Source organism: Castanea sativa, chromosome 4, assembly GCF_040712315.1.
Source record: "Castanea sativa cultivar Marrone di Chiusa Pesio chromosome 4, ASM4071231v1".
Lineage (NCBI taxonomy): Eukaryota > Viridiplantae > Streptophyta > Magnoliopsida > Fagales > Fagaceae > Castanea > Castanea sativa.
The window spans coordinates 32,805,777-32,877,865 of record NC_134016.1 but is presented as its reverse complement, the minus strand read 5'-3'; the positions used below and the strand labels follow the sequence as shown (position 1 = coordinate 32,877,865).

The 72,089-nt window shown below is 36.2% G+C and overlaps 4 protein-coding genes across 4 annotated transcripts; all 4 read right to left on the bottom strand.

The window, feature by feature from the left end:
* Nucleotides 1–33,390: 33,390 nt before the first annotated feature.
* LOC142632741 (serine/threonine-protein phosphatase 7 long form homolog) lies at nt 33,391–34,654 on the bottom strand. Its single transcript, XM_075807090.1, has 4 exons — nt 34,523–34,654; nt 34,110–34,342; nt 33,712–33,802; nt 33,391–33,591 (listed from the first exon to the last, which is right to left on the bottom strand). Exons 1-4 carry the CDS (start codon nt 34,652–34,654, stop codon nt 33,391–33,393), a joined length of 657 nt encoding a protein of 218 aa, XP_075663205.1.
* Nucleotides 34,655–49,249: 14,595 nt separating this feature from the next.
* LOC142632740 (uncharacterized) lies at nt 49,250–49,591 on the bottom strand. Its single transcript, XM_075807089.1, has one exon. The coding sequence runs from the start codon at nt 49,589–49,591 to the stop codon at nt 49,250–49,252; it is 342 nt and encodes a 113-aa protein (XP_075663204.1).
* Nucleotides 49,592–49,819: 228 nt separating this feature from the next.
* On the bottom strand, nt 49,820–51,067 carry LOC142632739 (uncharacterized). Its single transcript, XM_075807088.1, has 2 exons — nt 50,168–51,067; nt 49,820–50,122 (listed from the first exon to the last, which is right to left on the bottom strand). The coding sequence occupies exons 1-2, from the start codon at nt 51,065–51,067 to the stop codon at nt 49,820–49,822; spliced, it is 1,203 nt and encodes a 400-aa protein (XP_075663203.1).
* Nucleotides 51,068–51,848: 781 nt separating this feature from the next.
* LOC142632738 (uncharacterized) lies at nt 51,849–52,927 on the bottom strand. The gene is made up of 2 exons (XM_075807087.1): nt 51,999–52,927; nt 51,849–51,873 (listed from the first exon to the last, which is right to left on the bottom strand). Exons 1-2 carry the CDS (start codon nt 52,925–52,927, stop codon nt 51,849–51,851), a joined length of 954 nt encoding a protein of 317 aa, XP_075663202.1.
* Between the last annotated feature and the right edge of the window lie 19,162 nt (nt 52,928–72,089).

Here is a 72,089-nt window from a genome sequence, read left to right as displayed (position 1 = left end):
CAACAAAGACAACAAAATATTGAGATCCACTAATACTAGAGACAGAGGAAGGCCTCCGGACATCAGAATGAATTAGGTCAAAGATATTAGTGGACATTGATTCACTAGTATTGAAAGGTAAAGTTGGTTGTTTTCGTAATTGACATGAAGCACAATCAAAATTTTCTATGGACATTGAACCTAACAAACCTCTAGAAGCCAAGTGTTGTATCTGAGAGGAAGATGCATGACCAAGTCGGGCATGCCAAAGTGCAAGGGAAGGAATAGAAGAAACTGCAGCAACTGCAACAGCGACAGAAACGGAAGCAACAAGTGGAAGACAAAGGTTGTCCATGAGAAACATATGCCTAACTCTAGGACCAGTCCCAAGCTCTAGTCTCGTCCTTGGATCCTGCACAATACACCTAGAATAATCAAAAGTAATGCAAAATCTAACTTAGCTAATTGGCCCACAGAAAATAAATTGTAAGAAAGGTTAGGAACATTAAAGACCCTAGGAACTGAGAGGTTGGAGATTGAGATAGAACCTATATTATGACCGAACATTGTGGAACCATTAGCTATGCGAATATTAAGAGGGTGTGGTGTGGGACTAAGTTAAGAAAATAAGGATGAGTGAGGTGTCATGTGGTTGCAACAAGCAGAATCCATAAGCCAAGAGGAAGGAGACATACCAGATAAAGCTGAGAGAGAAGAGGAATAAGATGTATTACCAACTATACGAATGGTATTAGTGATGATGTTTTTAAGGTCATTTGTGGAAATGGTGAAAGTGGATCCAGAAGACTTAGACTGTGTAGAGACGGGAGCCATTGGTTGGATACTCTAAGTGTTAGCAATAGTAGAAGCAAAAATGGAAATAGCTAATTTGTTTCATTGATAGCAAGTCTCAATATTATGGCCAAGACGTTTGCAAAAATTGCAAAAACGTTTATTGGATTGTTGGCAATGATTGTTGCAATAAGAAGAAGACCTGTCTTTATTCTTCATTTAGAAGCAAAATATGCAAAAATGGACTTCAAAAATGAAATCTACGCGAAAAACTGGGTAAGGAGCACCTGGACTGCAAAAAGTCAACTCCGGCAAAAAAGACAACGGCTAACCATCGGTCCAAGTCAACTGAAGATGACGTTAGCAGAATCAGTAGATGACAATTGTAGGGGAAGGCTGATGTGGCAAATGATGTCAGTAGATGATGTCAGCAGGGCTAGGACTGACGTGGCAGATGACAATAGCAAGTGACATTAGCAAGCAATGCAAAAAGTCCAGGTGCAAGGAGCACCTGGACTGCAAAAAGTCAACTCTGGCAAAAAAGACAACGGCTAACCATCAGTCCAAGTCAACTGAAGATGACGTCAGCAGAATTAGTATATGACAATAGTAGGGGAAGGCTGATGTGGCAAATGATGTCAGTAGATGATGTCAGCAGGGCTAGGGCTGATGTGGCAGATGACAATAGCAAGTGATGTTAGCAAGCAATGCAACTAGGGCTGACGTGGCAGATGACGTCAGCAAGTGACGTCAGCAGATAACCAAATGACGTCAGCCAAGTTTCCAGTGGCGCGTGAAGCGCGTGGAGGAACTCACCGAAACTTTGGGCGGCGTGTGGAGGCGCGTGCAATGTCCGATGAAGATGATTTTTCTGGCATTGATGAGATCGTTTGATGATCTATTCGAGGATATATTATATGTCTTAAACGGAGGTCTAGAGGGATAGATCCGATGAAGTCAGTGGTCTTGTTGGTGGAGAGCGAGCTTCTAGCGGTGGAGATTCAACCTGATTACCTCTCACAGCAATGAAGTAGTCAGGGGAAGGCACCAAAAAGGTTTACTAATTGGAGAAGACGAGGCAGTGGAAAATACCAACAAAAAACAAAATTGCAAGACACAAGAAAGTTAAAACAGTAGCTCTGATACCATGTTAGAAATACTGAATGAATGTATTGTATTTCTCAGAATAATAAAATATACATGAGTGCCTTTATATAGGAAGTAGATGTGTGTAGTGCAAGTAAGAGTGTCATATAAGTAAACAAGGTGAGCCTAAAGCCCACAACCCAATATAAGTTAACACAAGCTACACCTACTGAGCAAGATGCATGTTTGCTGATTCAATTTGAAAGAGTTGATACAAAATAGTTTATCTGCCTCTCTTTTGGACTTTCATTCAAAGAACCAAATTCTAATAGAATTGTTGCCAGAATGACAGTACAGTTATAGTTTGGAAGCGAAAGCTTTGGGGTCGTACTAAACTCCTTGTTCTCTTTCTAAGTGATTTGTGTTTATGGATAATGGATTGGATTGATCCTATTCATTTCTTTAGCATTGTAATGCTTGGTACCCAAATATTGGGTCGGACGCATTTTCGCTCTCTAATTTCTAAAAATATTAATGTCACTCTATTCTCAAATTCTATATATATATATATATGAAGAAAAAAAAAAAATCTTCATTTACTTAACTATTTTTAAGAGCATATATCTTGAATGTTGAATATAAATTACATATGATGTAAGAGTAATGAGATTGGGTTTGGAATCTGCTTTGGAGTCCACCGCCTTTGTGTAGCCATAATCAGCATGCATAATTTTTTTTTTTAAGTTATAACTTTTGAAAGGCCCAATCAGGCACAAATACATCACGTACGGTCACATAGTTTCTCTCAACTTACCACAATCCCATAGATGAAAGCTTAATTTACAGAAGTAAATTCCAAACACATCCCAAAACTCCTAAGGTAGCTTAAGCATTTACAAAGCCAATATCCAACACCCTGGCTCCTTAGTAATGTGGGATAGAGCCTAATGGACACTTTAAAATTATTTATTTTTTTGGCAAAGTAATTACAAAAAATGAGACGAATTGATGAAGGCCTTTCAGGTATAATTCCCAAACATTACACGTACTTGTGACACCATCTCCTTTCTCTCTAACATATCCTGTTCAGTTGTCTGATCTATGTCTCTCATTAACTTTATGAGATCTTGATTGATGTAGGCCAAAATATATTGTTGGTCCTTAAAGTTTATAAGTTGAGTGCTTATACCTTTTAATCTCTAATATTTCAAATGATTTTAATCTCTAAATTTAAAAATGAGTGTTAATGGCATCTTGATTTGTCTAATTTTGATAATTTTCTTGTGCATGTGACTAACACAGTAAGTGCCATTTTTTAATGACATGCATGTTAGCTGAATTTTTATTAGGAAAAAATTGCACATTGCCAAATCACTCACCCATTCCGGTGTTTGGTACTTTCCCATTTCAAACCCAATCCTATCTCAAACTACTTTTCTGCTCCTTCAATGGTAGGCATAGGAAGAAATCTCTCTCTTTGATTCCTTGAGCTTTTATGATTCTTTTGAATTTTTGTTCGGACTTGAAAATTTTTTGATGGGTTTTGCTTTAAGCCTGCATTTCTCTCCACCATTATATTGAATGAGACTTTTCAAGTGAGGAATGAGAGGAAAATCAAATTAAGAAAATTTTCAATGTTTAATTTATCAACTCCTTGCGATTTTCAAAAAGCAAATACGAATTCATTTAGAATTTTTGAATTATCACTAACTTTTGAGCAAGTGGATTGAGTTCAGTAAGTAAGGATTAATTAGTTCATTCTTTTAATCACTTTTGTTTTTCTTAAGGACAAAATTTAGCTATAAAATTGGTTGTAATCTTAATCAACAACTTTAATAAAATAAACATTACTTCATATTTTGAAAATTTAACAATTGAATTGCATGTTTTTTACGCTCTTAATACACATGCCAAATTTTGTGTCAATTGAATATTATTTACTATATGATCTATAAGCTTATATTTTATGTATAATTTTAAACTACAAAAACTTGCAATTTAAATAATTTATTGATGACATAACTATTGATCTTTAATTTTCTAGAAATTTTGCAAGCATAGAGGATATAAGAAGAAGATGTAATCCAATGGTGGATTTGTCAAAATTTACTATCAATAAAAAAATATTGAGTATTACAACCAATTTTGTAACTAAATTTTATCATTTTCTAAACTCTCCATTTTGATTAAAAAGTTCAAATTGATATTGGATTACTTGACTTTTTACGAGTTAAATTATATTTATATTTTGAAAAAGTGAAAAAATAAATGGGGTTAAAAAAACTGGACATAAATAAAATAATTTAAAAAGTTAAATGAAAAAGTTGATGGTAAAAAATTTAGATGAAAAATTTTGTAGTAAAAAGTTAAAAATGCAACCTCATTTTTCTATTAGTTACATACACGAAACAATTAAGGGAACAAAACAAAAGGATTATTATAAATTTTTTAAAACTTTTGAGACTAAAATCACTCATTTGAAACATTAGGAATACAAAACGATCAACATATAAACTTAGAGACAATCAAAGTATCCCAGTCATTAATTTAAACATGAGTCACCACTTCTATGTTCATTTTCTTTTAATATGCAAGGATAAGGTCAATGAATGAGTATTTGGTGCATCCCAACATGGGCATTTTCGGTAGCCTTACTATGGTACTTTTATTAAGAATGACACTTTAATGATAGAGGTTGAACTTTTTTTTTTAACTTCAAAAGCCGAAAGAGAGAGACAGAGAGAAGATAAAAAAAAACCAAGGATAGAAATAAGTAATGGGGTAAAGATACATAGCTAATTTGGCTTTCCCTAGAGTGTACCATGCAATTAATACATGAAAAATGACTTCAGAGTAAAAGCCCCACTCAAAATTTTAGGTCACATAAATGCCTTTCATTTTTTAGCTTTTGTTTTTTATACAAAAAATTATTAAATGAGTATTGAATTTTTTATGTAATTGGTGACATGTCAAAACATAACTCTAATATTTTAGGCATTGGCAAAAAAAGTGCACTTAACTCACATTTTTCTATAATTAAAAAAAAGGAAATGCTAATGAATGCCCTTAGAGTATTGGTTAATAATCTATTTAAAGAAAAATTTTATGAGAAAAAATAATAATAATGTTTTGACAGTTTTTTCATTTTCCATAAAAGTGGAGTCAAAACTTTCCTAAAATAGATTGTTAACCAATGCTCTAAGGGCACTCGTTAGTATGACCCTTTAAAAAAAAAACCTTACTGCCTCATATTGGGGGCCTTCCCACGTTAGGGGGCCTTAGGCCATGGCCTAGGCCTAGGGCCGGCCCTAATTAAGACTAGGCAAAATGATTACATTGGGGTGGTTTGAAATTTGCAGTACGTAGCATTTCCTTCGCCCACAACCTTCAACAAAGATATCAAAAAGAACATGGTAAAAAAAAGTCGTAATAGTTACCCACTGTGTATACGACACACTTTAGTTGAAATCATGCTTGCTAGTTACTATTGTCGTCTCACAATAATTATCTCCTGTGTCTATAGTTTCCCAAATATGGATATGTGCTTTTGCGGACATAACTTCTTCTTCTTCTTTTTATTTTTTTTCTTTTTTTATTTTTACAAGATAAAATTTCAACTATAACTTAATCTAAGTGTATATGTGTGTGAAACTCCCTATTAGAGACTTGAACTTCAGCCTTTGCCATCCACACCTCACAAACATTTATACTTGTGGAAAGATCACCATTCTAAGGGTCCGCAATTATAGCCATTGTGCACATTCTTTGTATTCTACACGTGCAATGCATGCATGTTTTAAATTATTATCATGTGAAAAGACTAAATCCACGGCATGACATTGACTCTACTTTTTTTGTTGTATTATTTTCATATTGTTACCAATGTAGTGATTGCTTCGTAAACTAAAGTTTTTCATCATGACTATTCTATTCTTAATTCATTAACTTGTTTGAAAATAGACAGCGACTGTACATTTTGTTGCATACTTTGATATGGTAATAAAGAGAGTACTTTATTTGTAAATTGAAAATTTGACTCAATTTATTTTTTATTATAAGTCTCTTTGACGAATCTTGTCGTAAGAAAAATAGTTCTCTAGTACATATTGCATGCTCTCCTTTCATTCTAGAAGGCATATGTCAAAGAAGAATGATTTCATATTACCAACCAATTCTATGTGAGTGTCTTTACATAGTAACAATAATATCAAATCGTATAACAGTACCACCTACGAGTATAAACTATATAAAATATCCCTCGATTAAGAGTCTGTTTGACAAATCTGGTAAAAAAAAAAATACAATTCTCTCGTACATGTCACATGATGTACTTTCATTTTAGAAGTTGTATGCCAAGAACGAAGGATATATTTTATATTATTGGCCTTCCTTCGTGTGAGTGTTGTTATTACATGTGTAACAATACTAGCACCAAATCTTATGATAAGTGCCAGTCATGAGTAAAAACAATAAAGTATTGTTGCAATTGGAATATTTTCCTTTTAAAAGAAAATAATAATACTTTTTTTACCAAAAAGAATGATTTTATATCACTTGACCAATTCCATCATTCCATGTGAGTGTCGTAACATACGTAACAATAACATCAAATCGTATGACAAGTGCCAACCACGAGCATATATAAATTGTAAAATATTCCTCAATTATGAGTATGTTTAACAAATCTTGTCACAAGAAAAACAGTTCTCCCATACATATCACGTGTTTTACTTTTGCTTTAAAAGTTGTATGTCGAGAAAGAAGGGTTTTAAATCACTTGTCACTTTTCATGTGAGTTTTGTTACATATGTAACAATAACACTGTAGAGAGGGAAAATTCTCGAGCTATCACAAGCTGACACATCATACTACCAAGTTCATAAAGTACGGCCAATTACATAGCGTCACGTGCAGCTATTAGGTTTTGCCATCACTATTCAGAAACCAATAGAAATTTACCAAGTGTCGTTGAAATAAGGGCATAAAATCCATGCAAAAACCAATCACACATTGGCGCATGTAAGCGATGACATAAGCAGCCCAGCGCGTGTAAGTGATGACACAAGCAATCCAATCTGGTGCTAACATGTGTCACCTTGAAAATCAAAACATTTAAACCAATCAAAAGATGCCACGTATCTTGGAGAAAAAGTCTTAAAGCTCCTTCAATCAGATTGTGACACATGTCACCATTCAAATTTCGCCATGTGTTGCTCACCCACCCCCAATAATCAGACTTCGTCACGTGTTGCTCACCAATAATATATTTTATATTATTGGCCTTTCTTCATGTGAGTGTTGTTATTACATGTGTAACAATACTAACACCAAATCTTATGATAAGTGCCAGTCATGAGTAAAAACAATAAAGTATTGTTGCAATTGGAATATTTTCCTTTTTAAAAGAAAATAATAATACTTTTCTTACCAAAAAGAATGATTTTATATCACTTGACCAATTCCATCATTCCATGTGAGTGTCGTAACATACGTAACAATAACATCAAATCGTATGACAAGTGCCAACCACGAGCATATATAAATTGTAAAATATTCCTCAATTATGAGTATGTTTAACAAATCTTGTCACAAGAAAAACAGTTCTCCCATACATATCACGTGTTTTAATTTTGCTTTAAAAGTTGTATGTCGAGAAAGAAGGGTTTTAAATCACTTGTCACTTTTCATGTGAGTTTTGTTACATATGTAACAATAACACTGTAGAGAGGGAAAATTCTAGAGCTATCACAAGCTGACACATCATACTACCAAGTTCATAAAGTACGGCCAATTACATAGCGTCACGTGCAGCTACTAGGTTTTGCTATCACTATTTAGAAACCAATAGAAATTTGCCAAGTGTCGTTGAAATAATGGCATAAAATCCATGCAAAAACCAATCACACATTGGCGTATGTAAGCGATGACATAAGCAGCCCAACGTGTGTAAGCGATGACACAGGCAGTCCAATCTGGTGCTGACATGTGTCACCTTGAAAATCAAAGCATTTCAACCAATCAAAAGATGCCACTTGTCTTGGAGAAAAAGTCTTAAAGCTCCTTCAATCAGATTGTGACACATGTCACCAATTAGATTTCGTCACGTGTTGCTCAAAAGCCTCTGAAAACTTCATGAAATCACAAATCAGCGAAGCTCTATGGATTCAAGCCTCCAAAGCATCGAAGAACTTCCACCACAAATCTTCGAAGACGAAGAATGCATGAAGAACACGAAGAACAAAGAATTTCTAACAAACTTATAGCTTGAGATTCATTGTAATTCTGTTTCAAGGGTCTTCGATCCATACTCTAGCCAAATCGAAGGATATTTGGTGTTCAAGTCAAAATCACATTATTAAAATTCCAATCAACAAATCTTTCAAGGAGATCGAATTAGAAGTCCATTTTCTCTAATTATTCAATGAAGACATTTTCAAGTGTTTGGTGTGACCTAAACACTTGAAAATGCAAACACAAACTAGCAACCATCAAATGCAACACAAATGGATGGAGGAAACTCCTTGTATTATTGAGTGTGTTGTAGCATGATGTACTGTTTGTATCCTCTCTAAATGAAATTCACAGTTTTCCATAAATAAATAAAAAAAATGTAAGCACAAATCACCACTAACCACCCAAATATTAGATCAAGAAGAAGAAAAGAAAAAGGCACCATAATGGCCCATATCAGACAAAACCTACTAGCCACCACTCACAAATTTTTATTTTCCAAATAACCTTAAATATCAAACTATTTTGTTAGTTGTCACGTTTCAAAACAATGTGGGAAACTAGCATCTCGAGTGTCTAAAACTCGAGTCCAAGATAAAACTTGAGTTTTTAAATCTCAATTTGTTAGTAATGGCATCTGATGTGGAAAAATATCCACGTGGAACTCGAGTTTTTAAGACTCGAGTTTCACCTTTTTTATTTTTTCCTTCTTCTTCCTTGCGTGCGTTTCTTTTTCTTCTTCATTCTTCGACGCTGCAGATCTGTTTAAGCACCCACCCAGTGTTCAATCGTCCAATCAAACAAATCGGCTCACCCAGCTTTCAATCGACCAGATCGTCTCTTTGTTCTTCTTCGGAGCTCTAGACGCCTTTTCAGATCTGTTCTTCCTCTGTTCTTCCGCTGTTCTTCTTGCTCTATTCTTCTCCAAAATCGAGTCTTAGAGACTCAGTTTTTCTTTTTAGAATTCTAGTCTATAAGACTCGAGTATGTGGCATTAAACTGCCAATTCACCAAGTGGGAATTGAGTCTTTAACCCTCGAGTTTTAAATTGAAATCAAGTCTATAAAACTCGAGATGCTAGTTTACATAATTCTTTCTAATGTTTGTTAACTTATGATATTGTTTCCCATCACTAAGCTAGGCTGCAAATATAGCCCACCACCTACAAATCTGAGCATTAAATCACAAATCTGAGTGATAACCATAAACAACCCACTAATTTGAGCATTAAACCACCAAATCAACATAGCCCCGACCAAATCCACTCCAACATCCACCCAAAAATCCATATCATGAAGCCAAAAAACAACTGGTGAACCCATATTGAAAACCTAAACAACCACAAACCCAAAAACTTAGATCGGAATTTGAGAGTACCTTATCAAATTGAGTCCCCATGAGTCTCTAGTTTCCCCTTAGGCTCTAATTTGAAGAGAGAAGGTGTGGGTAGGGTGAGAAATATGAGAGTAAGAATCAGGATTTGGTTTGGTGAGAGAAAATGAGAAAGTGAGATTGAAAAAGGGTAAAATGAAAAGACCTCACCACCTTTAGTGGTAGTGGCAGGTGGCGCCATTTAGGGTTTAGAAGAGCTCGGCCAAGGAAGCTTTATTGAGAGAGAGAGAGAGAGAGGTTGTATAGGTGAAGGCAGCCGCCACCGTTATGGTGGTGATGAGAGGCCGTAAGAGACAGTGCAAGAGTTTTGGCCATGGTGGTTATGGCTGATGAGAAGGTGAGGTGGAGAGTGATTTGTGCGTGAGAGAGATGTAAAATGTTTTATACTTATTTTAAGCATAAAACATTTTACATGATCTTTCCTTAATTTTACAGTTGACCATTTTTATACAACCAAAAAAGCATTGTAAGTTTGATGGATGATTCAATGAAATGGGGAGCCTTTACATATAAAATAAGAATTCATCACAATGTCGTTCTAAAAAATTGGACTGCATTTTGATATTATATGAAACATGATTCCAATGTGAATAGGACAAACAAAATTTAACCTTGAAATCAATCTCACACCCATGACCCATGTCCAACTCTAACATGCTTTGGTTGCTCTCTTCTGCTAAACATGGCCCAAATTGCTGTTGCAGAGAGTGTTGCCGAATTGTCTTCATGTTTGTGCACCGGACTAATAAATTCCCTATATATGTCCCTCACACACCAGAGCCGAGTTCACTTGTGCCTACAGTGGTACCATGATAATTGAGAAATAACAAAATCCCAGCAAGGCTGAAAAAGAAAGTGCTTGATTTATGCCTAGTTTTTTTTTTGCACTGGATGCAACAGACATGTGACATGTAATTAATAAGTAACTTCACTGGAAGCAAGCTTTAACTCCAAACAAAAAAAAAAGAGATAGCATGCATCCAAAGGAAACAAAAAGAAAAGAGTATTTATCATTTTATGCATCCAAAGATTCCTCTTATATGGAAGTGAGTCCCGCGATTGTTCTACATTCTAAAATAACAAAGGTTGCCAAACGAACAATCAGAGCTACAGAAGATGAGGTTGGCACCCAAAAAAAAAATCACTTGAATATTGGCCTATGAAGAAATAGTTTTGGTACTTTCAAATGTTGACAAATACAACAAAACCATACCCATGATTTGACAAGTTTTGTTCCAGTTTATTTGCTAATGGTTTTCTTTTGCTTAAAATTAGTTAAAATATGAATATCACTTATAAGAAAATTTTGAAGTTTAAAATAATTATACATAAATAAATTAATTAAAATATCTAAAACCACGGATTTGGCTGTGATGTAATGATTATTGTAGTGTGTAAGTATTATTTGATGTGAAAGGGAAAAGTTAATGAGGAAAAAAAATAAAAAGGTTAAAAACTTTTTGATGAAGAATATAAGATTGAATTTGAGAGTAAAATTTTAATTTTCCATCTCTCAATCAATGAAAGTAATATTTTATATTGAAAAAAACCTACCCAGCTAATGCGTTTTCACCCCATCCCACACACACACGCGCGCGCGCGCACACACACACATACACAAAAAAAAAAAAAAAAGAAAGAAGAAGAAGAAGAAGAAGAAGAAAAAGAAAAAGAGCAGAACCCAGCAAATGTACCGATCTTGCACATAATTAATGTTGGCTGTTGCCAATTGGCACAAAAGAAGCAACAAGGTGAAAGCCCATAATTGTTCCCACAGTGACAGTGTCACAGAGTATTTGATCGTATATATATCAATTAATGTTGCATTAGAATTGGGCCCAAATCAAATTCTATGTTATTTAAATGTGGTGCTTAACAACAATTTTATATTTTTTATTTTTAAAATGTGGTTAGCTGAATCCTGTATAGGAATGATAGTGCCATAGTGGGCAGTTATGGGACAGGTTTTTTATTCCTTGCCCCCACCCCTGTCGTAGAGGCCACCTACTGGAGAAATTATTAGCACCTCCGGGACTCCCAAGTAGTTCCAACCATTAATAAAAGGCCATCTGTTAAAACAATGCTAACTCAGCTTCCTAACTGGCAAAGCAAAAAAACCAAACTATTTTTAAACCCAAACTATACAGCTTGAAGTTTGAACACCCAAATTCATTTTATTTTTACTACTCCATCCTTCTTCCCTCTTCTAAACCCATTTTTTTTTCAGAAACCCAATAACTCCTCTCTAGCTTCTTGTTAGTACGGAGTGAATAAGAAATTGAGTCCTAATGTGACCACTTAAATATGATATTAAAATGGTAAAAATCCGTGAGTTTCACATTGGAAATGATAGAGAATATGAGTTTTGGGTTGCATAATGGGTTGGGCTTTAGGCATGTGTGGACTATGCACACTTATCCAATTAATGATATTTTTATTTTTATTTTTGAGTCAGTGAGTCTGTATAGAACAGTTATCTCTAAAACAGTGTTTCAATTTTAAGTTACGTATAATTTTTCAGTCCCTCATTCATAAAAATTACTTTTTAGAAAACTCTCCCAGTGAGAATATTTTTGTGCATTTTATTTTTTGTCAAAAAGAGAGAAAGAAACATTGAGTAGTTCACAGAGCATGACCTTGTGTACTTTGTTTTTGTGTCGTAGATCATTTTATCTTGGAAGGCAGACGTCCGTAAGTCTTAAAGCACCACAGTGATTGTGTGAGGGGCGAAATATGTTTTAAGGAGATTGTGTCAAACACAAGACTTGATCTCAATCATCTATCCTTCACGCATTTGGTCTGTGAGTTTTTAATTATTTGCAGATTTCTTTTTAAATATATTTAGTATTTGCTTATTACTTTTGTCTATTACAGCTATTTGTGTTATTGCTTTTTTCTTAAATCTGTGTATTATTCTTTTTGTTTTATTACAAAAGTAAATTGATGAAATATATCCAACACTTCTCACAATACAAATTCTTCTCAGCGGCATCTTCTAATTTTGATCGTTTTGAACTAAAGTTTCACAAATACAAAACATTCTCATCACAGATCATCTCATTACTTGATTTGTCGGACTAGTTGAGGTGGTTATCCAAACACTACCATTGCAACTAAGCATGACTCATCAAGGTATGCTACAAAGGCTCTAAAATCTTTTTCTTCTTGTATTTTCTCTCTATCTAATAATACGTGTTATGTCTTTTCTCTACCTAGTTTATATGTTAGTGCCCTCTAGCTATTTGATAAAAGTCCATGAAAAATTAGTACAAGAAACTCTTAGATATGTGTTTTTTTTTTCTCTTTATCTAATTTATATTTATGGTGCCCTCTAGCTATTTGTTAAAAACCCAAAATGTGAAAACAAAAGTAGAAAATGAAATTAACTCTTAGATAGTTAGATACGGTGTTTTTGCCTTACTCCAATTGTTAGCTTAGTGTTCTATGACTTCTGTCTAATGCATAGACTGAACCAACAAGAAATCCACCATAAATAAGTGATCAATTTAATAAATAAATAAAGAGATGATAACCACGTTGCATTGACTGATCAAATTTACTCATAACTTGTTATGTAATTAAGCACCCAGCCAAAACAAAGTTAGAAGGGATGATGGCCATTAAAATCTATACAGCAAGAGCATTGAACTTGTGCACCATCTGTCATGGGTATGAGGTCTTTGACATGATAACTTCCAAGAGTAATATGCCATAAATGTTGAGATGGGAGTTGATATTTGAAATTGTAAAAACTAGTTACGTTGTGATTGCGACTGTTGAATTATAGGCCATCTAGTAGGTCATAAGTTCTAGCATGTCATTTATCTTTTTAGTTCATTAGAATGACTACAAATGTTGATTTCTTGGACATGCAATTATATAATGGAATTCTGAGTAAAGCACTAGCGTGGTATTTGTGGTTAGTTATTGTAACAAAATCCCATAGCATTATAATATAAGAGTAAATATATGAATGTTTAACCTTGGGTGTCGTTATGACCATGTTTGTAATGTGCTGTCCTTAGTTAAATTTGATCTTATCAATCTGTGTTTAATCTCCCTCAAGGACTCGTCATTCTATATTCAATGGTGTATAGATAAGTGGATTGTTGAATTAGTCCTGTATATGTAATGCTAGACTTTGGTATATATTTACCCCTTATGTTTTATTGTGTATCTCAAATCCCAAATTGTTATTTACTCTCAATTATTATGTTTTGTATGCCTTTATTCTTTTTTTTTTTTTTGTTTTTTTGTACCAATGGTTATTAATTTGTCAATAATAATTGAGAATGTCTTTCTAATTGTGCAGGATTCTAACTCAAATGGTTTTGGATAATTAAATCTTAAGCATAAGTGATTCGATAACTGAAGATTTTTGAAAAGTATTCAAGTTAGAAGATTACTCAAGCATGGATTGATGACTGCCTTGAAAGTTACAAGGAATATTATTGTATTTGAAGACAATGAAATGGAAGATTAATCAAGTTTGGATTGATGATTGGAGGAGTGAAAGTCTTTTTGTATTTTGAAGGGAATGAAAATAGGACTATTTAGAATTTTGTGAAAGGAAATGTTTAAATACATACATTTTACCACCTTTTATTTTGTTATGTTCTCTCATACACTAATAAGATACTGTATTCTTCGACATTTTTACTCATTCAATTGTATAAAACCAATACTAATGAAAAGTATTTTCTCTTCAAATAATGCTTGTAAACAATTTTTTTGTGAACTTGTATTGTGGTGGTTAATTGGGTAGGGTAAATTAATTTCTTTCAAGAGTATTTTGTCTTGAATCATGCCCATTGAGTGAAGTGAGTGTAATATTTGCAATGTCAAATCAATTCACTAGCCTTATTCTTTATGTATGACTTTAATGCTATGGTGTTTTCATTGTTATAATAGTGTTTTTATTATAGTTTTTTTTTAATTTTTAAAATGAACGAGCACCTTATTCCATTGAATCCATCACCATAGGATAATTTGCAGCATATTCATTTACAACACAAACTAGCTTTAATCCCTAGAACCCCTATTCAATACAATCCATTTTGAATATAACTAAGCATATAACCAGGCATAACAAACAACCCTGTTAAAAGCATTTTACAGGCAACACATACCATTGAAAAACTTTTTCCTATTTATTTGGATAAAGGAGAAATTTTATTTTAAAAAAAAAAAATTACAATGACATCCAAATTCCTAACACCAAAACAAAATCAACCCTTGAAACACAAACCAACCTACTAAGTACTAACTTCCACAAATACCACCAACCTTCTAATAAACCAAAAACATTACAATTCCAAATTAAGAAAAATATTCCAAACCACAAAAATACATCACAATATCACATTAGAACCAATGTTCAAAGCTCACAGCAAACCCACAACTGAATATAACAATTACAATATTCGATTCAAAACTTTGACATAAATCTTTGCTATTAGATGATAGTTGATTCTACACGCACATTAGTTAGTAGCCATTTCTTCAAACACTGTTAATGTAAATAAATTCAAAAGAAAGTCAACGGATAAATAATTATTTGAAAAAAAAAAAAACTAAGGAATCAAATCTTGAAGGAGAGAGTACCCCACCCAGCTATTTCACTCTCAAAGAGCCGTCATCGTATGCGATTCGTCAAAGGGTTTTGAAATGCAGCCTTGGAGCTTGCGGTGTTTCTCTTCAAAGAGCCTTTGACTCACAGTGTTGCTTCTTTCACATCATCTCGTAGAAAAATCCGAGATTGAGAAAACTAATCTAGAGTTTTGAGAGAAAACCTCTCTCTATAGAGACAAATTTGGTCACTAATTAGTGTGAGCTTTTGGATTTCAAATTTATTTGTGTTGGCTGTTTAAAGTTTAAGCCTTAAATTTATTTCAAGTTTTGAATCTTGCTGTTTTAAATTTATTTATGTTTTTCCACTTAATTCTTTTTAACTAGAGTTAAATTTAGGTGGTTAAATCTAACATGAGTTTGGTTTTTACTTTGCCATTTAGGAAGCTGAGTCAGCATTATTTTAAACAGTTTTCCTTTTATTATTGGTTGGGACTACATGGGAGGACCAACTCAACTGTCCTCCCGAAGGTGCTAATAATTTCTCCACCTACAGGTGCCAAGTACTCATTTTGTCTCGTCCTACTCAATTTTTTGTTTTATAACTTATAAAATTTATCATTTTTTTTTATAATTTATAAAAATTTGATTTATAAAATATGTCATACCTTAAATGTTGGGCAAGTTTTAACATCAATTATTGTGATTTAGGACTAGTGGAAGTGTACTCACATTAACAAGAAAATAAAACATCCACATTAGAACAATATTTAATGTGGTTCGGCTAACTCCATGCCGACATCCATAGGCAACACCAATCAAAATATCTATTATCACTGATATGGATTACAACAACATTAGTCAATACTCACAAATCACACAAACAACACTCACAAACCTCACCAACATAAACTTACAAACCCAAAGTTTCAACAGACCCAATACCCCATACTCACAAAACAAATAGCTTTCAACACATAACTATGGGTAATTTTTCAATCCCAAAAATCTACCAAACTACTCTTCAAAGAAATCCACCATGTTCTTGTAAGAGTTTTTACCTCCTCCCACGTGGGGGGAATCTTGGGCAAAAGCTATATGAAAAAACCCACTCATGTCCTTCTAAGAGCCTTTTACCTTTCCCTACTAGGGAGGAACTTTGGGTAAAAGCCACCAAGCCCTTTGCAACAATACCTATTTATAAGGTTTCAATTCTATTACTTGTAGGACAAGAAATGCCATTACTTCTTAAATAAAAAATATTTTTTCTTCTATGACAAGGAGAATCCTTGTCTTTCACACCAAGTAAATTCTTTGTCTTTTTCACAAAAACTTTTCCTTCTACATCAAAGAAACCCAAACCAAAATTAATTAGAAATTTGAGGCAATATTCAACATTAAAGATAAGCCTTAAACTAAAACTCAAAAGAAAAAAATCAAAAATCAAGTTCTAATATTTTAAAACCTTATAAAAGCATAACAATACAACAATTCAAGTATTAAAAAATATAAAACCAATTCAAACATAACAATGTAATAATTTAAAATAATAAATAATTTAAATCTGAAATATAAAATCAATAATACACCACCAAAAGATAACCTATAAAAAATATTATAAAATTTAATTTTCTTGAATTATAAATATAAACGGGATGTAGTTCCTAAACCTGCACTTTCCCTAAAGCTGCTTCTGGTTTGGGAAAGGAGTTAACCCCTCTCCCCATCTCATTTGCTATGTGGGATGGGTAAAATCCGCCTCATTATGGACAGAGTGTGGTAGTTACGTGTGGGATAAGTTTAAATTGCCATCCCGAAATTCTTGATTGACTATACCATCTTCATTTGGCTTCTTTTTTACATGGTGGGGAGGGCAAAAAGAAATAGGAAAAATTCACTTCACTCCTCCTCCAACCCCCCTCCCAAAAAAAATGAACAATTAATTGGATTTTCACTTATGTATAGATTTGATGAGTCCTGGAATTTCATGCATATCAAAATGTCACAAGCTTAGGATTAGCTAGGACACACAGCAAGGGGTACCCCTTCTTTCGTGGTTGCCTAAATTGTTCTCTTTTTGATTTCTCTCCCTTATTAGGTAGGCAAATTAATTTTTGTTTACGCGAAAGCTGCTTTGTCTATTGAGCATATGCTCATTCATTGTCCTTTCACAATCTCCATCTAGTACCTCTCAGTTTTGCCCATAAATCTCTCAAAATTTGAATTTCTTAATCCAAGTGATATTGTGAAATATATCATTTCCACTCTTAAGTTTCTGAATGTACTTGAAGATGATGAAAACAAATTTATTTTGTTTTTCTCCATTCCATTAGATAATATTTGGAGGATTCAATATCAAAATTCTCTTGCATGCCTTATCCCTATATATAGTAAAAAAGCTACTGATGATACCAGAATTGTTTTCAAGAGCATCTTGCTGCTTGGTCAACCTTAAAATCCCCATTGGCTACTATATGGTCTACTCCTCCTCCTGATTGAGTTAAAATAAATTTAATGTGGCTATTAAAGCCCCACTCGATATGTAGAAATGATATTAGGGGAGAGAATTTTTTACCATTCCTCCTTGATGCCACCCTTTGACCTACTTGATGTTGATGTTCTTGTTGCTATTCAAACTTTGACCCACTATAACCTTACCAATGTCCAATTTGAAGGAGATAATAAAATTAATGATTGAGGCTCTTCAACACTCTCCCCTCTTACCCAATGGAATTCCCCAACCTCTTCTTCTTGCCTTCTATTTCTTTGAATTTAAGATCTTTGTCTTGTGGGCAGATCTTGTAAATTTTTTGCTCATAACTTGGCCCGCTGGGCTTCTCGTTATAATTGAAATGGGCCAGAGATGGGTCTAGGCCCTCTATCTACTCTTTTGTCTAATATATAATCTTTTAATTTTAAAAAATAAATTCTAAAGCTTCTTTATGTTCTATATAAATGATAATGCACGTGTAATTTTCAATTTGTTGTTTATTTATGAGTGAGGACTGTTACTAGCAGTCTAGCTCTCATAGAGATTTGTTCATAATAATAATAATAATAATAATAATAATAGGTGAAATAGAGAGAAATTCAAAATAGAATTTCAAATTAGAATTCCAATTTTGCGCCACGTGTCTTAAATTATTTATTCTTAAAAAGTTTTATTTCTTAATTTTAGAATCAAATGTGGGACCACATTTATAAATATTTATCTAAGTGAGTTATTATGTACAAAAACCAAAAAGTTTAGAATAAATGAATCGTAAAAAAAAAAAAGTGTTTTGCACTTTATACCTAATAATGGACAATTTACATTTTATACCTAATACTATCTTTACAAATTTTTTTAAAGTGTTAACAAAATATAAAAATGACTATTAATAGTATTTGAATTATATATATATATATATAAGAATTACATTATGCATCTTATTGTATATCTTTAAGTGTATCCATGCATATGCATAGGATTACAAGCTAGTTTAAGACTAAAGACAAAAGAAAGGAATAATGGGGTCAGGTTGGAAAACACAAATCTACAAAACTATAATGCATGAAATGGCTTCACTTTCTAAAAAATTTATCTACTTTACCTCCTCAACTAATCTAATCACGATTCTTCTTAAAAATTAAAAAAATTAAAAAAAAAAATCTAATCGTGATATTTTCTTGAGTTTCTTTTCAAACTTTAAAAAATTGGTAACAGGCTTGAATTCGACTACCCTTCCCTATGATATATATAAATTATGATATCCAGTTTTTTTTTCAAAAGCCCTTCCTTAACCTTATAGTTTTAGAAAACACTTAACTAAAGAACCAGACCTGGATCAGTTCACCAAACCCAACGGCCTTGTCCCTTAACTAAACCTTGCACTATTCATATTATTTGACTAAATATTTCATAACTATTAAGTTGGCGAGTTGTGAATAATAGATGATAAAGTGATACTAACAGTGGACCCAACTCATCTTTTTTTTTTTTGGGAAAAAAATATTATATTTATAGCATTACTTATTAAAATGAAATGCCTTCACTTTCAAGAACTGTTCTTTGTATTTACTTTACCTCCTTCAATAATCAAGACATTTTCTTGGGTTTTTTTTTTTCAAACTCTGAAAAACTGGTGTCAAGCTTGAATTTGACTACCCTTTCCTATGATTTTTTTTTTTTAAAAAAAAAAAAGATTTCAAAAGCCCTTCCTTAACTAGACCTTGCACTTTTTATTTTATTTCACTAAAGTTTTTTTTTTTATAAAATATTTTACAACTATCAAGTTAGTGAGTTATAAAAAATAGATAATAAAGTGATGTTAGCAATGAATCCAACTCAACTATTATAAAAAAAATATAAATATTATGTTTGTAGCACCACTTATTATAAAGTTTCATTTTTATTAATTTGAAAAGACATTCCAAAATGCTCACAAAAGTTTACAAGATTTTTTATATTTTATTTTTAAAACTCACCTTGTGTGTTTGGAGGCGTTTTTTCAGAAATAGCAAAAAAATTCAAACTATATCATTAGTAAGCAAAGGTTTGAAACAAATTTGGTTTCTAACAAATCGAGTCCAATAGACTCGATTTTGGGCTTATAAATCAAGTACATTGTCTCGATTTCTCCATCGCGGCACTGGCTGCGCTGGACAAGGAGTCCACGTAGGCACAAAAATCGAGTTTAATGAACTCGATTTTTGGTCAAACAAATCGAGTTCAATGAACTCGATTTCCAATTTCCACATATGGTCACGGGCGCGCACGTGAGCACTTTAAAGTAAATCGAGTCTACTGGACTCGATTTTTGGTCCCCATAGTTTTTCGGGCACGTGGACGTAACTCGAGTAAAGGAGACTCGATTTATTTGCTTCTAAAAATCGAGTCTCTTGAACTCGATTTCTGGGAATGGTCCCCAACCCATCCACGTGTCATGTGGGTCCCAACTGAGACCTTTTTTCCCCCCTTACCAGCTCACACCCTCTCTTATGCTCTCATTTCTCTTCTGCTCTCACAGCAGCACCACTCACACAACCCTCATCACTCACACAACTTACTTCATCACTCACACAACAATCACACTCAACTTTCATCAACTCTCAGGTAATGTTTTTTACAATATTGATAATATTTTTTGTTAGTTAAATATAGTGGTTATTTGCTAGGTTATTTTTTTAAGAAACAATTAGAACATATTAGGAAAATTTTTGTTTTTTTGTTTGTTAGTGTAAATATTGTGATTAATTTATTTGTTAGTATATTGTGGGTAGTTTGTTAGTATATTGTGATTATTTGTTAGTTTTTTTTAATTATTATTATGATTAATTATTGGAAATACTTAGTACTAAATATTGTGATTAATGTTATTACAACATATTTGGAATTTTTTTTTTGTTAGTGTAAATATTGTGATTAAATTATTTGCTAAGTTTTTTTTAGGAAATTAATATTGGGAATTTTTAGTACCAAATATTGTGATTAATTATGTTATTACAACATATTGGGAATATTTGCTTATTTTTTGTTAGTGTAAATATTGTGATTAAATTATTTTCTAGGTTTTTTAAAAAAATTAATATTGTGATTAATTATTGTGATTATTTAGTATTGGGGAAATATTTAGTACCAAATATTGTGATTATGCTAGGTTTTTTTAAAAAATTAATATTGGGAATATTTAGTACTAAATATTGTGATCAATTGTTAGGAATATTTAGTACTTTTAGGTTTTTGTCATTGGTATGAAATGGATTATGAGTTTGATACCTAAGACACCCATTACAGTCTTTTTAGTATAAATTATTTCAAGATATAGTTGTTTCAGATTTGTAACAAAGATTTCAATGGGTAACTAGTTGTTATAATATTTTTGTTCATCATATCTTATTTGAATGGGTTTTGAAAGTCATGCCTCTAGAATGATTTGGATGTGAGTATATGCAAATTTGGTTGAGGTTAGTATTGTTGGCATGTCATACCCAAAGTTTTGTGATTGATGTTGATTGAGAGTTATAAATTTGTCACTAACACAATTGCACTTGATGATCTATAGGTTGATAATGATCTATATAAATATATACTACGGTGGATCCCTTAGCAATGGCAACCCTTATGACGGATTTCCATTTCAAGGTCCGGGTATCCAGTGCTGTTATATGATGATACGCCATAAGTTAAAGACCTTGAGTGATTTGAAGATAAAAATTATGGAAGAGCTGCAACTGAACCCTGCTTTGCATGACATACATATTACTTTCCGTTCTCCACATGAAGTCCTCAATCAATGCATTAATTACAGAAATATGGCGATTACAGAAGACAAACATGTGAAGTTCATGTTTCACAAGATGCGTCAATGGGAACAAGTAGCAAATTTTGAGTTGTACGTCAGTTTGGAGCCGCGTGCAGAAGTCGGCGCAGAGGATATTGTATAAACAACTACATCTTTACAGTTTGCAGTCCTAGATGATTAATGCACCACGTTGGGAGGCTATACACCCCCTTTTCAAGAGACACCAAGAACAGTTGAGAGCGAACCTGACAATAGATATGAAGATCCATTTTGCACACATCGAGGTGAATCTTCTACACTTCCAGTAGTTGAAGATGAAGACGAACACTGTGTTGGGGAAGATCTTGACGATAGAGATGAGTACGAAGAGAGGATTGAGCGAGGTGACTTTAATAGGGGTGTTGATGACCATGAAATTACTCTCAATCCTAATGTTGATGATATGGATAAATGTGATGAAGATGATGCAAACCCTACTGTTAGAGTTCAGCATGTTACAAATGCAACCCCCGTTTATGAACCTCCCGCCTTATCATTTTATGAAAATACTTGGGAAAATATGGTTGATCCTGAAGTTGGTGAGCAAGCATTTGCTTCTTCTTGGAATGCGGACATGAATTTTTGTACGGGGTTGATTTTTGCGAATAAAGAAGCGGTGAAACGTGCATTAACAATTTATGCCGCAAAGCATAACAAAAACTTTCTGACTAGCAGGTCGACCAAAAGTAGACTGTATGTGAAATGCATGGATGGGTCATGCAAGTGGTACGTTGGAGCAGTCATGAAGCCTAAACAGGAAACATGGATGGTCACATCTTATGGGGGTCCTCACAGTTGTATGACTCTTGGCATGGTTCTTAATGGTAGAATGATGGATTGTAATTTTCTTGCAGTAGAATTTGTTCCAACGTTGCGAGAAAATCACACGGCAACAATTCAACACCTTAGAGATTACATCAAAGGGAAGTATTATGAACATAAGCTTTCTTACTATAAGATATGGGATGCGAAACAAAGGGCTATTGCAAAGATATTCGGCGATTGGGAAGAGTCTTACGAAAGGCTGAAAAAGTTGTTGTTGGCATACTTGGATCAAGAAGCTGGCACCCGGTACTGGTATCTCACTGAACCGAGGGAGGAAGGTGTTACAATATTACGATATGTATTTTGGACTTTCGCTCCTTGCATTGAAGGATTCAGACATTGTAAGCCAGTAATCAGTATTGATGGGACCCATTTGTATGGTAAATATCGAGGGGTGTTGATGATTGCAATGGCCACCGATGCCAATAACAAGGTTTTGCCTCTCGCCTTTGCTGTTGTGGACAAAGAGTCAGGGCCTAGTTGGAGGTGGTTTTTAGATTGCGTCAGGTTTGCACTGGGGGATGTGATAGCAAATAAGGACATATGCATAATTTCTGATCGACATAAGGGTATTCGAAACGCAATTGCAAACTGGCCTAAAGATGATCATGGACGAGTACAAGTATACCACAGATATTGCCTTCGACATGTTGCTAGCAACTTCAACACGCATTTTCAGGACGCCACTTTAAAGTCATTGGCCTTGAAAGCGGGGTATGCTACTCAGGAAGCTAAATTTGAGTTGTACATGCAACCTATCAAGGAAGCCGAGATCGAGGCCCTTAGGAAGAAATCAGCCACTGAACAACAGGTAAGTGAACCTGACCCATCCATCATGCCATACACATATCTAATGAAAGAGGATATAGAGAAGTGGACCCAGCTACGTGATGGTGGATACCGTTATGGGGCTATGACAACCAATGTCTCGGAGTGCTTCAATGGAGTACTTAAAGGTGCTCGTGGCCTGCCCATTGCTGCACTGGTTGAATTCACTTGTCGCAAACTTGTCGCGTATTTCCATGATTGACACAAAAAAATTACTCATGATCTCTTGGAGGGCAAGGTGTGGAGTAAATGTGCCTTACAAATCTTTGATGCAAATCTGAAAAAATCTAAAACACACCAAGTAAGGCCGTTTAATAATGTCCATGGTATATATCAAGCAACGACTGCGTACAACATCCATAGCTTTGGAGGGGGACAACATAGTCATGAAATAAACATATTGGCCAGAACATGTGGTTGTGGAAAGTGGCAAAATCGAAAGATCCCTTGTTCACATGCGATTACAGTTCTTCAGTACTTGGGGCAGGATGCAAGTGCATATATTGACCCATGCTATAGTTTGGAGAACGCCATTCGCACCTACTCACACCAATTTGTGGTGCCAAAGTCAGAGTCATTGTGGAGGGATGTGGAAGGTCCAAAGTGGGTGCCTGACCCAGACCTGTTGCGGGCCAAAGGTCGACCTGTGAAGTCTAGGATACGGAATGAGATGGATGGGGTCCAGCGAAAACCGGGAAGCCGAAGGCCAAATTCTGACTTGAGGGAGATTCAACAAAAGCAGAGCTGTGGACTGTGTCATCAACATGGGCATAACCGTAGAAGATGTCCGCTTTCCCGTGGGGCTTCGACAAGCAATACTGACCCAACCTAGGTAAGTGATGCTTTTATATAAAATTTCATGTGTGTATCAATTATCCAAGTTACGTAGATTAGTACCGTTGTTTTGGCTGTTGGTATCTAACGACAATATTTCAATTTTTCTCAGGTATGCAGATACTCAATTTTGGAATGCCATTGTAGATGTAAATTGTGGTTCTCTTTATTGTGTATTTGAACTTATTACTGGGTTGTATCGGCACAATTATTATTTTTTTTTATCACTGAATGCACTTGTAATCGAAGTATTCTGCATCCGATGTACTTGTTTCTATATTGTGATATTATGAATGGTTAATTTTATCTTTCAATTAGTTGTTAATTATTTCTATTAGCTGTTATACTCATCTGTGTTGGTGCTTCTTGTTGAGACTATAAGAAAAAAAAGGAAAAAAAATAAGAAAAAAAACCGGAAAAAAAAAGTAAGCAAAAAAACGGAACAAAAAGTAAGAAAAAAAAAGGAAAAAAAAAAGGTAAGAAAAAAAAAAGGAAAAAAAAAAGGTAAGAAAAAAAATGGGAAAAAAAAAGGTAAGAAAAAAAAGTAAGCAAAAGTAATACTGAAAAAAAAAAAAAATTTGTGTGACCTCTCTGCCTGACCTCTCTGCTTGGAAACTCGAATTTGGGGAAGTCGAGTACTCACTGTAGAACTCGAGTCCATAGGACTCGATTTGTAGGGTTTTTTTTTTTTTTTGGGTGATTTCCTGTGCCCTAACTGAATCCACGTGTCAACCTCACAAAAAATAATTGCCCCATTCAGTCCTCACTATTACCCTCATGATTTTATTAAAGAATAACTTGTCCAAAAGGCCGTGTTAAAAAGTGAGTTTTTGATGTGCCAAATGCTAATTTTTTTTTAAAGTGCTGATGCTAGTGCTTTACTGCCTTTAGCATGAACCATGACACCTTTTGTTTTGCACTTAAATGAATATACCGTTTAACCTTCAACTATAACTTCTAGTTGAGTCTTCTTTCCTAATCAAAATCAAGAGATCATAGATGACGAAGGGTAGTGCTGAAAAGCCACTAGCTCAAGGCTCACGTTTTTACCTAAGATCGTGCCCTCTACATCCAGCTACTCACCCCAGCTATACCACCAGCTATGCCATGGTATTAAAGACTGGAATATAAAGAAGCAAAACTTCATAAAATGAGTGTAGCAAAAAACAAGAACTCAGATGAGTGGAAACTATAGATACTTTTTTTTTTTAGTGGAAACTAGAGATACTTAAAAACATAAGTTGATGCTGGAAAGTATGTCACTTAACAAAAACTTAAGACAAAATCACAGAATTAATTTCTTGGAGTAAATCAAGGGATTGAAAGAATCAATTATGTTGATATGAAATTCAAATTCAAAATACATGTAATAACTTGATAATTGACCTAATTTCAAATAATATGGAAGATTTACAAAGTGACAGATTACATATCAAAAGCAATCAAATTATATAGCCAAAATGGATAGATGATACATAGCTACACTATTGTTGCTTATAGTAGCCACTTTGGTGAGGAGGAGGGTATGGAGCTGGGATGGTGTAAGGAGGCCGAGGATGAGATCCAGATTGTTGTGCATGGGCATTGTAGTATGGATCTTGCCACCCTGGATAAGCAGGTTGGCCATACTCATGGCTTGCATGTGACTGGTGCTGTTGGGCCTGAGGATGTGGATATGGAACAGAAGTAGGTGGAACATGGTAAGGAGAAGGCACCTGTGGCGAGCTATAAGTGGGAGGTGGGGGACCATACCCAGGCATTGTAGGCTGCTCTGGTGGCTGATAGTAAGGTGCTTGTGGCCAAGGATCTGCTTGCCAGAAACATTGGATCTTTGATTCTGATGTCCTACTGAAGGGTGTTGTAAGCACTTGCGTTTTTATTATCCTGGAAATTGAGCCCTGCCATTTGTCTTTGCGCATCTTCAGTCATTTCCCGGCACTGGATGTTTCTGGTCATGACAAAATCGCTGCATTGCTGCTTTACATTTGTGATTGCATCCTGTTGAAAAAAGACAGCTCATATATCCACTCTTTTTTATGTCAATTCTATTGAAAAAAGAAAATCTTGCAAACACATGATGTGTATACAAGTTACAAACATTCCTAAAGAATTAGGAAGAGAGTCCAACAAAAAATAATGCTCTAAAAGAAATAGTCTATATAATCTATAATGGAATGCTCATCCCTAGTTCCAAGACTAAAGAACTACTCATACAACACTCTGACTCTCAAAAAAGAACATTTCAACTCCATAACTGGAATCTCCACACCAATTTAAAAGTGGAAGGAATTCCTCCCTCTCACTCCACACCAAATGCATTACCATGATTACCAATACAAATATGCCACCCAGGAAGTACATACACATCTCCCTAAAAAAAAAAACTAAAAAACTTAAATTTATGGTGCAAACAAAATAACCAGTCGCTTCTACCAAAGTTCACAAATTCAATAATGAAAAAATCACGTACACATGCTCACAAGGAGAGATCTATGCACATCAATAATATTAAATCTCACCCACAGCTACAAAGAGGAGCAAGCGTATAGTTGAACAATAACTTTATTAAATAAATACTTGCACCACACAGTCTAACCAAACAATTCTAACCTGTAGAGTAACATAAAATTTCAGTCCCTCATTGATGTTCTCCTTAATCTCTCGGAACTTTGCTATGGCAGCGGGAGGTGCTTGTAACATTTCTCACGAGATGCTGGAACAAATAGAAGGCAAAAGATCAACACATAACCTTTTTTTTATATAAATAAAAAAAAAACTATTTTTGAGTTGTAAAATGCAGCCTGTAAGCATCGCTGAAATAATATTAGCATTTGAAAAAAGCAGGACCATTAGAGGGAATGTATGATAATAGAATCTGATTATGTGATGTCCTTTGACCAGTAGAATCTGAACTTCAAAGAAACATGAATATGATAGATTATTACATAATGGACAAGCACAAACACAGACCCACCAAAACAAGAAAGCCCAGGTTCAGGTATATTGATAGAGATGGGTACAGAAAGAACAAGGTCAGAATCCTAGTGGCATATTACAAGTTCATCTAAAATAGTTGAGAGATAGGTGGACCTAAACTATTTCATAAAGATGGTACATGTCACAGTTTTCAGGTGATCTGAACTACTAAGTTATGTTCAAGTCAACTGGGATTCCATGTTCTGATGAGGTTATCACTTTGAATCCAACATCACCGATTAAATTTTCAAAACTCATCTCTCAAATGTAGGCCTCAATATGGCATCTCAGTAAATTTTTCGATAAGTGACATCCTCAATAAACTGCAGAAGCCAACAAAAGCTGACATGCCAGAGCAACATGGTGTAAATGAAAAAATTTGAGCCATTCATTAGACTCTAAAAAGTACAGCAAGAATGTAGATTTGTTACACATTAATGATACATCAATGCCAGAAAATTGAATGAATGCTCAAAAAATCTATATGACAAACAGATAATTGGCATATAAATATTATAATCCAAAAACCACTTCAACCAACCTTTATAATCTTCAAGATTAAAGATGGTTGAAAAATCATCATTCTGAGCCTGAAAGAAATGTCAAACAATAATTTGAGGATCATGAAATGCCTCTTAAAATCTCTCCTTTTTTTAACTGAGAAGATATTAGAGACTAACAATTATATGAATAAAGATATCAAATTTGGTTCATTACATATTCTCCAGTCAAAACCAATTTCATTTGGCAAAACATCACATTCAGTAAAAGAAAAAACAAAGCTGATATTCAAAGAAAAAAAAATGCAATAAAACAAAGAATTAAACCTGGATTTGCAGCAACAGTTGTTCTTGTGCCTCAATATTGTGGGCAATATCTTCACTAATTGCGACAATATTTTGATATCTCCTTCCTGAAAAGATCCTCATAGGACCCAGTGGATGTCATCAACTTTGGTAGTATATCATCCTGAAGCCATATATAGAGCACAAAAACAACCAATTATATCATAATGTATCACAGCAATACTTTTGATTACTAGAAGCATAAAAAATTAAAAAAAAAGTACGAATGAACACATACTGATCATGATACAATTTTATAGCCAGCCTGATATGTAGAAACCAAAAAACCAACCAATTGATTACTTGCTTGCACAGAAATTGCCCAAAGGAAAATAAGTGCAAAACGAGGATAATATAGAAAAGAAAGCTCTGCAATACAACAAATGTGCCTATCACAAATGGTCAGCAGTTTGTACTTAGTGAATTCTTATTAGCAATAATAAAAAGGGCATCCCTAAAAATGATGAGAAGTAAGCTCTACAAAATTTATTAGTGTGAGAAAGGAGAAAGAAATTCCAGTAAATCTATTTGCGTCCCATTTCTTAGATACCAACTTCTCAGAAACTTAGAACATAAAGTGTAGTACTTGTACAGTAGGAAAATGGATACTTTTTATTTTTGGTTGGGGGGGGGGGGTGGATTGCTAGGTGAAGGTTCAAATGGATGACACCCCCAACATTTGAACTGAGGCATTCCCCATAGTGGAAAGCCAAACATGCCTTGCACTGGTGTCAATTATGGTTGCTGATAATTTGAAACTATCCTTGCAGCACTGCTCTAAAAGGGCAGTAAGCTAAAATCACAGTACTATCATTCCAAAATCACTTGAAGAACTATATGCAGAGGTTAAAAATGATGATAAAAATGGCCAATTCCAATACAACCAGGATCCTTTATTGCATACTGAACAATTTAAACTTTAACAATGCATGGGTTTTTTAGAACCAGAAAAAAAAAAATCGATTTGCTCAATTTAAGAGATTAGTACTGACCGTGTAACTGTTATAAGTGTTCCACCCTTGTGCAGATACGATGCCTTGAGAAGGGGAAAAAGGAACAGATGGGTAACACTGCAGATCCTGCCAATGTGGGCCAGATACATATGGCATTCTTGGTAATGACCATGCAGGAAATCCACCTACATAAGGTAGACCTGATGAAGGTACAACTGTTGGGGCCATAGATCCAAAAGCAACATGTCCAGGTACTGGTAGAACAGGGCCAAGCGATGCAGGTTGTGGATGATGAAACTTGCATGCAACTCCAAACTTACATGATCCAGTTCGCATGTAATAAGGACATGATTTTTCTTCCTGGAAATAAATAAAAATAAAATAAGAATGAAACATAAAGCTTGTAGGCTTGTAGCCTATTCTTTACAGTTATCACCAAAAAAAATGACAGAAAATTTCAGTAAAATCACAGGGTTAAGTAAGGACCTGACGCATTGGGAGACCTAAAATGTTGAATGAGACTGGTCCAGCAAACTATCCACATCCTATAATCTTTGCCACTTTCATAAACAAAATAATCTTCTTCCCAACATCTAAATCTAGGTATTCTGGACATCACTCTTCTCATTTAGGAGGCCAGAATTAGCATATTCTGGAGCAACATAACTGACACACAATCAAAGCAGGGGAAGAAAAAGGATAGTTAAATACCAATCGGTTAAAGTAATATTTTCTTGTACATATCCTAAATCTAGGAAACTAAAACAATGAAAAAGAAGAGCAAATAAATCAAAGTTTTATCTGCATTGAAATGTAGGCATCTAAAGCGACAATCACAACTAACAAGGCAGATATATACAAACAAAAAACAGAATATTATTGCTTCTCCAAAAGCAGTCCAAGATAAACATGGGAGAATTAAGCAAACTAATAATGCAACAATTGAAACATAAAAATCATATCAACTTCAAGACCTTCAAAAGATTAAGTGACTATAAAATAATCAAAAGGGTTTATAACAATATCACACAAGTTCAATGGAAAAAGAAGAAGAAAAAAACAAGAACAGCATCAAATTTATTAAAAGTAAATTCACCATTAGTTCCCCTCGAACTCCAGCCTCTTCAATAGCTTCCCTTACTGCTGCCTCCTCAACAATTTCATCATTCTCCCAACCACCCTATAGAAGGAAAAGAACAATTCATGAAAACAATTGTATAATTATCACCTCCCACTATCTAAATGATGGTAGGGAAAGAAAATAACAGAAATTTATAAAAACCACACCAAATAGAATTTCCCAAGTAAATCATAAACTAGCTAATTTGCACTACATTCAAAAAAGACTTACCAATAAAAACTGCAAATAAATATCTCATGTTGCTTCCCAAAAAAGAATTCAAACTTTTGAATTCAATGAAGGAATTCCGAAATTCTTATTACTTGTCAAAAACACACATGTCATCAGTTAGGGATCATCAATGATCAATCAGATATGCACCAGTATAAATCTTGATATTGGTTTAATTTAAATTGCATTGCTACATATTGAGATTTGGTTCAAGATCAGTTAGTTCACTTAGAATAAAAGCTTCCTGCCCAATACCTTCCAAAATATAGTTCTACAGCACAATATGACAGAAGCTAGAGTATTGACATATGTTGACATATCAACTGCCACAGGCCTCCATGCATTAGGCCAATAGTTAAGTTGGCCTGGCAACTGTGAACCATCTACAAAACTACCACAATTTCCATTCCTCTACTCATGTACTTGGGTGTCTTCGCCTGAATGCCTTCTAATATGGTTTATTTATTATTAAATAGAACTTGCATATTTGCCAAGCATAATAGAATCCATGCATGGCTGATCATAAATCTCCACATCCTTCTCCTGTTTAACTGACATTGCTCACTTCCAGTATACCATCTTCATGAAGGCAATGGACCATGACCTAATCCTGGTAAGGTCCTTTGCCTCCTACAAAACTGACTGGAAAATTCCTTGAAATTTTTCATAGGCAATTCACCCAGTCAGAACAAACCAGAATATTTGCTAAACTGAAATTTACAAGTACTGAATAGGATATACCTTTTTCAGTTCTAGTCCACCTTTATACCCTAAAATTCTAAGGTCATAAGATTGCTCCCAAGAGGTTAGTGATAATTATGGGGTAATTGTACTCTTAAAAATTGATATAGTGCCAAACAAACAATCTTATCAACCTCCAAGTAAATATTGCACTATCAACCATCCCTATTAACTTTTGGTCCTAAAATAAGTTCAAAGCATTACAAAATTCAACTTGACACATGATTTTGGGAGTGAATAGTAAAATTTAGGTGTCACCAATAAGCTATGGAGGGAACAAATGAAATTGATGTCTTCCTGCAAATGGAACAACCTTCTATAATATTAAAGCTTCAGCTTATTATGGGGACTGCAAGTGTAATCTAATAATGCATAAAACCTAAATATGCAGGGACTCCACTCACACTTCCCAAGAAACACATAATATTATCCATGTAATTTAACCAGCAAATAGAACTGCCATAATCCATACAGAATAAAGTTTTGACAGGGGACATATAATCAAGAACTGGACTAACCAAGCAGCTAAAAAAAAACATAAGGAAAATGGAATACACCTGTAATAAACGTGGGCTCAGTTAGCTTCAGTGCACCAAACATAATAGGAATCTTTTGCCGATACCCCTAATGTTACAACCAATAATATAAGTCCCAACTGAAAAAATATATATATTATGATAAAACTTTCTTCTTCTTTTTTAGTCAGAGTTACAAATTTTATTTTTTAAGAAGAAGATAACTATTTTATTAGAAAGAGGAAATCAATACTTACAACCAGTCTGCATTGAATTCCTAAAATAAGTTACACTTTAAAGTTTAAATACACAACAAAATCTACAAAAGGAAGTGAAATAAACACTGCCAAAACCTGCAGCCCACTGACACAATGATTGCCAAAAACAAAAATCTCACAAAGTAGATGACTCCACATCAATGAATATGTGATTGAACCTGTTTCCATATGGTCCACGTGCAATATACCAAGCAAGATTTTCAAAAGGCACACAAAAGGAACTGTATGAAGGTCAAGTACATTTACATGAATCTGAAAATACTAAATTCATGGACAAAGTTGGCTCAAAATTAAAAAATAACCTTGTAGGACCCAACATATCCCGCTTTCACCAAAATCTCTGATAGATCATAATACTTGTCCACTTCCTGACACAATAACACCAGACACCATAAGTCCATAAGTTTACTATAAACTCCAATTTTAATGAATCACATTACTAACACACACACAAATAATAATTAAGAACTAAGCCTTACTTGCAAACAGATTATATACATGCTGAATTGAACACCATTTGTAGGCAAATGGGGTGCTGACCCTATGGCACTTGACGCTTACGCTGTCTTGTATAATGTCTGGTATGTAGGGGAAGGGGTACTGCATCTCCTTCGTCAAGCTCCTTGCATTGCTGCAAAGACGAAGTTACAAAGAAACAAAGGATGAAATCAATTTTAATACCAACCATAACAGCAGTCACGAACGTATTCAAAGCTAGTAAATGACCAATCATACCATGGGGCCAGCCTTGTGTCCTGCTTTGTGACCACTTGTCCCACAAGGAGGTGCTTTTCTTGTGCGTTTAGGCCGACCTTGTGGGGGTGAGTGTAACCCAACTACTTGCTCATTCTCGACATGCATAGCTGGCTGATTTGCTTGACTCCCAACAACTGAAGATACTACAACGGCGGGGGAGGATGGTGTAGCGGACGAAATGTGAGTGAGGCTCATAGTCGTAGGAGCTGTATGTAGTCTAGGAGTGGGCATGAATGACATGGAGTCATTATGGGGTGATACATGATGTATATGACCAATGCTGTATGAGGGAGATTGAGTGTGCATGACAGGAGGGGCGTCATTGAAATCAATGCCGAGATCAAACGATGGTGGAGTAAGGGATAGATGAGCGGGGTCAGAAAATGTACATAGCGTGGGTGAAGGGATCTCGGGGTGAAATGATGCACGTGCAGTGGGTACAGGGATCTGTAGGTCAGGAAATGCAGGAGTAGTACGAGGAGGGATCTCTGGGGAAGGAGATGCATGTGGGGGTGGAGGGAACTCTATGGCAGGTGATGCATGTAGGGGTGGAGGGAACTCTGGGGCAGGAGAAGCATGTGGGGGTGGAGGGGGTTGATTTTGCCGTTTATGGGGTGCAGCACACTGGCCATGGCTATGGCTGGTAGGAGTTGAGCTCGTGCTTGGTTGTCCATTATGTTCTGGCAGTTCTGGATTTGCTGTATCGGCATCTTCCAAGGGAAGATAGGCAGCTAGACGGTGAAGGCGATCCATTTCCTTCAGCATAGCTGTAATCAGCTTATGCTCAGGACTATCTACTACATAACGCATCAACATCTGCTTGTGCATGGCGACCTGCAATTTGTGTAATACAATTAGTACACCTAACGCAAAAATGGTAATATGCAACAAAATTTGGAAAGAAAGGTCAAAGTGATTACCGTAATAAGAAGTGAGGCGCTAGTGTGGTCGACAAACCTCCATGTGACTTTACCATACCAGTCAAAGTACGGATGAACACTCGACATAGCACCCTCTAGTCGTGCTCCATGACATAGTTTTTGTGCTCTCGTATTCCATACTTGGATGTGGCTAAAATGTCTGACCCTCCAATCCACTTCAATCTTCCCCCTCAGGTCTATCTTATGAAGGCATCGTCAGTATCAACATCTTCAGGAATTTCTTGCACCATCCCAAACTGACGAAGAACACGATCCGGTGTATGTTTCTCTACTAGCCAGAAACATACAAGCGGCACCCTCGCCGTCCACATGTCCCGTCTTGCTACACAGAACGTAGGCAGGTGGCCTAATTCGGCTTCATATGGTTGCCACACCACCTGTTGTAGTAAAAAAAAAGTGCAACACATTATGCAATGTTCCATTATTTTGAATTGACATAGTTTACAGTTATAACAGTATACACTAAGATAACATTACAAGAAACACAATTTGGATACCTGGTTGGGATACATAGAATCTAGAAGCTGACGGTACCGAACCAAACAGATTTCGGCGGGGCTATTCTTCGTGCTCACGACCCAAACCAACCTACAATGAAGAAAGAGGAAATCAATATCTACCAATTATGCAATGTAATAAAAAAGAAAAAGGATATTTATGCTGATGGAAGCTTAAAAAATCCACATTTTATCGAGTTTTTCCTTGAAATACTACTACTACACTACATATGCATCTGTAGTTGCAGAATAATACTTGAATAATGCTAAGTTCAATTATTTTGTAATTCTAAGTTCAAAAACTTAAGTAGTTGAATAATGCTAAATTCAATGTGTCATATCGTTTAAAATTATGGATCCAAAAAAAATAGAGAGAATCGGCCAAGGAAGAGACTTACTTAATAGACAATGGCGAAGATGGCAATGGTAGGCCATATGCACCATCTGGTGGGAGGTCCATCCTTGGGCACAAAAAAGGGAATCTGGACCATGCCCAATATTGAACGAGTATTAAGGCCCCACCAATTTGACTAGCGTTTTTGTCAGTTGCCCTGCATAACTCTCTGTACAACCATGCAAGGCAAGCGCTCCCCCAACTGTACCGAGGTGGATTGTGAAGGTCCCTTAACATCTGCAACCACATCGTATGCACCCTATCGCCAGACTTGTCAGTGAAAATTGTGTCCCCTAGGAGTGCTAGAATATAACACCGTGCATACTGATGCACAACAACCTCTTCTGCACCATCGGGCAACCCTTGGTCAATTTTTTCAAGTAGCTTCTTGATTTGGATCCTCTATCCTTTAAGCACCACTGAATTAGTAACAATTCCAAGCATTTGCTGACATTCAACAGCCCACCTCAAGGCACAAGTTCCAACAATTGCCTCACCATCGATTGGAATCCCCAACAGAACCTCCACGTCTTGTAATGTGATCGTCATCTCACCATGTGGAAGGTGGAAGGTGTGGGTTTCAGGCCGCCATCACTCAACAAAGGCCGTTATCAAATTATGATCAAGCTCTCTAAATGGGGTCCTATACAGCCCCTCTAATCCAATTCTCTTGACAATGTCGAGGACGCGATCATCCACCATCGGGCTTCGTTTTCGAAACTCCTCATTACGACCACGACATTTCAATACCCCCGGATCCTGCACATGATAAAGCCATGGTGATGAGATGTAATATGTCATTACCTATGTATAAATGATTGTAGCTATTGTTGGGAAAATAGACTATAAGTTCTTCAATTAGAATTTCCATGAGTTTATGACAACTTATTTAACGAAGCGTTTGTAGTCTCCTTATTTTTTTTATACAAAAACTAAAAATACAAAAGCTATATATCAAGATTAAGGTTATGCTCAAGAAGAATTACATCAACAAAATGAGGAGTATAGCCTAAAACGAAAATGATAAAAGGTAGATAATTATTTAGAGACCATTTTGGAAGAACATTACTATTCATTCAAAGCTAGTGATACCATTGACAAACTTAGGATTTTAGAAATGAAAAAAAAAAATCAACATAATGTAAAAGGATAAGAAAAGAATATAGAAATTCAGCAGGTCATTGATTTTAATTTTACCTGGCCTTCCCAAACAGTGGATGATCGATGTTCTGTTAGAAACCTTAACACCGAAGGAACCTTGGGACCAGGACCGAACTCATCATCCACCTCAGCAACAGCAGCCATACTACACAAATTTTAGGGAGGCAAGAGTAATATAAGCCCATGTTCAAGATAAATTGGCAAGGATCTCAATGTATAGCCTAATTTATTGCACAATTCTCCAAATACCACTATGCACACAAGCTCCATAAGAGATAATATTTATGTCAATAAGATAGAATCAAGTGAATAGAAAAACTAGCTAAATAAAACACATCAACTTAAAACTACTAGGTAAGTTCGGGTGACATTGCAAGGAGAAAATTGGCATATAAAGATAATTTTCAAACATATATGTTAGTTAACATTGTTTTCAAACTAATTAGCAAACTAACATCTCAAGGTTTTTAAACTCGATTTCACTGTAGCAACTCGAAACTCAGAAAATTGAGTTCCACGTGAACTCAACTCTTTAACACTCGATTTCCCTAAAACAAAAACAGAACCAAAAGGAGAAAATTGGCATAAGACACCCATTTTCAAACATATACGTTAGTTAACATCGTTTTCAAACTAATTAGCAAACTAACATTTCGAGTTTCTTAGACTCGATTTCACTGTAGCAACTACCAAAACGGTAACACGAAGCATGGGACTTCATCTAAGTTTTTTTCATCGCTCCTTGAAATTTAATTAACAATTGGAGTCTAAAGCTAATTTTGCCACTCTACTTCAAACATCAAAAATCTAAAACATAAACTCATACTTTCGGGTATTTGTTTCGTTTACAATAATGATGCACTAGAGTTCAAAATTGTTGTGTAGTTTAATGATTTAACCATTGGATTCTTATAGACCTTCAAATCTCTATTTTAAATGATCTAATATTAAAACCAAACGAAGAAGGGAGGAAGAAAATTAAAATAAAAAGGTTGCTACCATGTTCAGTAGAAGGTAACCCATGCCTCAAAATGGACTTAATGATTCATATAAGTTAACCATAACTAGATTTGTCATGTGACTTCCATTATGCAATATAATTCATTCACCTAGGTAAAGGGGAAGGCATATATATATGTGGACTCAATGAGAACAAAAAACAAAACTCAGGAAAATCATGTACCCATAAACAAGCCATCAGGGACCCATAAACTTTAGGACATGAACATAAGATTGAGATCATAAGGAATGAAACCAAACAGCAGTAGGCAAAAAACTGTCACTCACTGGATCATGGACTTAATGATCAATGTTTCTATTCTGCCCACAGAAAGGGACCCATCAGAACAAAATTGTCTTGATATCTCTTTGATGCAATTGGTTTTGGGAGCTTTGCATGAATGAAACTTGGTCATGGACATTATTTGCATTCTCAACATCCCACACCTGGAATCTCCCTCACCCTCTAACTTGTCAAGCCTAGCCCAACCCATGTAGCTCTCACTTAGAAACAACAAATCTATATACATATTGTCTACTCAATGTGAAATTATGAAAGACGAAGTAAAATATTGAGTTAACAATTTCCAACCAAATGGCTATATTGTAATTAATTTTGAAATTAAAAAAGAAAAAGAAAAATTAATTAATCTTTCACTAGAGCATAAAAGAACGACCTCACTCACACACTCTACATGTCCAAATTCAAGTACATCTGGTTTCACATAATTATGAATTTAATTTATGTGCAAATTCCTTGCAAATATGGAACTATTTTCATGAACATTTGAAATTCTTATGCAGGAACAAGCTATCAAGAACTAAATCCATTCACTTCTTTGTAACTAACCATACAATAACTAAATTGCCGTTTGGGCAGAGGCTTGCCGCGAAGTTGTTTGCAAAACTTCGCCAGACTGCTGTCTCTCCCGTGCATTTGCAATTCTGACGGGTTGACTCCCACTACCTAAGACTAAGATTTTGCCGGTTAAGTCATACGGGTCCAAAGAGACTCATTAAGGCCAAGGCCCGACCCAATTTAATAATTTTTTTTAAAAAAAAAGTAAGAAGAGGAACGAGAAGAAGAAAGGAGCAGTTAAGTCCAATTTGTTGGCCTAATTTCAGATCCATGCTCAGTTAACAAGCCCAGCCCATAATTCAGGTTCTTGTTACAATTTTCTATTGAGAGTCTTGAGAAGCAAATTTGAAAGGCAACTTAACAATTCACCAAAAAAGAAAAGATGACTTTAACAAAATAGCATTGCCAGAACATCAAGGATGGTCCACGCACTATTGCACCAAGTATTGGCTATAATTGAAAACCAGATTAAATAAAGAACATCCCAAATAAAAGGTACCGAATCAAAAGTGCCACACACCTTGCAACTACAGCTGGGCTGGTGCAGAAAAAGAAAAAAATTCATATAGTTCAGAAGGGTCAATGTAGTAACAAACATTACCCAATATACTTTGCTCAAAGCAAACGCAAGAAATAGAAAAAGACACAAATAGCAAGTTTTGCACATGGAATAAAACATAACTATAATATATATACCAAAAACGCTACATAGACTTAAATTTTCTAGGGTGACCATGCACATGCACAAGATAATTCATAGTCATCCAGCTAAAAGTGGATGTCTCAGCCCTTCTGTCTGTTGTAGAATGAGTGTTCACTTTTGTAAAGCCAATATACTATATTTTTCATTTTACAATATAGCTCTAATAAAGGCAAGCAATGCTCCTACCCTCAGTTTGGGATAGATGGGGGGCATCTGAAGCTTCAATCCTAGTTAAACCCAGTACATATAATAAAGTGCAATAATACTGGGACTCAATAAAGTGAAATATGCACCATAAAGAGAATGGGAAATGGTGCTTTTTGCTTTGGTTTTGTGCCAAACTTTCAATTTAGGAATTTACAGTTTATGTGTGCAGTCCATAGGTGACATTAGATGTAGACAAGTTTTAAAGTTTTGAAGATCATGACACTATGAGGTTATAGTCAAAGCAGTTTTTTATTTGAGAAAAAATAAAAATTGAGAGTTATAAGTCAGTTTTGGTGTGCAGAGGCAGAATTGCAATTTCCAGGAATTCGCGCACAGTGTCCTACTTGTAATTTATTTATAGGTATCTTCATAACCGAGTATCTAAGAGTCAATAAAAAGTATTTAAGTTTTTTTTTTCTTTAGTAATAAGCAACTGTGTATGTGGTGATTAAGTAGTCTATAAATTGAACCTTCTAATTCTATTAAGATAAGGAAGAATTTAAGAGTTGAAATCCATAAAATTCTGTATATTTTTCAACAATTATCCACCTTTTATTGACAGAGTTTTAAGTGTTTGGATTTGTTAGGCAGGTTATCTTCCTTCCCTTTTGCATCTTCTGTTATTCTAATTTTCTGCTTCTCAAAAAGTGCTCTGCTTCACCACTGATTTCTCAACTCAAACAACAACCGTTCCATATTTCTCTATTTGTTATTGGAAAATTGCACGTACATGGTCATGAAATCACAACTTCACTATCCACCCCATTCTCATGGGGTGTGCAAGTGCCATTTGAGCTAGAGATTTCTCTGCTTTCTAAGTTGTAAAGACCCACACCCCCACCCCCCCCCCCCCAAAAACACAAAAAGAACACATACATAAATATATATAAATAAAATAAAATAAAAAATGGAGCTCTAAAGCCACTCTTTCAACCCTAGCAATCTTCCACCCTTTTTTTTGGCTGTATGTTCTTACTATTTTTTTCTTGCAAGAAAGCCCTAAGGTTTGATGTCTTTTTTCACTCGCCCATTTCTTATCATGCTAGTGAGCCTTCCAGCATGTATGATCCTGTCAAACTCAAATGTTATGTCTGCAATACTAAAAGTAAAACACTAAGGTTTGATGCAGGACAGCTCCTTAATGTAAGTTCAAGGCTGCCATTAATGTATGTATATTTGTGTCCATTTCCGTAAAAAGATGTAACATATTCAGCTCATATCTACTTTAATATTACAAAATCTTTTAGAAAGATGTGTAAGCCAGTACTTCTAAGAATCTTTCTACTAGAAGACATCACAATGCTTTCTAATTCAATTCCAATTACACTAAGTTAACTAAGGTACTATGTGTTAGAAACATCTCAATCATATAAATATGGCACCAGACCAGGATACCATGCCATTCATGTTGAATACCCTGAACCATTTGATAAAAATTTGTTACTATATCAACAAGCTATATAGCAAGAAACAAGATGATCAGACTCATTTTCTTATATCAAGCCATTTATCATCATATGATTCTAAATTTCAATTCCAGGTATATTCAGTTGCATGCTGTTGTCTACAACAAAGAAACAACTGAATCCATATAAAGATGGCACCACTGACCACGGTACAGCTGTACCTCATCATCATGACCAATAAGTTAATAACTTTTTGTATTGACTAACATTCACATTAAGGAAGCCCTTAAAGACTGTAGAATACTAAGCAAACCGTGTAGTTGGAATGAGTATAATCAAATACACAATAATAACAAAATTGCTACAACATACCTGCTCTATCTCTCTGCAATTGTATGGTCTAGAATCACACTGAGGCAGGTCAGTTGTTGCAGGATTTGCCAGATAGTCCTGCCATTGATAAATTCAACATTGAATTCTCAATCAAATGGGTTTTAGGTCAATGAGCTACACCCATAGTTCTCAGCTTATCAATCCTGCTTCAGACCAAGACAAATGATATAATTTTATTCTGCGAAAAGTGTATTAAGTTCAGTTTAACCCCCCAAACCATATTAAGAATATATCTGTGTTTTATAATCATTCCGGGCTAAATTAATAACATGTACAAAAGACTTCTGTGCAGACAAAACTAAGCATTAAATTCAACTCTTCACAGTACTCAAGACCCACATTTGGCAACATTTTCAGGCCAATACAAATTATATAAATTTATGCTATGAAAAATTTACTGAAATCAGTTTAATCCCAAAGTCCCAACCATATAACCAATGCTTTCAATCAGTGAACATTACTTTGTTATACTTATTGAATTATGGAAAAACAATTACAATCCCTTGGCAATTTGTTACTCTCTTTTCTTTTCTTTTTCTTGAATAGACAGTTTGTTACTCTCTTTTTTTTCCTGGCCTATTATAAAGAGGGGGAAGAGTGGCACTGGGCTGTAAGCCCCATTGACTAGACAGTTTGGTACTTGATCAACTAACAAGCCAATATCTTGTAGAAGGTAATTTTGGGTTGTCATGGTTTTTCAGTTGTATTAAACTGGATGTGCTTGTAAATAAACGAATGAAATTGATCCGGTTAGTTTCTGGATTGCATTAACTAATGATACAAGCTATCTATCAGCTATTGCCATGGGTTTGAAATGTTAACTTTTCTTTTGAACTGAAGTGTCTTTTATGTTTTTGTGCAGGAGGAGTATGTTGTTGGAGATGAACTGGGTAGATTGCAGTGTGAGCACAAGTTTCATGTGGACTGCATAGAACAGTGGCTGGGGTTGAAGAATTGGTGCCCCATTTGCAAAGCATCGGTGGCGCCCTCACCCTCGCCATCACCTTTGTCGCCCTTTTAGTTCGATTAATTAAATCAGTTGCAGTCTTTAGTTCAATTGATTAGTAGTCATGAATTAAACCTCTTATGTACTTCAAACTAAATCCCTCAAAAGTTTGATGAACGAGTCCAAGGGAAACACAGATTATTCGTACATTCCCATAAATACTTAACCGGAACTGTTCCCTCTAGGATTAGAGACCTGTCCCTCCTAATTTATGTTAACCTCAACTAACTACAATAACCTTTGGGCAACATTCCCCTTTTTCTCATTAACATAGCTCAGTTGAACTTGTCATAAAATTCTTTGAACTTGTCATACAATAACATTGCTCATTAAAATAAACAAATAAAGCAAGGAATTTAAGAATCAATTACCTGAGAGTGAGAGAGAGACGGTGGGTCAGAGAGATGGTCACAGTCCGACGAGGAGAGGAGCCACCGACGACAGAACGAGCCATCGATGAGCCTCGAGCCGCTGATGAGTTGAGAGGAGCCACCGACGACAGAACGAGCCACCGACGAGCCCGAGCCGCCGATGAGTTGAGAGGAGAATGACAGAGAGAGGGAGAGTCTCGTGTTTGAGTGGGTTTGAGCGTTTGGGTGTTTAAGAGTGAGGGACTATGAAAGAGAGAGTGAGTGTTTGAATTTTTGTGATTTTGAGAGTGAGAGATGAGTGTGATCTGTGGCTTTGAGAGTGAGAGCGAGAGACTAAGTGTGTGATGTGTTTGAGAGTGTTTTGGTGAGAGTGAGAGCGAGACTGAGTGTTGGAGAGAGTTTTGGGACACTGAACACAAATCGAGTCTATTAGACTCGAGTTCTTAAAACGAGTCTAATAGACTCGATTTTTAAATCTACGTGGACATTTTGTCCAGCTCAACCGGTGCCGCAACGGAGAAATCGAGTACATTGTACTCGATTTATAAGCCCAAAATCGAGTTCAGTAAACTCGATTTGTTAGAAATCAAATTAGTTTGAAACGTTGCCTAACTAATAATATTGTTTAGATTTTATAGTTATTTAAAAATTTTGTTCGTGTTTGGACCTTTGTAGCAGTATAATTCATTAAAAAAAGTAAGAGAAACTTTCTACCAAATAATAATAATAATAATAAGAGAAACCCAGATATTGATTTTTTCCATCTCTCTCTCTCTCTCTCTCTCGCTCTCTTAGCTCTTAACCTTTCATATTTATCTCATTTGAACAACTGGGTTAGCAAAAATCAAGCAAAGTCGCTACTTCTTCATAATTATTGAATCAGCTCAGCATTCAATGTAGAAGCTGATAATCATGTTTAAATATCCCAAAAAAATAAATAAGAAACCATTTCAGGACTGCAATGTCGATCCCAATTATTGGCTAAAATTAGACTATATTAATCCCATTAAATAGTAGGATAACTGATATAGATTCGTAACTTTATGCCAACTGATCATCGCTATTTGCATGCTTCACACAGTCAGACTTCAAGCTACACCTACTGAGCAAGATGCATGTTTGCTGATTTGATTTGAAAGAGTTGATACAAAATCAGTTTATCTGCCTCTCTTTTGGACTTTCATTCAAAGAACCACATTCTAATAGAATTGTTGCCAGAATGACAGTGCAGTTACATTCAAACTCTAATTTCTAAAAATATTAATGCCTCTCTATTCTCAAAATTCTATATATCTATATATATGTATCTTGAATGTTGAATATGAACCATGTATGATGTAATAGTAATGAGATTGGGTTTGGAATCCCCTTCAGTAGTCCACAGCCTTTGTGTAGCCATAATCAACATGCATTAAAATTTTTTAAAAAGTTACAACTTTTGAAGGGCCCAATCAGGCACAAACACACCACGGTCACATAGTTTCTCTCAATGCACCACAATCCCATAGTCTCTCTCACTCTCTCTCTCTCTCTCTCTCATATTATGGAGCATGAGAGGAGCAGATGTAAGCTTTCCAGGAGTAAGCTCCAAACAAATCCCAAAACTCCTAAGGTAGCTTAAGTAGTTACAATACAAAGCCAATATCCAACACCCTAGCTCCTTAGTAACGTAGGATAGAGCCTAATGGACCCTTTAAAATTATTTATTTTTTGGCAAAGTAATTACAAAAAATGAGATGAATAGATGAATAGATGAAGGCCTTCCTGGTAGATATAGTTCCCAAACATTACACGTACTTGTGACGCTATCTCCTTCCTCTCTAACATATCTTGTTTAGTTGTCCGATCTATGTCTCTCATTAACTTTATGAGAGTTTGATTGATATAAGGCCAAAATATATTGTTGGTCCTTAAAGTTTATAAGTTGAATGCTTTTAGTCCCTAATAAAGTTTAAAAATGAGTGTTAATGGTACCTTGATCTCTAATTCGATAATTTTCTTGTGCATGTGACTAACATAGTAAGTGCCATTTTTTAATGACATGCCTGTTAGCTAAATTTTTATTAGAAAAAATTTGCACATTGCCAAATCACTCCCATTCCGGTGTTTCGTACTTTCCCAATTCAAACCCAATCCTAACTCAATCTACTTTTCTGCTCCTTCAATGGTAAGCATAGGAAGAAATCATTCTCTTTGATTCCTTGAGCTTTTATGATTCTATTGAATTTTCGCTCGGGCTTGAAAAAACTATGATGGCCTGCATTTCTCTCCACCATTATATTGAATGAGACTTTTCAAGTGAGGAATGAGAGGAAAATCAAACTAAGAAAATTTTCAAAGTTCAATTTATCAATTTCTTGCGTTTGTCAAAAAGCAAACACGAATTCATTTAGAAATTTTGAATTATCCCTAACTTTTGAGCAAGTGGTCTGAGTTAAGTAAATATGTACAGAATAGTTAGTTCATTCTCTGAATTGCTTTTGTTTTTCTTAAGGATAGAATTTAGCGATAAAATTGGTTGTAGCCTTAAGCTACCACCTTACTTAATAAAATAAATATTACTTCATATTTTGAAAATCTAACTGTTGAATTGCATACTCTTTACATTCTTAATACACATACCAAATTCTGTGTCAATTGGATATTATTTATTATATGATCTATAAGTTCATATTTTATGCATAATTTTAAATAATTTATTGATGACATAGTTACTAATATTTAATTTTTTAGAAATTTTGCAAGTATGAAGAATATAAGAAGAAAATGTAATCCAATATTAGATTTGTCGAAATTTACCATTAATAAAAAGATAGTGAGTAAGGTTATGGTCTTAAGTTACAACCAATTTTGTAACTAAACTTTATCATTTTCTTAACTCTTCAAATTGGTATTGGCTTACTTGACATTTTACTAATTTTTCTTTTTGTGTTAAAAATGAGTTAAATTATATTTATATTTTGAAAAAGTGAAAGAAAAAAAAGTTAGGATTAAAAAAAAACTGTACATAAATAAAATAATTTATGAAGTTAAATGAAAAGGTAGGTAGTAAAAAAGTTAAATGAAAAAGTTGGTATTAAAAATGCCAGCTCATTTTTCTATTAGTTACATACACGAAACAATTAAGGGAACAAAACAGAAGGATCATTATACAATTTTTAAACTTTTGAGACTAAAATCACTCATTTGAATCATTACGGACTACAGAACGATCAACATGTAAACTTAGCAATCAAAGTTTCCCAGTCATTAATTTAAACATGAGTCACCACTTCTATTTTCATTTTCTTTTATTGGAGTCAAATTTTCATAAATAAGGTCAATGAGCGAGTATTTGGTGCGTCCCAATATGGACACTTTCGGTAGCCTCACTATGGTACTTTTATTAAGAACGACAATTTAATGATAGAGGTTGAACTTTTTTTTACTTCAAAAGCCGAAAGAGAGAGAGAGAGAGAGACCCCAAAAAAAAAAAAAACCTAAGGATAGAAATAAGTAATGGGGTAAAGATACATAGTTAATTTGGCTTTCTCTAACGACACTTTAATGATAGAGGTTGAACTTTTTTTTTACTTCAAAAGCCGAAAGAGAGAGAGAGACCACCAAAAAAAAAAAAAAAAACCTAAGGATAGGAATAAGTAATGGGGTAAAGATACATAGCTAATTTGGCTTTCTCTAACGACACTTTAATGATAGAGGTTGAACTTTTTTTTACTTCAAAAGCCGAAAGAGAGTGAGAGACCAAAAAAAAAAAAAAACCTAAGGATAGGAATAAGTAATGGGGTAAAGATACATAGCCAATTTGGCTTTCTCTAGAGTGTACCATGCAATTAATACATAAAAAATGACTTCAAAGAAAAGCCCCACTCAAAATTTTAGGCCACATTGATGAAGCAGAATCTCGTCGATTGCTTTGGGGGTTTGTCCAGATGGTGCCAGTTGTACTCCGACAAACCTATGGGAGCAAGAACTTACTCGAATGGTCATCGGTGTGGTGCCTGCCACAATGCCTCCGATGCCAAAGTCAGTGTGAAAGAAGGTAGTAGTCAAAATATCAAGAATAACTTAGTATAGGTTGTGATGCTGTGTGTACCTTGTATTGGTGTTGTGAGGGCTTTATATATCCTTGGGGACTATAGCCGTTGGGGTGTTAATGACTCCCCTGATAACGTCTCCGGTGGAGTAATGGGTTTTAATGCGTTTCCACCGGTTCGTCCAGCTGGTCTTGTAACGGTCGAGGCATTATTGGCAGCATTGAATGGCATTAACGTTCTCTCCAATGACGCAGATAATTGGTCAGGTTCGTCCGTAAAGGCTACCTCGTCAATGTTTAACTTCGTCAGTCCCATCAGATGCCCCCCGGGTTTCATGGTCGTTAGTGACGATCGTGGAAGACGAACAGTTTTTTTTTTGTTTTTTGTTGGACCTTTGGGATTTCGTGCCGCATTGAATGCGTGGTGGCGGCGTTACGTGGGTTGTGGCCACGTGGCGTGATGTGGTTGGAGAAGGATTATGTCCTCATTGCATGACCCTTGGGTTTCCCGCCGATTTTCGGTTTCACTTCCATTTGGTTTTTAAACTTCTCCTCCCCTACTTTATCTTACATTTTCTCCCAATTTTCAGTTTGTCCCTCCGAGCATTTTTTCCACCTATTTCTTCATTTCCCTTTGAGCTGGTGCGTGTTGGGCTTCTTGTTTCTTTTCTTTGAGGTACGTTTTCTATTCTATTTTTCTTTCTTTTCTCTTTTCCTCTTCGCAAATGTTTGATTTCCTTTTCTTTTTGGCTCCTGTTTCTTGTTTTTTTTTTTTTTAGTACTTTCCTTTTTACTTGTACTTTGTCTGGGTGTCCATGGTCAGTAGTTTAGAAGTTAGAGAAACTTGTCCTTCGATTTCCTTTCTTTTTGCTCACTTAGGGGGGTCCTTAGGTGTTTTTCCCAATTTGGAGGGTTTCGTTTTTGTGGGTAACAGCTTAGGCGTTGTTTTGGGCGATTTGTTTCCCTTGCTCCGCCAGTCAGTCGATTGGTTCGAAGGTTTGGTGAGGGGGCAACAGTCGATTTCTGAGGTTAGGTCTAGTGATCTCGAGACGGGGTTGTCGTCTAGCAGTGATCTTATGGAGGGGGATACTACCGCATCGTCCTTTAGAGAAGTTAAGGCTTTTCATGCCCTCGTGGAGGCGTGTGGGCTAGATTCTGACGCTGTGGGTAGGTTTAGGGATAGGTTTCAATTCCCGAAACGGGTTCGGGTCCGTCGACCTACTGACGAAGAGAGGGCTTGTCAGTTTTTTCCAGGTGAAGTGTGCTTTTATGAGGCCGCTTTTACTTGTGGACTAAGGCTTCCCGTCCACCCGTTTGTAATGGAGCTCTTAGCTTATTTGGGTATCGCTCCTAGGTAGCTTATGCCCAATTCATGGAGGATAGTGGTCAACTGTATGGAAATGTGGTTGGCTGCTAACGAGGATATGATCAAGGTAAATGAGCTCGTTTATTTGTATCGTTTAAAAGAGTCCAAGGAGTACGGGTATTATGAGCTAGTACCTTGGGAGAGAAGAACCAGGATCGTCAAGGGCTTACCTTCGTCCTTCAGGTACTAGAAGTCCAGATTTGTGTTTGTGTCTAGGGACGACTTTGTGACCCCCTCTAACCGGGATTGGGGAGATATCCCCAGATTGCTTTGTCGGTGGGGAACCCCGACTTTAGGTGCGTCAGTATCCTTTCCTTTCCTTTTCTTGTTGGATCCAATGTTATCGTTACTAATTTCTTTCATCTCTGTGCAATCAAAAGGAGGCCAAAGCTCAAAAGCAGGTACAAGGAGCGTGTTGAGACGGCCATTGTGTATTCCCAGTCTATCAAAAACTGGGACGACTTAGTAGATCCGCAGACGCTCGCCTTTTACAACCTTGGTCCTGATCCGTCTCCCTACGTCCTGTGGAGCCTTGATATTGAAGGAACGAAGAGTAAGTATTTGGGTTCGTCAAATTCAATCCCGTACCTGTATTTAATTGCCTTGTTCCTTTACAATATTTTCCTTCTTCGCAGAGATGACAACTAAATTTTAACAAGGGCATGTACGAGAAGATGCGATCCAAGAAGGACGAACCGTTGTCCAACATCGGGAAGAAGGTGGTTCGTGTGAAAGGGAAGGTTTCCTCCGTCACGCCGGTTGCTTTAGCTACTCCTATGGTTTCCGGCGCCGAGACGACAAGGACGGCTTCGCCAGCTACTTCGGTAGAGGAGATCCCAACCCCTGCTTCGAAGAGGCCTCGTACATCAGATAGGGGGAAGGAGGCTACTTCTTCGTCAACCATTTGGGATGACGAGAAGTTGGCGATGGACCGAGCTCATGGTGTCGTGACCGCAGAAGACCTAAAGGTGTTCTCGGGTATGCCCCCAAATGAGTTGATGAGTCGTCATCTCCAGAAGCTCGTCCAGGTAACCTGCTCGTTTTAGGTGACTACATATATATATATATATATATATATATATAAATGTTTCTTACATTGGTGTGCTTTGGGCTAAATTTCGTCGCGTATATATTAATATATATATATATATATATATATTTTTTTTTTAGGTGCTGGAAGAGACTGTTCACCTTTCGTCTAAGTATCTTGCTCAGGAGGTTAAGGTTGAGTCCTCGCTTTCTCGGATCAAGGTCCTGGAGATGGAAAATTCGAAGCTGAAGAGAGATCTAATAGCTTCGATGGAGGACGTTCATCAAGCCAGGGATGAGGCCAAGAAGCTGAGTGACGAGCTGAAGGTAGAGCAGCAACTTGTACTGGAAAAGGACGGGGAGCTGGCAACCGTGAAGGAAAAGATCAAGGTCGTCGCCTCCAGAGCTATCGAAGGTTTCCAGCAGACGGAGGAGTACAACTCTGTGCTCTTCAGCTGGTATTTCAAAGGGTTCGAGCTTTTAAGGAGGTACTGCATCAAGCACCCTTCTGGGATTGACCTGGAGACGCTGGACATGGAGGAAGTGGACAGGGAGATCTCTACTGACGAGGCTGCCCAAGCCGCGGCTGCTGACGTTCCTGGAGACCTCCCCGCTATTGATGTCCCAGTCGTCGAGGCTCCTGCTCTTGAGGCCCCAGCTGAAGACGATGTCGTCCCGGACGTTTGAACCTGTTATCAATCAGAAAAATTCCCTCTCTTTTTTCCTTTTTTTTTTTTTTTTGAGGTGCCTGATATGTTTTAAGGCTCAATTTCTAGAACATCTAAAAAAAATTTTATGTGTATTTTTAGCCTAGTGTTTATGGGTTTTTTGATGTATAAACAATGGTGAATGCCTTTGGTTTTTAGGCCTTTATGACATCGTATTTGCTTAAAAACAATGGTGAATGCCTTTCTTTTCTTTTTTACCTTCGTTGGCGACGCGATTCCTCTACGAGGAATATTATTAGCTAGGTATTTTCCTTTATCTTTTTTCCTTCGTCAGTAATGTACATCCGTCTATGCGGAATCTTATTACTTAGGCATTTTTATCTTTTTGCCTTCGTCAATAATGTACATCCGTCTACGCGGAATCTTATTACTTAGGCATTTTTTTTTTATCTTTTTTCCTTCGTCAGTAATGTACATCCGTCTATGCGGAATCTTATTACTTAGGCATTCTTTATCTTTTTGCCTTCGTCAGTAATGTACATCCATCTATGCGGAATCTTATTACTTAGACATTCTTTTTATCTTTTTGCCTTCGTCAGTAATGTACATCCGTCTATGCGGAATCTTATTACTTAGGCATTCTTTATCTTTTTGCCTTCGTTAGTAATGTACATCCGTCTACACAGAATCTTATTACTTAGGCATTCTTTATCTTTTTGCCTTCGTCAGTAGTGTACATCCATCTACGCCGTAACAGGTTTTCGGGAATTCGTACCGACGATACCTGTATGAAAACATTTTTTTTGAATCGTTATTTCATTAATTTTCAGGATTGGGTACATTCTTTGGGTTACATCTGTCCATGGTATTTCTTCAAGTGTTCAATGTTCCAAGGTCGCGGTAGTTTCTGCCCGTCTAGGGTTTCCAAGTGGTAGCTGCCTTGCTAGGAGTAGTGGACGATTCTGTAAGGTCCTTCCCATGTGGGACCGAGCTTCCCATAGGCAGAATTTTTTGTTGCATTGGTGACTTTGCGTAGGACGAGGTCGCCAATTTCAAGTCTTCTGAGCTTTACCCTCTTGTTATAGTATTCGGTCATCTTCTGCTGGTACTTCATCGTCTTGCTGGAGGCCTTGTTTCTTACCTCGTCTAAGCAATCCAGATTAATTCGAAGCTGATCGTCGTTGTCCTCCTCGCGGAATACTTCTCGCCTGGTGCTGGCCACACCCACCTCGACTGGGATTACCACCTTAGTTTCATAAGTGAGTTTGAAGGGTGTCTCTCCCATTGGCGTTCTTGCTGTTGTTCTGTAGGCCCATAAGACGTTGGGCAATTCTTCGGGCTACGCGCCCTTTGCTTCGTCTAGTCGGGCTTTGATAATTCTGAGCAGTGTCTGGTTAGTTACTTCTGTTTGTCTGTTCGCTTGTGGGTGTCCAAGGGACGAGAACTGGTTCCTGATACCTAGTCCCGAGCAAACGTCTCTAAATCCCTGGCTATTGAACTGACGACCATTATTCTAGATAATCGTTCGTGGAATCTCGAACCTACAAATTATGTTCTTCCACACGAAATTATGGATCCTCGCCTCTGTAATAGTCCCTATTGCTTCTGCTTCGACCCATTTTGTGAAGTAGTCGATGGCAACGAGCAGGAACCTTACCTGTCCTTTTCCCTGAGGCAGAGGGCCGACGATATCAATCCCCCATTGTGCAAATGGCCACGGAGAGGTTATCGTCGTCATCTTTTCTACTGGCAGCCTTTGGACGTTCCTAAACCTCTGGCACTTATCGCACCTTCTGACGAGCTCCGTAGCGTCTGTCTGCATGGTCGGCCAAAAATATCATGTTCGAATAATTTTGCTTACCAGAGATTTAGGCCCAGCGTGGTCTCCACAAATCCCTTCGTGGACTTCTCGGAGAACGTACTTGGCTTCCTCCTCGTTGACACATTTCAAATAGGGCAGGGAGAAGCCCCTTTTGTATAAGGTATCATTCAGGATCGTAAATCTGGTCGTTCTCGTTTTAATCTTCTTGGCTTCTAGGGTGTCGCGAGGGAGATGCCCGTCTTGAAGAAATGACACGATCGGTGCCATCCAACTATTCGTGCTCAGAATGGAAAATATTGGGAATTCTTCAATGCTGGGTTGCTTCTGAATCTCCATGAGTAACTCCCCGTTCGTCGATTCTTCTTCGGACGAGGCCATTTTCACAACCTCATCAGTCGCCATATTCTGGTTTCTTGGGATCCAGGCGAAGTCCAACTTATCGAACTCGCGGGCTAAATATTTTGTCAGCTTAAGGTACTTTTGCATTCTCTCTTCTTTTGCCTCATACTCGTCCCTGATCTGTCCTATTGCCAATTTGGAGTAGCTCTGAATAAGTAGGTTCTTAATCCCAAGGGCTTTTCCAATCCTTAGTCCCGTCAGTATCCCTTCGTACTCGGCCTCGTTGTTGGTTGCTGGAAACTTAAGTTGGACTCCATATCGGAGTTTTTCTCCATCGGGGGTGTTTATGATGATCCCTACCCCCCTCTCTTTTTGAGCTGAAGAACCGTCAGTCTGAATCATCCATGTTTCCAACTCATCACTGTCGTCATCATCTTCGGGAAGCGTGAACTCGACAATAAAGTCTGCTAGGGCTTGTGCCTTGATGGCTGTTCTGAGGTGGTATTCGATGTCAAATTGACTGAGTTCGATTGCCCACTGGACCATTCTCCGTGCTGCCTCAGGTTTATTGATGGATTTTCTGATTGGTTGGTCCGTCATTACATGGATAGGATGTGCTTCGAAGTATGGTCGTAGCTTCCGCGAAGCTACTATTAGGGCGAAAACGATCTTCTCAATCTTGGGATACTTGGCTTCTGCTCCCTGGAAGGCTTAACTGACGTAGTAAATTGGAAGCTGCTTCTTATCTTCCTCTCGGATCAATGCCGCATTGACGACCGTGGACAACGCAGCTAGGTATAAATAAAGGTTTTTCCCTTCCTTTGAGGGACTCAAGAGGGGTGGATTACCTAGGTAACGTTTGAGCTCTTGGAAGGCTACCTCGTATTCATCAATCCAGGAAAAAGCTTGTTTCAATGCCTTGAAGAAGGGTAGGCATTTGTCTGTTGCTTTAGAGACGAACCTATTGAGTGCAGCGATCCTCCCTGTGAGCTTTTGGACTTCCTTGACGGTCTTTGGTGATGCCATGTTGAGTATTGCCTGAACCTTCTCTGAATTTGCTTCTATTCCTTTTTGGGACACCATGAATCCTAAGAACTTTCCTGAAGCCACCCCGAACACACACTTACTAGGATTCAGCTTCATCTGGTATTTCCAAAGGGTATCAAATGTCTCTCCCAGATCGTCCAGGTGAGTCAACTCTTTTTTGCTCTTGACGAGCATATCGTCCACATATACCTCCATATTTCTACCAATTTGCTTGCTGAACATCTTGTTTACCAGTCTTTGGTATGTTGCTCCTGCGTTCTTCAGTCCGAAGGGCATTACCTTATAGCAGTAGAGTCCTTGACTTGTGATGAAAGCAGTTTTTTCCTGATCTTCCTCAGTCATTTTTATCTAGTTGTATCCTGAAAATGCATCCATGAATGTTAGTAACTTATGTCCAGCCGTAGAATCTACCAATTGATCTATCCTCGGCAGGGGAAAACTATCCTTCGGGCAGGCCTTGTTCAGGTCCGTAAAGTCCACGCACATTCTCCACTTTCCATTTGCTTTTTTCACCAGCACGACATTGGCCAGCCACTCGGGATAATAAACCTCTCGGATGAAGTCTGCCTGCAACAACCTGTTAACTTCTTCTGTGATTGCTCGATTTCGTTCGAGGGTAAAGACCCGTCGTCTCTGTTGGACGGGCTTTTTCTCGGGGTCTGTTTTCAACTCGTGCTGGATTACTTGGCGTGGTATACCGGGTATATCCTCTTGACTCCATGCAAATACGTCCAAGTTTCCCTTAAGGAAGTGGACGAGTTTATTTCTCATCTCGGGGCTTAAGGTCATTCCTATCCTCGTCACCTTTGCAGTTTCCCCCTCGACGAGTTCTACCGTTTCTAGGGCTTCCATGTTGTCTTCTTTTTCTCCCTCGATCGTCCATGTGTGGTTTTCTCCTGCAGCCAACACGGCTTGGTAACATTCTCTGGCCAAAACTTGATCTCCTTTTACCTCACCGACTCCGTCTTCAGTTAGGAATTTTATCTTTAGGCAGTAGGTGGACGTGGCTGCTTTCCACCTGTTGAGCGTGGGTCTCCCAATGATCACATTATATGAGGAGGGGCAATCTACCACTAGGAAGTCCAGATGACGGGTCTGCTGCTTCGAGTAAGCGCCTATTGTGACCTTTAGCGTCACAATACCCTTGGGGTATACTCTGTCACCGCTAAAGCTGACGAGGGGGGAATTGAACGGGTGCAATCTACCAGGATCTAGTTTCAACTGTTGGAAGGCCGGTAAGTATATGATGTCTGCAGAGCTGCCATTGTCAACAAGGATCCTCTTAGTGTTAAACCCTTCGATTGTGAGTGCTATGACCAGAGGGTCGTTATGGGGCTGCCTTATTCCCCGAGCATCCTCTTCGCTGAAGAATATATCCTGGTTCGTCTGTCTTTGCTTCAATAGGGGTTCCATATGGACACTGTTTACTTGCCTCTAGCATGCTTTCTTGAGTGACTTGTATGATCCCCCCATGAAGGGTCCCCCTGCGATTGTGCTTATCTCCCCGATCACATCCTGTTGTGGTTGGGATGGGCAAATCTCATTCTTGGACGAGGATTCGCGTTGGCTCTTGTCGCCCTCCTTGAACCTGCCGGAGTCCCCCTTTTTTACATACTTCTGAAGCTTTCCTTTTCGTATCAACTCTTCTATCTGTCCTTTCAGGTCTCAGCAATCCTCCGTGTAATGGCCGTGATCCTTGTGGAACCGGCAGTATTTGTTTTTGTCGCGTATGTTTGGTGACGAGTGCAAGGGTCTCGGCCATTTTAGGTGGTGTTGATCCTGGATCTATGTCAAAATCTTGTCAACAGGCATAATTAAAGGTGTGAATTTTACCGGTCGTGGAGCTTTCTCGTCCCTTCGTTTGTCAATGTCACCTCCTCGACGGCTTGGGCGCTCCTTCTTTTGTCCCCTGCGTTCGTCTTCCTTCCTTCCTTCATTCTTCGGCCTTTCCTCGTCTACGATGGCCGCCAACGCGTCCTCAGCATTCATGTACTTTTAGGCTTTCAGTAGCATCTTCGCCATTGTCCGGGGCAGATTTTTTGCCAGTAAGACGACAAATTCTCTGGACTTAAGCCCTACTTTAAATATTTTCAGCTGGACCTTGTCGTCCGCATCGTCCACCTTTAGGGTTTCTCGAGTGAAGCGTTTTACGTACGACCGCAAGGTCTCCTTCTCTCCTTGCTTAATAGTGAGTAGGTGATCTGCTGGTCTCTTGGGGCGTTGCCCCCCGACAAAATGGCACAGGAAGGCACTACTTAACTGCTCGAAGTTGTCGATGGACGAAGTGGGCAATCTCGTGAACCACTCTCGTCCAGCTCCCTTCAACGTAGTAGGGAAGGAATGACACATGATCTCATCAGGGGGCTGTTGAAGGCCTAGGGTCGTCTTGAAGGTATTAAGGTGATTTTGGGGATCCTTGAGCCCATCAAAAGGCTCGAGCTGAGGCAGCCGAAATTTTGCTAGTACTGGTCGTTCTAAGACCGCCATGGTAAAAGGGGAGTCCGTCGCCCTGACCAATCTATCTAGGCTTCGATCCGTCTTCTCTTTTATGGCATTTCTCAATTCGTCCATCTCCTTTCTCATTTCTTGGAGGATGTTGGAATGTTGTTCCTCTGGAGTAACGGTTCTCCATCGGTCACTCCTTCCGTGGCTGTCCCCCTCGTCCTCTTGGACAGCTCTTGACCGGTTCTCCTCCTGCTGCAACCTTTGTCTCATTTCCTGATTCTGTCTGATGAGTTCTTCGACGGTGGCCGCGAGAGTTCGAACTTGCTGTGCCAAGGCCGCTGAGTCCTGGTTGGATTCCATTTGGAGTTGGTAGGAACCGCGTTTTTGTTGTATGAGAAAATCGTTCCCCACAGACGGCGCCAAATTGATGAAGCAGAATCTCGTCGATTGCTTTGGGGGTTTGTCCAGATGGTGCCGGTTGTACTTCGACAAACCTATGGGAGCAAGAACTTACTCGAATGGTCACCGGTGTGGTGCCTGCCACAATGCCTCCGATGCCAAAGTCAGTGTGAAAGAAGGTAGTAGTCAAAATATCAAGAATAACTTAGTATAGGTTGTGATGCTGTGTGTACCTTGTATTGGTGTTGTGAGGGCTTTATATATCCTTGGGGACTATAGTCGTTGGGGTGTTAATGACTCCCCTGATAACGTCTCCGGTGGAGTAATGGGTTTTAATGCGTTTCCACCGGTTCGTCCAGCTGGTCTTGTAACGGTTGAGGCATTATTGGCAGCATTGAATGGCATTAACGTTCTCTCCAATGACGCAGATAATTGGTCAGGTTCGTCCGTAAAGGCTACCTCGTCGGTGTTTAACTTCGTCAGTCCCATCACACATAAATGTCTTTCTTTTTTTAGCTTTTGTTTTTTATATAAGAAATTATTATGACTAGGCAAAATGATTACGTTGGAGTGGTTTGGAATTTGCAGTACGTAGCAAATTCTTCGCCGACAACCTTCAACAAAGATATCAAAAAGAATATATTTAAAAAAGGGCCGTAATAGTTACACACTATGCATGGGAATCACTTCAGTTAAATTGGCTTACTAGTTACTATTGTTTTCTCACAATAATTATCTCCTGTGTCGGTAGTGTCCACAGATATGGATATGAGCTTTTCCAGAGATAACTCAACTATTGCCATTGTGCACATTCTTTGTATTCTACATATGCATGCATGCTTGCTTTAAATTTGTTCGGGTCATATTTTATTGTAATTGGTTAATCTTTTGACAAAATGCACTTTACTTGTAATTGAGTAGATTTAAGATGGGTTTAGTACTTCAAGAAACATATTGTTCAAGTCAAGTATTAAAGACATGAAGATTAGTCTAAGAAATAAGTGAAGAAAAGCTATCCATTAAGTCTTGACAGATAGCTTAACCGATATCTGCTATCGATATTTAATGTAAAGCTCGATAGATAGTTAAATAGCAGCTCGATCTATCAAGAATTACAATTTTAGAAATTTTCACATTTGAAATTCGACCTAGTCTTGTATATTTGTTTGGGGTTTTTGTTCTCACAACCATAGATATATATAATGCTTATTTTAAAGGTCATCACACATGGATACAGAGACCAAGAGACTTATATTCTTTGTGTGAAGCTATTGTGTTTGTACGCCATAGGGTTTTGTAATCAAGTACTTCCAGATCTTCATTGTTAATGAAGTAAAGAACTTTGCAGCCAACAACATCTGTTCAAGTTGCTGGAGTTAATCACGTACTTGAGATCCATGCAAAGGGTTAGTCACAAATTGAAGGTTGGGCATTAAGGGAAAGAATGTTACTACAAGATCAAATTCAATTGGGTATTGAAGCAAAGGTTCAACTATAGGTTGGTATTTCGGGATGGCCAAGTATAGTTGGTAATATTCCTTATATTTTTAACCATTTGATTGTTGATTAGAAGATTTTTGAGAATTGTGACTTTAAAATCACCCATCGGAGGGTTTTTGCCTTGCGAGGTTTTCCCCATTTGTCAACAAATCACCGTGTTAATTTATTTTCCATTGCATTTAGTATTTTGGTGATTTCTTGGTACCTTAACATTTTGCATGCAATTGAACCTCATTAATCAACTTGGGTAATTGAATTATTTAACTGGGGTCAAGCTATCTTAACCCAACAAGTGGTATTAGAGCCAAGGTCATGGATTTGAGTCACGGGAGTGTCATTGTGAGGGAGGGATTGTTGGGGGGACCATAATTTGACTTCCTGCAACCACTCTAAAAATAGGCTCGTGGAGTGTGATGTTGAATGCCATAAAAGATTTAAGTATGTCTTCCTCATAACCAATTGATTTTGAGGTGGAATGACATAGCTCACGATTTGACAAATGGTCTCAGAGTAGGCACACTCTGATTGGGTTTTAATCTTTATTGTGTGATCCATTAACCCCTATTGTTATGAATTGTGGACAATCTTTGATTATTCCTCCTTTATTTGATGGGACTAACTATACATACTGGAAAATACACATGAGAGCTTCTTTGCAGTCCATAGATGAGAAAGTCTAGCTGGCAGGTGAAGTAGGTTGGAAAAAGCCTAAAGAGCCACTTGCAACATGAGATGATACCAAGATCAAGGCTATTAACTTTAACAGTAGGGCATTGAATGCTCTATTTAGTGTTGTAACGAATGAAGAATTTAAGAAGATCTCTTCCACTAAAAATGCCAAGGAAGCTTGGACTATTCTTTAGAATACTTATGAGGGCACTAGGGCTGTTAAGAACTCTAAACTTCAAGGCTCACTACCAGCTTTGAGGAAATTACAATGGATGAGGACGAATCATTTGATGAATTCTATGCCAAGCTTAAGGACATAGTGAATTCAACATTCGATTTGGGAGAACAGATTCCAGAGCCTAAGATTGTTAAGAAGATCCTCAAATCACTTCTTGAGAGATTCCATGCCAAGATTACTGTCATTGAAGAATCAAAGGACCTTGACTCTATTCCCTTGACAAAACTGATTGGGAACTTGCAAACCTATGAACTAGGATTAGCAAGGGTTGACAAAGGTGGCAAAGGCAAGAACATGACCTTGAAGACCAAGAATGATGACAATGATGAGGATACCAAGCTGAAGTCATATATCACCAGACAATTCAAGAAGTTCATTAATAATGTGAATGTCAAAGCTGGTGACAAGGATCGCAAACAGCTTGCTTTCTCTCAATATAAGTCCCAAGACAAAGGCAAGGGAGAATCCAAGGATGTTGGTCTAGGCAACGGTATTCCTACTGAACCAAAGTGCTATGGGTGTCATGAATTTGGACATATGAAATAAGGGTGTCCTACATACCTCAAATCCATTGGAAAGAGCAAAGCTCTAGCTGTCACCTTAAGTGATTCAAAACCAGAAGCAGATTTTGATGAGAGTGACCAAGAAGGGATTTTTGTGCTTTTACAGCTACCGTTGAGTCTACTGAGGGAGAAACAAAGGAAGTTGATGAAGAAGAAGACCTGATGGAGTCAAAATTTGAATAGATGGTTGATAAGAGTGACATCTACACTACTTACACCAAGCTCTACAAGGTCTCTGAGAAACATGAAAAGCTCTACAAGTTGATCACAAGAAAGCTTAGTGAAGTGGAGTTGGAACATGAGGAAATCTCCACCAAATTTGATGAAGCTAATCAGACCATTGGAACACTAAGATTTTAGAACAATCTTCTTGTTGAAAAGGTCAAGAAATTGGATGCTAAACTATTTTAGGTTAAAGCACAACTAGAAAGGACTTTAAGTGTCAAACTGGATGAAATGTTGAATGTTTAGAAGTCAATATCTGACAGAACAGGTCTCGGGTATGGTCACTCTCTCTCATCTTGTATTACCTCTTCTAATGCTTTGAATAGAGTTATATTTGTTCCTCCTGCTAATAATGATCACTCTGAAAACAATGAGGTAACTAATATTAATACTGAGAATGTAAGTGAAGATAGTAGTGATAAGGGTAAATCCATTTTAGGAGCACCCCCTAAGGTTGGTAAGAATGAGACTAGGCAAAAAAATCATCTCTTCACCAACAAGAAGTTTCCACCAAAAAAACCTCATTTCTGTCACTATTGTGGAGCATCTGGGCACACTCGTCCAAATTGCTATAAGTGGTTATCCACTCAACAAAGCAACAGTGTGTCATCTTTGGGGAACCAAAATCAACTCCAACTCTTTCTAGCCCCTCTTAGTGAACTTCCTAAGGCGTTCGTGCTTTTTTCAAACTTCAACGGTTTCAACTCTCCTCCTTATCCATCTGGACAAAAGTTCATGCAGAAGAAAGGATCTCCATCCAGGTCTCCTATTTGGAAGGAAAAAGATCCTAAGTGATTTCTCCTCTTTTATGATCTCTTGCATGGTTTATGTTGTGGTTTGAGTCAAACTAGTTTTGATACTTTACTTGTTTGTTTTGTTGTTTGTTTTTTCTTTGTTTTAAGTTTTTTTTTTATAAAAAAAATTAGAAAATTACAAAAACAGTATGTATTTGTGTATATTGGTACTTGTGTACCTTTGATGACCTTCGAAACAAAGTTTCCCAGCTTTGTATTTTTGTAACTTAGATGAGCATCGCCATGCACAACTAAGCAATGTGAGCTTTATGGCTCGTTTTATGTGATTTTTATGATTTGGTTGATTACTTACCTTTCATATCTTAAATCACTTTTTTTTATGGGAAGGATTAGAAAATTATAAGAGAAAGACATAAATTACCATCTCACCACTAAAACTCATCAATCATAAAATATTTGTGTGCAATTCATAAAAGCCGTACTTGGTAAGGTGTAGCACTTGCACAGACAAAATAAGGATGTTCAAGCTTACATAATTGGGTATTTTCTTTTCTCTCTCTTATATGTCCATACATGATATGCTTAAAAGAAAAATATGAAAAGAACATGAAAAGCAAAAAGAATCAAAATGTTTTTAATATGGTTGCAAGCGTGTTTCAAGGAAATGTGGTAGTAATATGATGTATCTCAAAGGTGAGAGTCCCCATCAAACAGTGATGATTGTGTGTGATTGTGTTTGATCCTCCTATGTCATTATTTGTCATATAATGATGCTCTTGCTCTCATGCAAAAGTTTCACATGCAACACGCATAATCTTTGCTACCGTTGATACTATTGTACAGGTACAATGTGATTTGACCATCACAAGGAATACATGTGGTAGTATATGCTCTTTAAACTGTCCAAACTTCTTTTTGAAATAAAATTTGGTTAGACATGTTTAGTGTGTGTTTCGATCTAGGAACGCTTTGCATCTAGAGTTAAGGTTGTGTTTCTATGCTTAAACATGCTCTTCGAGTGCTTACTTTGATGGTTATCTTGTTTGCATTCATCTTGTGTTGTTTCTCCTCCTCAAAATCTCTTCTTCAGGGCTTTCAGTAGATAACTCGATACCTGCTTGACACCTCCTTGATATAAGCCTTTTTATCGAGCTTTCTGGGTTTTTCTTGATACCTCTCGATAGATAACTCAATCCATAAATACCTTTCTTTATCAAGGAGGTATCATGCTTCTAGATACCTTCCTTAATCTATTGAGAATTTTTGCCATCGACGCCTCATCGATTCCTCTTAATCTATCGAGCTTTTATTTTCGATCTAGGAACGCTTTGTATCTAGAGTTGAGGTTGTGTTTCTATGCTTAAACATGCTCTTCGAATGCTTACTTTGATGGTTATCTTGTTTGCATTCATCTTGTGTTGTTTCTCCTCCTCAAAATCTCTTATTCAGGGCTTTTAGTAGATACCTCGATGCCTGCTCGACACCTTGATATAAGCCTTTTTATCAAGCTTTCTGGGTTTTTCTTGATACCTCTCGATAGATAACTCGATCCATAAATACCTTTCTCGATCGAGGAGGTATCAAGCTTCTAGATACCTTCCTCAATCTATTGAGAATTTTTTCCATCGACGCCTCATCGATTCCTCTTGATCTATCGAGCTTTTATTCTTGATAGAAGCTTGATACCTCCTCGATCTATCAAGCTGCGTTTTCTATATATAGTTTGAGGTCCGACCCGATATTTTTATTTCTCAAATATTTTGATCTCTCTCTTTTCTCTCGTGACCTAAATTCTTTTCTACCTTAGAAACCACTCCTCCTATCATCTTTCCGGCCTAATCCAAGTCTCCCTCACTTGGTAAGTGTTCTTAATCTTTTCTTTTTCCTTTTCTTCATGCATTCATGCATCTTTTGACCTAATTTTTCAATTTTTGGGAAATTTTTAGGGGTTTTTGTGATTTTGTCAAAAATTTTGGGTTGGGTGTTGTTGAAATGAACTCATATGATCATGCATTACATTCTAAGTTTATTATAACTATGTTTCATGCATTCTAGGATTGTGTGCTTGATTAAATCTTTTGAGTGCTATTAAGTTGGATTAGGTTTTTACCCATGATGCAATTTATTTTTGCACGTCATATGTTCATGCATCTTCATGCATTGCAAGTTCTTTTTTTTTTTCCATCTTTCTGGTGCTTTAAAATATTTCTGTTGTGCCTTTGTTCTTATCTCAATCTCTCTCATTTAGTCTCCTCATCATGGCACCCAAAAAGTATGTTCCTTCTAAAAACCCGATTCGTCAAGGTTCTTCATCTTCTTCTTTTTCTCCTGATTCTATTTGGTTTCGTGATAAGAAGGCACGAGATGACTTCTCTGAGAACCTTTCTAACCGGGCAGGTCATTCGGAACGCCAAGTCATTTTGTCTGATTTTCTAAACACTCCTCTACCCAGTGCATTTAGCTCTTGGGGATGGGCTTTTCTTTGTGAGAAACCCTCGAGGTGTCCCAACGTGTTCATACAGGAGTTTTACTCCAACATGCACGCTATCGATACCTCTGTACCTAGGTTTACTACGGTATTCCAAGGTACACATATCGTAGTCACATCGGATTTCATTTCCGAGGTACTACATGTCCCTAAAGTGGATCATCTAGATTACCCTAGTCACGAGCATCTCTCTTCCATCTCTAGAGATGAGTTGGACTCACTCTTCTATGAGAAGGCCATGTTGTGGGGAGGTACCCTCAATTTCTCCACAATTGAGTTTGCTAAGGATCCATGGATCCTTGATATAGTGATGACCTTTGTACTCATTCCACAATCTCACTATAACACTATAACCGAGTCTCGTGCTTGTTTTCTTCTTTCCCTCATGGAATGTCTCTTTATAGACTTTCCTTCACACATGATAGAGTCTATCATCGACTGCTATTGTGACACGACTACATGTGATAAGCTCATTTTTCCTTCGGCTATCATGTGTATCCTCACACACCTGCATATCACTATCCCTCCCTCTCCTTAGCTTTACATTATGGGTGCCATTAGTAGGGAATCTATATGGCGAAGTGCAGCACAGCTTGCTGCAAAGCAGTCGCAGCTGGAGTCTTCCGATGCAGCCCCAACAGAGCCTACAATTCCTTCCTCTTAACCTTCTTCATCCTCTGCCCCTTCTTCCTCATCTTAGCCTGCTATCTCCTTTGTTGACATCATGGAGCAACTTCGGTACATGCGTGCTGATTTTTGTAGTAGTCTAGACCATCTATCTGATGAGATATGTCAGATGAACATGAGAATTAGTCACATTGCTCGCCGCCAGTCCCGGCTTGGTGGTTTTGCTCCCTTACCTTCTCCAGAGCCTAGAGGAGTCCTCTTCTTCGAATGGTGGAGATGATGATGATGATGTTGCTTCTGGCTTGGAGTATGATGACGAGATGACGACCTCTCAGTGATACACCCTTTGTCACTCGTGACAAAAAGGGGAAGTAGTTTTGTAGATGAGAGTAGTCTAGATGTCAGGGGGAGAGCTAGCATAGGACATACTAGATAGAGGGAGAGTAGTTTTGAGTGTGTTTGAAGGATGTAGTGAGGTTTTGATGTATTCTTTCTCATTACATGTACCATGGTCTTGTGACAATTTTTTTTACATACATTGTATTCTTTGATATATATATATGTGTGTGTGTGTGTGTGTGTGTCTATGTTTATTTTCTATCTTTATACACATATTTCTTCTTGTATACAATTTGTCTATGTTTCACACTTGATGCCTTAATGAATCTTATTTAAGTGTTTCAGTTAAGACATGTTGCAAGTATACCATGTCATGATTACTCTTCTTACAAAGTTTTTCAAGAGTTTGTACTATGGTTAGACTTATGTACTTTTTCATATTATGGGATAGGTGTGTTAGACTTCTCTCATAATTTCCTTTTTTGGTTTTGTCACAGATTGCTAAAAGGAGAGATTGTTAGGATCACATTTTATTTTAATTGGCTAATCTTTTGACAAAATACACTTTACTTGTAATTGGGTAGATTGAATATGAGTTTAGTACTTCTAGAAACATATTGTTCAAGTCAAGTATTAAAGACATGAAGATTAGTTCAAGAAACCAGTGAAGAAAAGTTGTTCATTAAGTCTCGATAGATGCTTGCTATCGAGACTTAATGTGAAGCTTAATAGATAGCTCGACAGCAGCTTACAATTTCATAATTTTCAGATCTGAAATTCGGCCCAGTCTTCTATATTTGTTTGGGGTTTCTTTTCTCACAACTCTAGACATATATAAGGTTTATTTTAAAGGCTGTCACATATAGATACAAAGACAAAGAGACTTATATTCTTTGTGTGAAGTTACTGCGTTTGTACGTCATAAGGCGTTGTAACCAAGTGCTTCCAAATCTTCATTGTTGATGAAGTAAAGAAATTTGCAGCCAACAACATCTATTCAAGTTTTTGGAGTTAGTCACATACTTGGGATCTATGCAAAGGATTAGTCACAAAATGGAGGTTTGTGCATCAAGGGAAAGAAGGCTGCTACAAGATCAAGTCCAATTGAGTATTGGAGTAAAGGTTCAACTATAGATTAGTATTTCGGGTTAAACCAAGGGTAGTTGGTAAGATTCCTTATACTTGTAACTGCTTGATTATTGATTAGTGGATTCTTGGGAGTGGCGGCCTTAAAATCACTCATTGTGGATTTTATCTTGCGAGGTTTTTTCCATTTATTAACAAATCACCGTGTTAATTTATTTTCCGCTGTATTTAGTATTTTGGTGATTTGTTGGTGTCTTCATATTTTGCATGTGATTGAACTTAATTAATCAACTTAGGTAATTGAATTAATTAACCGGAATCAAGCTATCTTAACCCAACAAAATTATTGTCATGTGAAAAGCCTAAAGCGACTGCATGACATTGACTTTACTTTTTTTTGTTGTAATATTTTGATACTGTTACCAATGTAGTGATTGATTCGTAAACTAAGATCTTTCATCATGACTATTCTATTCTTAATTCGTTAACTTGTTTGAAAATAGAAAGCGACTGTACAACTTGTTGCATACTTTGATGTGGTGAAAAAAAGAGTACTTGATTTGTAGATTGAAAATTTGGCTCATTTATTTTTGATTATGAGTATCTTCGACGAATCTTGTCATAAGAAATAGTTCTCTCGTACATATTGCGTGCTCTCCTTTCATTCTAGAAGTTATATGTCCAAGAAGAATGATTTTATATTACCAACCAATCCTATGTGAGCGTCGTTACATACCTAATAATAATATCAAATCATATGACAGTACCAACCACAAGCATAAACTATATAAAGTATTCCTCGATTAAGGATCTATTTGACAAATTTGGTATAAAAAAAATATATAAATACAATTCTCTTGTACATATCACATGCTCTACTTTCATTTTAGAAGTTGTATGCCAAGAAAGAAAGATATATTTTATATTATTGGCTTTTTAACGTGTGAGTGTTGTTATTACAGGTGTAACAACAGTAACATCAAATCTTATGATAAGTGCCAATCATAAGTAAAAACAATAGTGTTGTTTCAATTGGAATAATTTCCTTTTAAAAGAAAATAATAATACTTTTCTCACCAGTGATTTTATGTCACTTGACCAATTCCATCATTATATATAAGTGTCGTAACATATGTAACAATAACATCAAATTGTATGACAATTACCAACTATAAGCATATATAAATTGTAAAATATTCCACAATTATGAGTTTGTTTAACAAATCTCGTTACAAGAAAAACAGTTCTCTCATACATAGCATGTGCTTAGCTTTTGTTTAAAAGTTATATGCCGAAAAAGAAGGATTTTATATCACTGGTCATTTTTCATGTGAGTTTCGTCACATATGTAACAATAACACCAAATCGTACGATAATTGCCAAGAGTAAAAATAATAAAGAATAGTTTCAATTTATCTTCCTTTAAAAAAGAAAAATACTTTTCTTACCTTGATCAGCATATACGTATACATGTTTCGTCAAAAACTTGCTCATTATAGAGTGGAGTGAAGTTCCATGAATCTTGACCAGTTGTGGTCCATACATCAACTATTTGATGGATGATTCAATGAAATGGGGAGCTTTACATATAAAATAAGAATTCATACAATGTCGTTCTAAAAAATTGGACTGCATTTTGATACTATATTAAACACGATTCCAATGTGAATACGACAAACAAAATTTAACCTTAAACTCAATCTCACACCCATGTCCAACTCTAGCATGCTTTGGTTGCTCTCTTCAGCTAAACATGGCCCAAATTGGTGTTGCATAGAGTGTTGCCGAATTGTCTTCATGTTTGTGCACCGGACTAATAAATTCCCTATGTATGTCCCTCACACACCAAAGCCGAGTTCACTTGTGCCTTCAGTGGTACCGTAATAATTGAGAAATAACAAAATCCCAGCGAGGCTGAAAAAGAAAGGGCTTGATTTATGTCTGGTATTTTTGTGTACTGGATGCAACAGACGTGTGACATGTATGCTCTGTTTGAATGTTGGGGGAAGAAGGGAGAGTAGATTAGAGGGTGAGAGAGTAATTTTAAGGAATGAGGGAGAGAAATTTGGAGGAGCTTAGGGTTTAAACTATTTCTAACTCTTCATTTTTAACTCTCCAAATCGGAGAGATTTGAAAGGAGAGTAGACTATATAAATTATTGATCAAATAAATTATCCAATTTACCATTTTTATATTAACAAAATTACAATATTCTATAACATTAAAAATAAATCTGTAACCTAAAAAATTCTCTCGAACTCTCTCAGCTCTTGAAGCTCATAATGGCTCGCTCTCTCTCTCATGACTTCTTCACTCTTGGACTGTCTTTCACTCTTATCTCTCACGCCTAGCATTCTCTCACAAAGGGCAAACTCTGTTTTAATTTTTGTTTCATGGGTTTATTTTGAGTTGAATCAAATAACTATGTTCTTATAATTGTGATTTTATTGGGTAATTTTATATTAATTGTGATTTTATGGGGGTAATACATGTTATTTGTGAGTGGGTTTCAGATCTGAAGCCTTCTTTTACTTAAATTTTAAAGTTTCAAAGTATTGCTCATATGGTGTTTGATCAAGTGCTTGAGTGAGTCTAGATTGTGAACTTGCATAAATTTGTATCTCAATGGTGATTGTAGCTATATATGGATCTGTGTTTCTTGTTTATTTTTCACTAAACACTTGCAATCCTATTAGTTTGTGATATATGGATGAACTATGGTTAATCCTAGGTCTTTGTGATTGTGTATACTATGTAAGTTTGATTTTATGGTCAGGCCTTTGATGATTGGTTTGTGCTTGTGGTTTTTCATTGGGTAATTATATATCGGTGCTCCATATATATATATATATATATATATATATATATATATATATATATATATATATATATATATATATATATATATATATATATATATGCTGGGGCCCTATTGCCTTAACTTTGTGCCACAATATAGACGGCAAAGCCTTGACAGCTTCCAAAGCATCCTCTGGGTGTTCATCTTGGAAAACTTTATTAGTCTGGTCATGTGATGGAAACAAAACTTAGCTTGTGCATCATTATTGAAGTGGCTTGTCTGGCTGTGATGACCGAAGTACTAATCTAGTTATGTATGCAAGACCAAGAAGCGATGGAGAATATAATATGATTATATGTATATTTCCGCATGAATCTGACATTCAAGATTTTTGTTTGATTGTTTGATTAATAGCAGTGAAAGCACTTGCATAAACATACAATTTAACAATTATATTTGAATTAAATGGATTGGAGAATATGTAAAGTTGAGCATGTGTTTAGAAAACATTCAGTAAGTAGAGTTAATTTTGCCAGGAATTTGTTGGTTCAGTGAGTCAAATTTAGTATCTCATTTGGGTTCCACTTCAACCTAGACCTAGTCACTTGCTTCAATTATAAGTTCTATCTGTGGCAATGACTTTTTGAAACATTGAATCCTTTGAGTAAAGAAATTGTTCACTTAAAACTGCAATTAGTGATTTCATCTTGTTAGTCTCCTTGCTGTAACAAATAAGTACATGTTGCCCTGTTATAAGTTCTGCTAGAACAACTCCAAATGCGAATACATCAGTTTTGGGGGGTCACCTGGAGCTCCTTCACGGATCTTCAATTAAGTTAGTATTTGAATCGTATGGTTTGTTTAATCTTTCAAATTTAGGCTTGCTGAAAGAAACTGTAGGTTTAAGAGAGAATGTAATGCCATGAGTACTACTAGAACTTTTATGCTTTGTTTGGGTTTATTTATGATTGAATGATTAATTGTCATTATTATCAAATTTATTCCTTTTGTTTAGTAGTATAATAATTATGGTCCCTTTGCCTTATATTTTAGCTTCTTCCCCTTTATTTATTTCTCCTTTGAAAGTGAAAACAGGAACTTCTTAAACTGAAGAGGACCTCTCACTCTTACAAGATGGAAAGCAGAAACTTCTTTATCAATAAGAACTTTTGCACCATTGGAAATTTCCACAACAACTAAGTAAGCTGGAATTATAGTGTTGGGTGCATACTGCCAAGAAAGGAACAAGTATGTCCTGGACCTTGTAAGTAAAGTGAAGTCTTTCGGATATGATTTGGATGCTTATCTTTACCGATCTACAAAATTCCTCCTATATGGTCACTGGAACATGCAGGAGATCGAAAATGCGTCCCCTGGATGATTATTGGCAATGGCAGATGAATTACAGGACAGCTGTTGTAAGAAAATAGTCTCAGTTTGATATTAATAACCAACCCCATTTCGGAGATTCTTTTCCCAGCCTTGTAGCCCTTTAGTGTAGGTACCTTGGAGTGGAATTGATTTGTTCTAGTTAGTGTGAGAAATAAAAGTTCTTCTTACCTATCAAAAAAAAAAAAGTGTGAGAAAAAAAAGTGTTAATACGACTGAGGAAGTGGATGGCATGGATAAATTCCTATGCATCTGGAAATTTTTGTAATGCATACCTGAACCTTTTGTAACTTTGTTGGACCTATTTTTGGTGAAATGTAACATTGTTGACTTGAGAGAGCACCATAAATTCATTTTTATCATGAATTCAAAATTGTTTTGATGTTTCATAATTTATTTTTTATTTCACGTTGTAACCTCAAACATTCTGATGAAAAGTATCGGGTTTGATTGTAGGATCGATGTAAATTCTGTTCAATGAAAATTTTAAAATTTTTTGCAGTTTTTGCTTAATCTGTGATTGTCATAATTTGTGATCTCCTGAGGAATTTAGTTTCCTCTTGAGGCACAATTATATATTTTGCTCGTCTTTCATTCAGCGCCACTGCTGTTGTAACTGTGCATGGATGAACTACTTGTATTCTCACGAGCAACGTTTACTAGTTGCTTAGTAGTTAGTAGGGATATTCTCTTGAGAATTTTGGGTTGCTTTCTTTTCTGAACTTCAGCTGTGATCTATTGTTTAGTCTTTGAATAGTAAGTGGGCAAACATTTGAGTTAAAATTACATAGTAAGATCCTATTTTTGAGTTAATTCATAGAGTCACTCTCTTTGACTTTTTGGTTTTTTTTGGGTCTCAATTCTTCTTTGAATCCTCAAAAATTAAATTCACGAACTAAGCAAAATAAAAATATTAAAAATAATAATAAATGAAAGAAACACTCAAAATTTAATATTTTGTTGATATTTTTTAGTAAACAAACAAACCAAACATTTTTTCTTATTTTAATTATTATCAATTAATTAGGGTTTTTTTTAGTATAATAAAAAAAGAAAAAAAAATATTTAACCATAGACTAATGTTGATGATTTAATTCGAATTAGGAAAAAAATTTATCAAAAGAAATATTACACGTTGTTGTCATAATTATTTAATTTAACAAATTAAGCATAGACCAATGTTGCAAGTCCATTTTAAAATAGGGATAAATTTGTCTATTTAAAAATATTTAATAATTTTCACTCATTTTCATCCTAATTTTTAAAACATCTAAACAAGAAGAAGGGCTAATTATCCCCTCTCCCTTACTTAATTTTAAAAAATCCAAACAAGGTAGATGACAACCATTTCCCTTTACTCTCCTCCTTACTATTCTGCTCTACTCTCCAAATTTCCAAATAGACCCGTAATTAATAAGTAACTTCACTGGAAGCAAGCTTAACTCCAAACCAAAAAAGAGATAGCATGCATCCAAACGAAACAAATAAAAAAGTGTATCTATTATTTTATGCATCCAAAGATTCCTCTTATATGGAACTTAGTCCCAGATTGTGGGATCCAATGTCTACATTCTAAGATAATACAGGTTGCCAAAAGAACAATCAGAGCTACAGAAGATGAGGTTGCCACCAAAAAAAAAAAACAAATCACTTGAATATTGGCCTATGAAGAAATAGTTTTGGTACTTTCAAATGTTGACAAATACAACAAAACCATACTCATCATAATTTGACAAGGTTTGTTTCCGGTTTATTTCCAAATGGTTTTCTTTTGCTTAAAATTAGTTAAAATATGAAAATCACTTAAGAAAATTTTGAAGTCTCAAAAAATTATCATACATAAATAAATTAATTAAATTATCTAAAACCTCGGATTTGGATGTGATGTAATAATTATTGTAGCTTGTAATTATTATTTGATGTGAAGGGAAAAGTTAATAAGGTAAAAAAAAAATAAAAAAGGTTAAAATTGATACAAGTGATAATAAGGATTTTTTTTTTTTTTTGAGAGAGAAAGGATAATAAGAATATAAAATTGAATTGAGATTAAATTTTTAATTTTCCATCTCAATCATTATTGAAAGTAATATTTCATATTAAAAAAACCCAGCTAACTCATTTTCACCTCCAAGAAAAGAAAAGAAAAAACCCAGCAAATGTACCAATCTCAATCCCAAACAGACACGACTTTTTCTTTCTTTTTCTTTTTTTTTGAGGAACCCAAACAGACACGACTTGCAATTAATTAATGTTGGCAGTTTGCACAAAAGTAGCAACCAGGTGAAAGCCCAAAATTGTTCCGACAGTGACAGTGTTACATAGAATTTGATCGTGTATATATCAATTAATGTTGCATTAGAATTGGGCCCAAATCAAATTCTATGTTCTTTTTTTTTTTTCTTCTTTCTTTTTTTGCTGAATAAATTTTATGTTCTTTAAACGTGGTTCAGATGAATCCTGTATAGTAATGATAGTAGGTGATTATGGGACAAGTTTTTTATTCCTTGCCCCCACCCCTTTCCTAGCGGGCACTTGTGGGTACTCATTTTGTCTTGTCCTGCTAAATTTTTTGTTTTATAATTTATCAAAATTTGATTTATAAAATATATCATACCTTAAACTAAAACTCACAAAAAAAAATCAAGTTCTAATATTTTAAAACCTTATAAAATCATAACAATACAACAATTTAAGTATTAAAAAACATAAAAAAAAAACAATTCAAATATAACAATACAACAATTTAAAATAATAAATGATTTTCCTATAAAAAATTATTTAGATCTTAAATATAAATTCAATAATACACTCCCAAAAGATAACATATAAAAAAAATTATAAAAAGCATTTTTCTTAATTTATAAAGATAAACAGGATGGATTCTCTAATGCCCGCACTTGTCCAAAACCTACTTTGGGTTTGAGGAAGGAGCTTGGTTAACCCCTCTTCCATCTTATTTGTTATGTGTGATGGGTAAAACTCGTCTCATTAGGAATAGGGCTGCATAGTTACCTATATGGTGGGTTTAAATTGTCATCCCTAAATTCTTGATTGACTATATAACCTTTATTAGGCTTCCTTTAAATAAATAAATAAAGAAATAGGAAAAATTCACTTCGCTCCCCCCCCCCCCCGGGCGGTCCTCATCTCATATTACACAATTCATTGGATTTCACTCATGTATACATGTTATGTGTTTAGTACTTTAGTTTGATAATTATTAGATATTCCTTACTTGATGAGTCTTGGGATTTCATGCATATCAAAATGTCACAAGCTTAGGACTAGGAGACACAACAAGAGGTACCCCTTCTTTCATGGTTCCCTAGATTGTTCTCTTTTCGATTTCTCTCCCTTATTAGATCGGTAAATTACAATTTGTTTAATTGAAAGCTGCTTTGTCTATTGAGCATATACTCATTCATTGTCCTTTCACAATCTCCGTCTAGTACCTCTCAGTTAATTTTGCCCAAATCTCTCAAATTTTGGATCTCTTAATCCAAGTGATATTGTGAAATATATCATTTTCCACTCTTAACTTTCTGAATGTACTTGAAGATGATAGAAACAAATTTATTTTGTCTCTCCATTCCATTTGACAATATTTGGAGGATTCAATATCAGACTTTTCTTGCATGCCTTATCCCTATATATAGCAAAAAAGCTACTGATGATAGCAGAATTGTTTTCAAGAGCAGATTGTTGCTTGGTCAGCCTTGAAATCCCCAATGGCTACTATATGGTCTACTACTCCTCTTGGTTGGGTTAAAATAAATTTAATGTGGCTATTAGGCCCCACTCAATATGTAGAAATGATAGTAGGGGAGAGAATTTTTTACCATTCCTCTTTGATGCCACCCTTTGACCCACTTGATGATGAAGTTCTTGCTGCTATTCAAGCTTTGGAGTTGGTTGTCCACTATAACATTACCTATGTCCAATTTGAAGGGGATAATAAAATCAATGATTGAGGCTCTTCAACACTCTCCCCTCTCTCCCAATGGAATTCCTCAGCCTCTTCTTCTTACCTTCTATTTCTTTGAATTTAAGCTCTTTAACTTCTGTTTCTCAAAAAAAAAAAAAAAAAAGCTCTTTAACTTCTAAGGTCTTTGTCTTGTGGGCAAATCTTGTAAATTTTTTGCTCATAACTTGGCTCGCTGGGCTTCTCATTATAATTGAAATGGGCCAGAGATGGGTCTAGGCCCTCTATCTACTCTATGTACTTGTAATTTTCAATTTGTTGTCTATATATGAGTGAGGACTGTTACTAGCTGTCTAGCTCTCTAAAAATTTGTTCTTATTTTAAGACTAAAGACAAAAGAGGGGAATAATGGGGACGGGTTTGAAAACACAAATCTACAAAACTGTAATGCATGAAATGGCTTCACTTTCTAAAAAATTCTCTACTTTACCTCCTTAACTAATCTAATCATGATTCTTCTCAAGGAAAAAAAAAAAAAATTCTAATCATGATATTTTCTTGAGTTTCTTTTCAAACTTTAAAAAATTGGTAACAGGTTTGAATTCGACTACCCTTCCTTGTATGTATGTATGTATGTGTGTGTGTGTGTCTATATATATGTAAGTGCACAATTTGTACCCGGACCTAAAAACAAGTGATGGGCTTAGGCCCAAAAAGCCTTATACAATTAAATTTGTAGAGTATGGATTTGAAACCTAGGTTTGGGATGTTGGAAGTTGATCAACATGCTAGAATGCCGCAATTTATGCAAGTGATGGATGAATACGACAAGAAAACCCTCCTCGAACATAAGCCGAGGATAATTTGTATAGTATTTCTTTTTCCAAGCAAATATTACAATTTTTAGTTTTTAATCAAGAAGAAGATCCCCCTCTTCTTTCCTCTCTCGTCTTCTTATATCATTCTTCTTCTTCCCTGTTTCATCCACGTGTAACACCAATCTTCCTCCCAGATACTTGTCTCATCCACCACCTTCTTAAAGTCTTCAAATAATAGCTGGAAGGCTGAATTCTACTATTCAGATGTCATTTTTCCATTAATGCCGCCAGGGAGGTAGATGCAGGGCCTTT

Coding starts and splice junctions, on each gene's coding strand:
- LOC142632741 (XM_075807090.1), bottom strand. CDS start 34,654: ATGACGATCACATTACAAGACGTGGAGGTTCTGTTGGGGATTCCAATC. Junction 34,343..34,522: donor GAATTGTTACTAATTCAGTG/GTGCTTAAAGGA, acceptor ATGTGGTTGCAG/ATGTTAAGGGACCTTCACAA. Junction 33,592..33,711: donor ATTCTATGTATCCCAACCAG/GTATCCAAATTG, acceptor TTACTACAACAG/GTGGTGTGGCAACCATATGA.
- LOC142632740 (XM_075807089.1), bottom strand. CDS start 49,591: ATGGGAGAGACACCCTTCAAACTCACTTATGAAACTAAGGTGGTAATC.
- LOC142632739 (XM_075807088.1), bottom strand. CDS start 51,067: ATGACGGACCAACCAATCAGAAAATCCATCAATAAACCTGAGGCAGCA. Junction 50,123..50,167: donor ACGCTGGGCCTAAATCTCTG/GTAAGCAAAATT, acceptor CCGACCATGCAG/ACAGACGCTACGGAGCTCGT.
- LOC142632738 (XM_075807087.1), bottom strand. CDS start 52,927: ATGGAACCCCTATTGAAGCAAAGACAGACGAACCAGGATATATTCTTC. Junction 51,874..51,998: donor GCAAATGGAAAGTGGAGAAT/GTGCGTGGACTT, acceptor ATGCATTTTCAG/GATACAACTAGATAAAAATG.